This window comes from Agrilus planipennis, unplaced genomic scaffold, assembly GCF_000699045.2.
Source record: "Agrilus planipennis isolate EAB-ADULT unplaced genomic scaffold, Apla_2.0 scaffold123, whole genome shotgun sequence".
NCBI classification, from domain to species: Eukaryota; Metazoa; Arthropoda; class Insecta; order Coleoptera; family Buprestidae; genus Agrilus; species Agrilus planipennis.
This window is the reverse complement of record NW_020438894.1, coordinates 548,458-620,546: the sequence shown is the minus strand read 5'-3', so window position 1 is coordinate 620,546 and position 72,089 is coordinate 548,458. Positions and strand designations below refer to the sequence as shown.

Genomic DNA, 72,089 nt, shown 5'->3' with positions numbered 1-72,089 from the left:
GTATACAACTTAATAATGTTTCATCGTTTTGTGCAAAACTTTTGTGCAATATTATTTGAGAAGAACAATAAATAAACAAGTAGGTAATCACTTACCTTTGGTTTCGTTGTATTAATTTTTTAATATAGGCACCTAGGTATAATGTAATGATTTGTTGGTTTGTTTCGGATGAAATAAAAGTTTACTTTAATCGAATGGACTTTTTACTTCCTTCTTTCACAAGTCGTTTTTATATAAAAGTTTTAAAATTTGCAAGACCAAGCATGATCATTAAAATAATATAATAAATAGGCAATTGCTAGGCTATAAGCTACGAATAAATTAAAATAAATAAATAAATTATGAGGAGATTCACAAAAATATCGTATCGTATCACAGACAACTGGAAAACCTATATAGGTAATACCTAATACATAAGTAGAAAAGGAACTTACTGTTTTCTAAGCACTGGCACTTTTTCTTATGCTAACTGTCACAGTCAAATTATTTAATCCTAAGGTCGATAATAATACTGTTGAAATTAGTAGTAAAGACTCTTTGGGTGTGATGAGCTGTTTTCACTTTGATTTTCACGCGCACTTCACTAACTCCTACGTCTGAAAGTCCTTTTTCTATTTTTGTTCGGCTTTCCTGATTTTCCTGCCTTCCCTGCTTTCTTCGTTTTCCCGGCCTTCCTTCTTCTATTTTTTCCCGACAACTTCTTATTGCTTTTACGCAAAAAATTTCCGTATTCTCTCAGCAAAGTGCAGTCAGTTACGATACCTGTAGTGAAGTTAGTTTTCGACGGGATCTGGACGTCGCTGACGTAATTGATCGGGACCAATTTTTTCCTGTGAAGTTTGCTACTGTTCATGGCAGTTTCCACCTCACAAAGGAGAGATTTCATATGTTGTGCGGTGTCGTTCATTAAGTTGCTACGTTCTATTCCGTCGAAAGAACTCACAGCCGACTCGATGTGCATATTCCATAATTTATGTAAAGTCGCGGCGTGAATTTGAATTTGATAATGAAACTCCGGAAGAGCCTTTAACCAAAAAAAAGGAACAATTCACCTTTTATACAATTTTTGCTATTTCAGATTAGTAAAGGAAATAAATTGGATTCCCTTTTTAGCAAAGTGAATTTGTTGTTGAAACTTACCGAAACATTATCGTCAAGAGATTGGAAGAACTTCTTTGTAGGAAGCCAATCTGGTTTCTTAATTTGCTTGCTGTGCACGGTACTTTCGAACTATAAAGAAAGAAAAGCACTCATTGGTGAAATTTATTTATTTATTTATTGGAGAATTACGGAGAAGAAGAGAATTTTCCGATTTTCAGGAGAGTTTAAAAGCAGTGAAAAAACACAGAATTTAAAAATTTACCTTTGAACAGTACCGCTGTACGTGCTGTGACACTCGACTATTGAACATATTTACGATAGTTTTGAGTTGAGTTTTGACGGCTGGCGGTATGCCTCTGCTATGCCGTATCCTATTGGGATTATAACTGCAGGGATTGTGCCACCACGGTTTTTCTTCATTTTCGTACACCGGTGCGGGGGCACAACGTGCGACGGGTAATAGGAGCGACGCTGCGACCAGCGCCGCTAGACCAATTGCCGCAGCGGTAGTCCTCAGTGATCCTGCAAAACAGCGAAATTCATTGATGAAAACGAGAACGACGGCGACGACGGGAAGTAGTAATTTCAACAGGTGGTCGCGCCGTGATTCATGAATAATTCCGGTGATATTTTGAACGGGCGCGTAAACGCGACGGATAATGACAAACCACGGTAACGATCGCATTAGTTACGGTACTACCTACTGTTACTGTATTATTACTGATTGTAATGAAGTTTGTAGTTAGTTATTACGCGACCATTTGGCATCTAATAAGAAAATTCGACGGACACGACGATCGGTATGTCCGTCAGACAGTCGCTGCTTACGATAAGTGGTGAAGTCGCGTGAGGTTTCGCGGTTGCAACCAGACTGTTGTGTTTGGTATACATAGGTACATGTAGGTATGTCGAAGCACCCGCATTGAACTCACCGACCCAACTCGACCACTGAAAGATGCTCGCGTTATTTACGGTTTGAATGGATTCGCGATCTTTATGACCCCGACTGAAACATTTTTTTAAACACATTTCTGCATACTCAGAGGTGCATGCTGGTAAAAATCTAGACGTCGCGAGTATGTACCTAACGTGACACATCTCTGTTATTCAGCACTTGCGATGTGTAAGTATTTTTGCGGCAATACGATTGCGAGCGTTTTACAACACAATTTGGAACAAATGATGATTACCTTCGAGTAAAATCCGCACTGCCATTTATGTGAGGTGTGGGTGAGTTGTTTCACTTATAATAAATTCTTGGAAACGTCGAAGCCGCAGCCGGGTCTCTCACTGTCGATGATTGCGAACAAACGAGCGGAGGAGACGAACAGTCAGACGCACGCAGAAAGTTGATGACTTATCAACAAACAGCAAAGGACTAGTTTTCCACTACTATAGCTTCGGTTCTTCTCTCTGTGTTTTGTGTAATTATTATGCCGCGATTCTACTATCATCGTCTGTATTATAGGTCCTGACGGCGGCGGCCACAGTGGAGGGGGGTGAGACAGCAGGAGCATGTTCATTGATGTTCTTTCTTTTACGTCACACCGGGGATATACCATGTACAATAAACAAAACACAAATTACACGCATCTTTAGCAAAATAAACTGTAGCAAGGACTCGTCGCGTTGTCGTCTCCCTCTCTCGCCGTTGCGCGCGAATCCAAAAATAGAAATTTTTTACCGTTTTAAGGAACTAAATTTTCGCGTCATTTATCGCCGCATCGCCGTCGAACTGCTCTACATGTACGTACCCGCGTTAACTTGTTAGCCATAGATACTTATAAACATTGCGATATTAACTTACATAATCCGCAATCGTGCGAACGAATAAAAAATGTCCGAATGAAACTATTCGACTCGACTAATCGTACCTAAGCTGTCTATCTACCTATGTTGTGTTGATGTTGCTTAAATGACTACATCATTCGCGTATATCATTATCAGTTAGTATAAGATATATAGGTAAACACATCTACGAGCGTACATACGTACATATGCACGTATGTATATGTGTACGTATGTATCGAGTGTGGGACGTACCCACCCTAATAACTAACTATAAATAAGCACCTATATTGTACATTATGCACGTGTTTCTACACATTATCTACATAAATGATTATCTCGTAATTAAGTGCTCTCTAGGTCAGGAGACCTTTTATCGGTAGTTTTATTCAATTGCCTTCTCAACCTGCATTCTCTCGATTTTAATTATATGTACATACATATGTATATTATTTATACTTATATGGCATTTAGAGTGATTAAAAATGCATAAAAGTTACAGCGTATGTCAAATTAAGCAAAATATTTAGGCATTTCAATAAAAAAAAGCTGATCAAGTACCTACTAGGTATCCACACTATGAAAAACTCTAAAAAGTACACAATAAGAAATGCAGAAGTTTCTTTTGTGAATTTAGTGATTTAGTAAAATGGTAAAATGTCTATTTTGGATTTATTCACTTAGGTACATTTACTTATAACTTTGTTTTTGCATAATAAGCTACATTAAAAATTTGTATGAGGGTGTATGAGCAATATCGAATTTAATGTGCCGCTTGTTATGTAAAAGTACGTTTAAGAACTAGGATTTTGATGGCTTACAAAGTGTTAATTTAGGTCGAAATTCGAAAAATATATATTTGTGTCCTGCTTTTGTAAAGCTCGCAGAACGTCACCCCACAAACATATAAAAAAAATAATTACCCTTGTTTTGGAGGTACCTACGGTGCCTCTTCAAGTAATCTTGTTTATAACATTCAAAACGATTTTCATTTACACCTATAGACCAACCCTTCGGGTACAGAATATTGTATTGCATTAGTAATAGAAAGCGATACACTTTATTATTATGCTCTCGCAGACTAATCGTTCGATATCAGTTATGAAATATCAATAAGAACGATAAATGTAAGAATAATCAAGTAAATTAAGCATAAAATGTTCATGGAATTGGAGATAATTTTTCAGAAGTTATCGTGACATTTTTACAACCATTATATTAAAAGATTTCTGTTAAACAATTGCTAGAAGTTCAAATATTTTACAATTTGTTTTTTTTTTCTTACTGTAATTAACTTAACTGAAATATAAGAAGACATTTATCGTATTTTTAATTCTTAATTATTTTCAAAAAATGCCAATACATAATTTATCAAATCATTTTTATCACATTGGCTCATATTAACCGTTACAATAACTGATGCAATTCAATAATGCAAATGTTCACTGTGGTCTCCTTTTTTTGGAAAACGCAATGTAACTGTTTACATAATATCACCACATACCGCATTCATTGATGACTTAGTTAACTCTCACGATTAGTCACATTCGGGGTCTCCATTAACGTAAGAGACACGTAAACGTTTAACGAAAACTAAACTGTAAGAATAATAATAGTAACGCTACATCCAGATCCTGTTCCTGAGAAGAAAAGTTTTACAGAATAATGTATAACAGTGCTCAGCAGAAGGAAATATTATCTAACAAAAGTAGTTGGAAGTTTATATTACAGGGTTGCTTTATTTATTTACTTTTGAGAATTCAAAAGAAAATTGATTTAGACAATATCTAATGGAGTTAAAAAATATTGCGCCTGATGGAAGTAATTTGATATTCGCTGGTTAAGGGGATTGTCGATTGTACTGCAAAAATGATAATGCCTATAATATCGTTTATTTAAGCTCATGTTTATTACTTTTAATGTTAACTATGCATTTGTAGCATTAATCTAAGTATCGTTTGTAATGGATTGAGATGACCTGTTTTAAATCAGTTTGGCTTGTCGTATCGCCTATGTATATTTTCAATAGCTGCATGTCATTGCCAGCTTTTTTGCTTTAAATTCTGAAACTTGTAATGCTATTTTGTTTCAAATGTAATTTTCAAGAAGTTTCTAGAACGCTTTTCTCTGGTTCGTCGCCTATGTAATTAATTTTTTAAATTTTTCGTCGTCTTTTGATTCGGGGATTTCCAAATGAAAGCTTGTTTAACAATTAATTAACTTGCTAGACGTAAGCTGCAGGTGATAGTTTGAAATCTTATTTGCGGAAATGTTGCACAAGTTTTTGATGCTATTCATTTAATCTTTTTTCGAGTCAAAGTACAGTTAAAGAACGGACTGGAGATGTAGGGGGATAAATTAGTATTAGTAAAAGAACAATATTTCATTAATATATACGTATGCAGATATATTAAGTACCTATAGTGGTTGAAACTGACAAAAAATATGTTCTCCTACCCAATTTTTAAAGCATAGGTACCTATATATGACTGAAAAATTTTGAACGAATATTAGCACTTGATAGGCAGGGTCGCCCTACACCCTACGTGTTAAAATTTTATAACGGTAAATCTGTATGCCCACCAATTTTATTCCATGATATTCTTAAACAGCAAACATTTTCATTTAAAATTTTATTACGAAATTACTAAATAAGGAATATAAAATTGCCCTTCCTTCTAAAAAGTTATTGTGTTTTGTATATATTTGTACCATTTTCTCGTTATTGGACATTTTTCCTTACGGCTCATGCTAAGCAAATGTTGCTATGTATAGTATTATTGTATTTATTAGTATTATGGGATGATACATTTATAAAAGAGAGCTAAAATTAGATCATCTGTAACTTTGTTGTTACACATGCTTAATTATTACAATATACCACGTCGTTTTCATAACTGCTAGCTGCTTTAATATCTAACAATTAACATCAAATTTATTAGTGACGTATTCATTAGTCACAACCTAATAGAAACCTTTTCGCAAAGAAAATTGATGAAATAGCACAACATTCGTCTAGGGATTAATTTCGCATGAGAGTTTGTTAAAAAAAAAAACTGATATTTTAACTTATCGTTAGTAGGCAATATAAGATATAAGAATCAAATGTTAAATCGCTAACTTTTATCGTCAGTCTGTACATTAAAACCAATAGATGGCTATTTAATAATAATTTCGATCAAAACTTTTCTGACAAGACAAAAGTCCTTTGATTATAACTTCCGTTTGCTTGTTATTATAGATACTTAGAAGATACAAATTTTACAGTTTACATGGTGCATGCGTTTTTATTTTTCGTGAATTTAATTTATTTTCGGTAATCGGGATTACCTTGTGATTCGGACAAAATCAAAATATTGCACTTTAACATTAGGTATTTTGTCAACCGGATCGCTAGGGCCCCGTCAATTCCTATTGCAACCGCACGGGAAATCCTTCAACGAGGGAGCAACTTTTCTCGCATGTGCAAGTGGTGATAGTTTCCATAAACTAAAAATGATGATATTGGTAAAACTAAAAATCCCGGCTAAACATTAACGTTCCAATTGTGTGCCATTCAACCAAGAATGCGGAGAACGTTCCAAAATACGCACCAAAGGCGTGACTGACCAGCGGTGACGGTGAAATTGTAATAATGACACCTCGCTTCCATTCTTCCAATGGATTAGAATGTCACAGGTTTAACAAAATTTTAATAACTCGGAAAAGTCTTTCTTTTGGGTCACATTTAGAAGATGATCTACTTTTTTTCGTTAAGGACAGAGCCAACAGGAATTTATCGAGATTAACAGCTTGCTGTAGCAAATTTCGTCTGATATCACCAACATATGAAAATTACCTAAACATTACAAATGAGTAATAGGAGATGATGACCTTTTGTCCCTAAGTCAGCGACGTTAGTGTTGCAGATGAGGAAATTCTTGTGAATCTTGTTATATGTTAAACATGTAGATGCCTTTAACATTTGCGTGCAATGGGCCGAGAAAAATCAAGTCGTATTAGCAAAATTATTAAAGAATGATGCGAGAACGAGAAATAGAAATTGAAGGTATGCATTTAATAAATGTCTGACAACCGAAATAGCAATAGCTTTAACGACTACGTGTAGTCCGGATAATTGGAAGTCGCCGGGATTTCTCTAGATAAAAATCGTTGTATTTATTTAAATCACGTTTGATTTAACAATAGCACTTGTGCCACTATATTTGATTGTGCATTAGTAGATACGGTACGCTCAAGTACTACAAATGAACAACTACCTACCGATAAATACGCATAGGAACAACTTGCATGATCAGGTAGTTTAATGAATGAAGTTATCTGCTGCATCAGTGAAAACCCTTCATAGATCAATGTACTCCCATAATAAAAATTGAGATGCAATTGTTTCACGTTTTTATTGAATTTTATGTGATCGTAAAGTACTTGCTAATAAATTTTATTATTCAAATATAGCCTTCGAATACTTTTTAAGTTACATACTACGCCGGCGGGCGCTGATTTGCTGCGTCTTATTCGTTAACTGAAAATATAACCGCACCACTCTCTCGACAACCAACACAGGTGTAAATAAAGTTAATTTACTAATATATGCTTAACACGTCTAGATAGATAACTCAATGTATCTTCATATTTGAGATTTTAATTCAAACCTGTCCATTATTCGGGAAAGTCTTTGTGAAAATCGCATATAAAAGACGTATGCATGTTTTTTCAATTTTGCGAAACTGCTGAAATTACTGGGGAGAAACCTTATCTTAAAATAGCCAAAGGTAGGATCTTTAGGCACCTACTTAGCTTTTTAGGTTTTAGTATCTAGGCGTATTTCATTTCTTAGATCACATCTTTAGTCAAATATTTCGTTTACATTGTGCCTCAAATTAATCGAGGTGGAGCAACAAATTCGATGGTGACATAATTGTTAGCCGTACGGGATTGTTTCATCTTGTTAAGCAATAATAATTTTTGATTGACTGTATTTAAGTGTAGACTATGTTTCTTATTCTCATTCATTTAGTTTTCGTGCTTTTCACATACCTATATACATTTATATATTTCAAAGTATCATACGTTATACGAAACTATTACTAGGAAACTCGACTTTTTTGTTTTATTTTATTTTATTTTTAATGGATTGTAGTATGAGATAATACGAAATGCATCATTCAAACATTCATGTTTTAGTTTGGATTTAGCTTACTTGAAGAAAGTATTTTACAATTTTGTTTTAATTTCCTATTAGAAATATGACTTGTAAAGTGATACTGTTCTATAAATTTACCAGGAAATGAGTTGAATGCTAACAAATGCTATCTACTAAAAGAGATTCTTATCATTCACAACTCGTTCAGTATTATACTTACAAGTTAACCAATGACTGACTATACCTAGTTACTTCGCGCCAAGGAAGGTAATTAATTTGATGTTGATTTAAAAGTGCTCATTTGCATAAAACAATTACAAATTCAAATGGACTCAAGTCATCCATCGCGTTGATTTGTTTTGTTTTTGTAGATTAAATAGCTGATCATATTTATATATTTCATAATAGAATTTATTAGCAAGGTTCTTTATTGGATTGTCAACTAACAAAAGAGGATTGGTAAGATCATGGTCATGCAACACCTGGACTGAAATTTTTTCTTGATGAAATGATCACTTTAAATTCTATGACAATATAGGTACCTAATACTTATAGTTGCGTAATCGTATGGAGCACAAACCTTAGTAAGAAGAAAACCATTGATGTTTATACTGAAACCCCTTTCGTAATAAAAATTAGAATCAGGAAAAACTTTAACCTATCTTGCTCTTCTAAGTAAGTAGTAAGTAGTAAGTAGTAACTGTTGGAAGGCTTTACAAAAAAGAAACTGATTTTCTACCTGTAGTCAATGAGAAACAAATTATAGGGATTTAGCAAAAAGATGGCGAATAAAAGGTTAGAACCGCTTGAAATGCGGTGCTATATTAGGAAGATGATGACGACCCCATGATAACGTTGATGATGCTGATGATAATAATGGAAAATGATAGTGGAGCGCCATGTTTAACAATGCGTCTAAATGTACATTATCGATAGTGCATATTTTAACCTAGGCCTAGGCATATCTCACACCGTAAGCCAATTTAATCTAATGATTCCGTCGGCGGGGGCTTAGTTCCGGTTAAAAGACAACAAATCCTGGATATCGGAAGAAGTTAGTTTCATCATTTACTTATTAGATGCCGTGCCAGCCACCTAACTAATTTGGGAAAGGGCAGGAAATTAATCAGACCTATGCTAAAATAGAAATGACTGAAAGATAACAAGTAGGTAGTGTTGCACTGATAAAATCTAGATAAGCACCTTAAGCTTTACTACCTTGACATTCTATTGCGTCTGAGTCAACGCGAAGTGACAAAAAACGTAAATAGATATGTCGGTATTATGGAAAAACACGTTTGTCTGAGGTTAGTAACTTATCTGTTATTTAAATCGATTTTTTCCGCACGCGACATGTCGAAGTCCACTCTTGATCTATAGAAAAGCGAGACCGCTAATTTAAAACTGTCACGTTTGCTAAAATAGTGTATTTCACGTAATACGTAGGTATATAATCAAATCGGCGTTTTAACAATAAAATGTTATTAAACTGTTTTAATTGCATATTATTGTATTACCTACTTTAAATATATCGAAATATAAAGAAAATAAAGAGAATGAAAATATACTGAAAAGCACCGCCATCGCAATGTTTATTTAAAATTTTTTCCTGAAGGTGTTTAATAAATAGGTAGCCATTCTCCAGTAAGTTTTTAACTTTCTGATCATTGATTACTCGGTGATGTGAACCATAGGGGGTACGTAATCTGAAAATCAGTAGGTATAATTGTTTATATTCTAAGCGTAAAAGTAAGACACTGGCCGTTTAAAATATTTCATCAAGCGACGACACAATTTGTCATTGCGCCACTACAGGCCATGAGCAAACTAAAACACTTGCTCAGATGTTAGATATTCTGTGGCATTAAAGACACTGGCGATGATACTGATTATGACATTTTTGTCGAGTATTCTAAATAGTGGTCTTCTTTAAAAGACGTATAAATAATAATTTTATGTGTGGTCTCGTGAAAAAAGGAAACATGGCAATGGTATAGCGGTATTTTGTCAGAAATCGGTGAAATTATGGGCAACGCTACAATTTATTAAGCGCTTCGTGATGGCAACGGCATTCGTTTTCGTACAACGGCATCCACCTCTTCACTTGCAATATAATTAATGCATTAATTCGATGTCAATATCCGTATGGGTTTAAATCTCGCTTGCCTACCGAAGTGCTGTCGGCCAGGTGATTTCATTTCGTTCTGGCTTACATTGAGACATTATTTTTAGATATGACCACAAGAGCAGAGAGACTCACGATCAGGTGAAATCTACACTGGAACTCTACCACACGTGTGGATATGTGCCCATAATATCTCTACGAGTATAAGGAACTGTGTTTGTTGCAAAGAGTGTGAGATCCAGCTCATAAAACAGAACGAAAATATTAATCTGACGTTGAGGAAATACTTTAACTTATTATGTACAATCACATCTTTAATAAAAGACGCCGTTTTATTGCCCAAAAAGTTATAAAAGATTTCATTTTAATTATACGCCTATCAATGTTTCTTATAAGTAACTGATTGAAGAAAAATGTTCATGTGGTATTTTCCATTTTATTATAATGAAATAATGAAACTTGTTCTTACAGAAATAGATTTAATCAATTTACATATAAAAGCACCAGATTAAAAAAGACAATACACCCCAGTACCCCAAGAAATGTAGCAGATCCAGCTTATTGATATTTGCGAAATGCTTCATGTCGATAGTGTGCCAGTAAATTCAGTTCAACAGTAATTTAGAGCGCCTGTGCTCATACAAAAACATGCTAGGAGAGCACAGTGACGCAAACTGTAAATAATTTGGCTCATAAGATTTTCGTCACCGAATTTCTGGGTCCACCCGTTTATCTTTCATAAATAATGGCTGAGACGTTACAGCGATGACTGCATTAAATAAACATCCTTGAAATAAGTAAGCTAATCCCACTTGTTGTTTCTTCCAGTGAAAGTACTTTTACTGACCAACAAGAAAGTTTTGCACTCATTCCTGTTTAGAGATGTAATTATTTCAAATGCCCACGCAACTTTTTCTCACGCAAAAATACGTTTATACCGTGTGGTAATGAGTACCCAAACTACCTACGATTCATAACTTCGTAGGGTAAGATAGAAATCGTTAAATTGCATCGGAAACGTAGAGATGTTGATAAGTGTAAATTTTTTATCCAGTGTATCTATACGAAGGACGGTAATAGAAAGCCTCTCAAGGACCTTCGAAAACATTTCTATTATCTTTAACAATCTTTAATTTCAATCATTTTTACAGTTATGAATTATCCAAAAGAATCTTTTTTCGAAGTTTTGAATATAGAATATTGAAGAGAAGATTATTTAGAGTTCAGTGTTATAAAACGAAATATGAAGTAGTTCAATTAAAAAAACAAAATTATTCCAGAAATAGGTAGATTACAAAATCGCAGCGATGCTAATCTTGTTGAAACAAATGGAGGTATTATTTTCCTTTTCAGTCCGAATTCCATCTAAGTTGGCCTGCATCAGTTATCCTTTTCTTTCCAAAAACACAACATGGTTTTTTCAAGCTGAATGATGAGATTTTTTCGACCGAATCCTTGCAAATAAGTGGTTGTGAGCGCCTTAATTGATATTCTAAATTTAAAATGGAAGGACATCATTTGGATTAAGGTGGCTTACATAAATGGAACAGACGCCTTTTATGGATCACTGGAGAAACGTACCTACATACTTTTGATAAGGCAATTTGTCAGACCTTAATAATCCGCACCTACAAGTTGTGCAATCGTCCAGCAACTAGGTATTCGTTTTTTAATGAATATATTGTGGGTGGTGAAAAATAACATACTTTTCATTTAGACGTAGCTACATCGATAGCTTTAACCACTTAGAAGCACTTCATGGCAAGTGTATTTGTTCTGTGAGGACACATAAAACCAAAAATTACAAATCATCAAAAGACAATGTTTTGTCTGAACACGTTTCATAAACTATTTAGTTTCATGACTAGAAAGCTCGTCAAAATCGATAATTGATTAGAAAAGTGCAATTCAGGATGAATAATCAAGTTTTGAAAAATCAACAAAAACAAAAGCAAATTATTTGTTGAGCTTTTATTTTTTTTTTCTTCAACTTTGACCTGTGATTAAGCATGATTATTTCTAAAATTTCGCTTTGTAATACTTAGTTTAAATTATTAAAAAACAATTAATTACGATTGCAAAAAGTAGCTTTGTCATTTTTCATTTTAGACATGAGTCGCTAAAATTTATTAATTGTACTAATTGATTCGCTAACGGATCAGGTACATTTCAATCTTGACATTAGTAAGTGGTTAGGTTAGGTATTTTCTTAATACAAGATTAATAGTTTTGCATTGTCATTTACTTGCGTTCGTTGTTTTTCTTCTAATTGATTTAATTGTAAGCTGAATATTACGTTTTGGATAACATTTGAAGTACCCTCAATGAGGATATGGTTACAACGGTTATTAGTTGATATTAGTGGTGTTCAATTGATGAAACATTCGAGAAGACACCATTTCGATTCTGCATACGTTTGTCTTCGTCCAAGTTTTCCTGTGGTTTCTTGGAAACTTTTAGGCAAATGCTGGGGTAGTAATATTCCGCAGATACCTACTCTACAACTTTTTTCTGTTTCCTCCTAACCACCACATATTAATTTCCACGATTTCTATAAAAAGAGGCTGAACAGGGCATTCCGTACCAACGATGTAGCCTAGAAGTTTAAACTATTGTTTAGCATTAGGGGTTCGTCTACTCTGGTCCATGTTTTTTGTGATTTCCTTGGATCGCTTAGACAAATGATCAGGCTATCTCCTTTTCATTGGTTTTATTTTTTTAAATCCAACCGGCACCCACCTATTCCCACGATTCCTAAAATAAGATGATGATGATGAATGAGATAGATTCATCCAAGGGTCATATCTATTTTGTATCTACTCGCAGATTAGCCAAAATATGCTCTAGTGATTGAAATTGAAAAGAAAATGATTGTTCCAAACATGAAAAAATTAAGTATTTGAGTATTTAGGCGTTGACAGTTGACTCCGGGGCTGGTTTAGATTCTTGGTGGTTATCTATAGTACCTATTATTGCTGGCCGCTTCATCTGTACTTCGGTAGGTATATGTGCTGATCGCGGAATTGTGTAATACCCATTTCTTATAATAATGACTGTGATTATATTCATACTCTTCTTAGCAAACTCCTTTGTATGCTCAAATGTACACGCGTGAACAGACGCATGATAATTATAATGTTTCGATTTCCGTTTTGTTCGTTTTAATTGCACCTTCTTGTGGAAGAATTTGTACGTAAACGTACGATAATTTTCCTGATAAGTACACACTTAGAAATTACGTGTTTCAGATATTGTCATCGCCTGTAATTACTGTCAAACAACTTCATTATATTTCATAATTTCAATTGTCGGTAATTTCAATTGGCTAAGAATTGCAGGAGACACAGGCGTGGATTATTGCACGTCTCGTTATGACTGTCCAGATTTTATTTGTCGTCACATTAATTATTCTTCTACGTCCAAGTAAAGGGTCGGACTCTTGTCAGACTATTTAAGTATTTATTATCCAGATAATATATTTACAGAGTAAATATCTACAGAAGGGTAAGCCCTGTTTGTAGACTGGAAAGATGCTATTTTAAATAGCTATATAACTTACGAATAAAATAATATAAAGGATTAGAATATTAAAATTTGAACTTGAGTAACAAAAATAAAGCTTCTGAAGTAGAATTTTTTGGAAAAAGGTTTTTTTTTGATATGCTATCTGTGCGAATGCGAAACGTAGACTATGAGATGTGGTTCTTTCGGCCGATGTTGAAATGAAAGAAGAGGCTAGAACAGAAGAGGTACCAACTGGAAAGAGGAAGAGAACAGAGGGCGCTTTAGAAGTCAATAAGGACAAGAAGAGATACTATGGTAGAATAACTTCTGAGGCACGAATGGCTAATCAGAGGCATATATTAGAAGTAGAAATAAGAGCAGAGGAAAATCTAGATTTTATTACTGTTCGCAAATAGTAAATAAGGATATGGAGAATTTTAGTTTTCGGAAAATGCTCTGTTTGACTCAAAATAAAGGTGATTATCCAACCAGTGTTTTTTTCGATGATGAAGATAATGATGATGATGATTATAGAAATACTTGCGGCTGATTCTTATTCTTTTTTGAAAGAATATGGAAAGAATCGACACCAGCTTTGTTCAACGTCAACAATATGAAACCATTTAACAATTAACTCCAATTTTAATAATCTTAACATTATTTCATTTATCAGTCTTGATCTAATAACTTTGATTATTCTGTGAATAAACACTACTACGTATGTAGGGATTTTCTTTTACTATCAGCATAGTTTAGTACATTAGACTTACTCTATTCTAAAATGTTTCATCCACGGGTTTGAATTTGTTTCTGCTACCCTTCGCATACTATCAGGTCGTGTTCATTTACTTCGACTAATAGTACATAGTTATTGCCAATGAGAATTAAGTACGCTAAACAAACAGATATATGTATTATAATTCGTCACGTTTTCTTTTGCGTGATTAAACGTTACGTTCCAGTAATAGTGAGAAGTCTTACCAGCCGACAGTGGTAATAATTTTGTTGCGTGCTGCAAGTGGTCGTCAGTAGGTTAGATGCAGAATGTTAATCGGTTCACTATTTTATAAATACGTTCGAAATCGTTAGGGGCGATTTCGATAAAGGCAACATAAAACGACTTTTTTCGTGCAGTATTTCTAGTATTCAAAATACCTTCATTGCCAATCAGTTATAGACACTTTCGATCCATACATTTTGTCATAGCCATAGGAATCAGCTCTATGCAGTTTTATATCGAGGATTATTTTCGGAAAGTTCTTTAATAAGTATTTACACATGAAATAGTTAGGATTACCCTTTCGTATAATAACAACAGACTCTTTTTAGCTTTAAGGGCTAATTAAGTGACTTACAATGAATAAGTGGTGTCGTCATTCGTATAGGAAGAGTTCCTCATTAGGTGGTCATCCAAGTGATTATTCCATTTAAAGTGTAATCCAAATGCACTTGCTGGTAAATCTACTTCCAATTTTGTAATAAGTGGTAAATGTTATTAAACAATCGAATTATCTCAATGAAATTTATATGTAGGTTTGTCCTCGTTTTGAAATGTTAAATCAGTTTCATTGGCAACTGAACGGCAAAATAGAGATGCAGAATTACAATTATACAGAAAGAATAGCGAAACAGAAAAATAATTACAAGTTTTAATAATGATTTTATTAATCATTAAATAACAGATTTGTTGAAAATAAGAAAAACAAAATCAGACACCAACCTAGTCATCAATTCCAGGTGTTCAAACAAATTCTCTGTGCTTTTTTTAAGATTTATCAGTTTGATCTGCAACAGCAATGCCACACATTAATGCTAATAGTTTAAGCGTTATTTACAGGTCTTCTTATGTAGCATTCCCGCGCACTTTATGCGCCAAATTAAATATTATTCAATAGTTACATTGCATACTACCTATAGGTATGGACTCTATCACGATTGAGAACTATTTATATGGGGATAAATTAAATAATACCGACTATACGAATTTAAATGCCATTAAAATACTAAATGAAAAGGATTAAAATTTTAACCTGTAAAATACAGGCTATTTATTATTATCGTCGGTCCATCCTACTGTCCCACTAGAACGTGCTTGCTTTGATCGCTTGTGCATTTCATATGCGGACTTGTTCGCGGTGTATCGCCATCACCGCATCTCATCGGGGGTGCCAGCCGCGGCGGTGGCACGATCCGTTCTCATACATCGTCCTGTCAACGGACTAATCGGTCGACACATCAGAATGCGCACCCACGTTGCGTTGCCGCCCCTGCTGGACCATTTCTCTCATTATTCAACGTCGCGTCGACCGTCGCCGTGTTGTTTGAACACCGTAGCGGCAAAGCTACGACGCGACGCTCGGGCTACGGTGGTGAGCGCTGCAAGCTGCTCCGAAGAAGAAGAAACGGCCGGCGTGAAGGCCCATTGCAACCAAGAAATAACACCAACGGTTGGGCGCCTGTGTTTACACTTTTGCCAAGCGATAAAGTGTTGTCCGAAACGATTTCTCACGCGCCTTCGCTTTCGTCCTACGGTGAAGTAACCGTAGGGTATCACTTAAAAAAATTAATTATGATAACAGTACGGTCCGTGATTGAAAACCTATGAAAACCTACCAGTAAAGATTAAAGTATATCTGTGTAATGTAAGAAACGAGATCATAACGATAACACTTGATCTTTAAAGAGCTGTTAAATGATAACTTACAATACGGATATTGTTTGTAAAACTGAAATTAAAAGTGGACGCCTAGTTTTGACGTGTACCTTTCTCTGTTTACTCGTTTTTCATTTGATTAAAATTAGATACTCAAAATGTTTTTAAAAACTGTACGCTCTAAATAGAAGAAGATGTTCATTTGTTAGATGCACAAAAACCCCCATTAATATTAATGCCTGATTTTGCACTGGGATTTAAAAAGATTGTTGGTGATAGAGACCCCAGTATCCAAGCGTTTTCCCCTTCACTGTTGCTACGCCTCCAGTGCTCAACCAAAAATCTATAATCACCAGTTTATATTTAAAATTTGACGATAAATATATTGCCAGGTATCACTATTTGCTACATAGACGTCTTCTGAAAATTTGATGATTAATCGATTGTTGGGTAAAGGCATAAATATTAATACCGGAATTTCAAACTCTTAATCGGTAAGGTTTCAATTTCGAGATCACTTCCTTATGGTATTGTCCGCAGAAGGTAATATTGCAGATATTATGAAGACGTCCTTAAAGAAAAGGAAATAACAAAATCCATTAGAAAAGCGTTGAAGAGATGAATTGCGCGCTGCTTTGTGTAGTTGGCTTGTCATATTCACACAATGGGGAGCCGAATGTCACACACATACGTCTCCTGGCAGCCATCACCATCATCGTCGTCATCGTCATCATCACAAAATAACGTTATCTCGACATCCTGAAAAAAAGTTAACGACCAACAAATAAATTTATTATGGTTCTTATAAAGCGAATTTCAGTACCTATACAGAATACCTCTCTCTCGACGACACAATGCTCCGGGATTTATTATTCTCAAGCAGTTCCAACAGCATCAGCATCAGAACAGGCGGATAGCCGGCGAGTGAGACCGAGGAGAAGAGACCTGAACCTGTTTGCTTTTAGACCTTTGGGGATCCTTATCGGATTCCGCGGTCGTTTAACATCCCGACTACAACGTTGTACTGGACTTGTTTACAAATCTCCGTTGCGTTCGTGTATGTCTGGAAGCTTGCAAACCAGATTGATCAATTAGATGCGCGGCGGTTCGTAACCGTTTGGTCGGTGGCGCCAACACCGACGAATGGGATGAGATGGACGCAAGCCAAGCAAGCAAAAGCGAAAGCTATCTTTTTGAATCGGAACCGCTTCGGTGGTGGCGGAATGGTGATGATGGTGGTGTTGGTCGCGGTGGACCAACGTTTGAGGGTACCCACACGGCACCTCCGATACATTCGAAACAGGTCTGACTTTTTTTTTGTGATACAACAACAACAACGCTGTGCTACGAGACTTTAAATTGAAAGGGATTCCTGAGAGTCTACCTTTGACACGAAAAGAGAAACAAACGAAAAAGAATTTGTATTGTTTTTTTTTTACTCTATATTATGTATCTATAGGTAGATAAATATTCGCAACAGAACTAATTAAAAAAAAATCGGATAATGCTCGTTTTGGCGTCCCTTACACAATGCAGAGCACTATACAAATAGTCGAGACACTTAATAACAATATGGTGCAAGTATTATCTACTAGCTTTGCATCTCCATCAGGGAGACTTTTTTCTCTGTAGCAGAACGATAGTCATGCATTTGCACTCACAGTGGGCCAGTGAATAGTTTTCTAGTCTCATTCGCATTTAACATCGATTTCTAGTTATAAATGATAATAATATTATTATTCATTTCTTCATGTCCAAAGCAAACACGGTACTTGGTTCAGGATCTTAGGTGAAAAAGATATTTACATACTGTGTTGACGTGAAGAGTTCCGGCGCTTTTTCTAATTAGATGGAAAGTCCGTAGACGTCAACCGGAAGAACGCTTAACACATTGATAACTTATCGTCAAACTGAGGTATTATATACATTGTAGATAGAGTCCATAGTGCGTGAAAAGTTTAATTGAGGGAGTCCGTTTTAAATTATAAGCTATTTGACACTTTCTGTTACTTGTTACCCATTAAACCGGAGGGGAGGGTTGATTATTCTGACAGAATAGCAAAACGTATGCAGTAATAACTTTCAGGAGAATTTCATTATTTTTAATGTTGATGCTGGTGCTAGGGGTTTCTTGTTGTAATTTTCAGGTGCGCAGGGATTATTGAATAATGACACACCGACCAATCAAACGCTTACTGACATGAATTTAATTTTCCCAACTTTCATTATCTGCTTATATATACCTACTACAAATGCAATTTAGATCTTTATGTAATTATGTCAAAATGTCTAATTTATTGCCTATTTTAAGCAAACGAAACGTCGATAGAAATACTATTTATTTATTTATTCGATAATAATACACATGCATGAACACATATGTAAATAGTGCAAAGAAAAGCATGAATGGAGCGGCAGTGATTCGTTTATAGATCGCTGATTATCGTGGGAAATCTGCGACAATGACTGTTTTTCCCGGATTTATAATTGAGTTATGCTAAATGATACAGCAATTTCCTAAAACAATTTACTGTAATAAACAGCAATTAAATTGTATGTGAATCTTTTGGAGTTCCCGAAGATTTTTTGAAGTAATCATATAAAAACTTTACTATATATTTTGCAGAATAGATATAATAAATAAAATTAGCACTAGTTTAACAAACGGTGACCAATCCAATCACACAAACGAATCTTAGTGACCAGCTTCAAAGCCTCCCTCTGTAAACAAAACAGCGGACAAGGCTCAAGCTTCATAAGTTTTCAATCTGGTATTTTTCCAGTTGGACCATTCTTTTTTAAATAGCTCTCTTGATGATAATGACAGCAAGATTTTTCAAATAAAAATTGAAAGCTATGCGGAATGACTTAACGCGTGTTTTTGTAGATGAGATGTAATACTTTAGCCTGAACCGCGTTTTAGCTGCATATTATTGTTTCAGCCAACAATAAGTCATAAAAATTGAAACAAAAGAATCTTCAAAAGCAACACGAGATCGACTCAAGCAAATATGTAAGCATCTTGGCGAAACATTTTAAAGTTGTTTTACGAATGAATTTTAAAAATGAAACGGACATGGATCCTTAGAGGTGAATTGCGTCAACAAATGAAATCAGTAAAAACGATACCACCGTTGGACCTTGAACAAATTGCGATTAGCAGTTTCGAAGATATAAAAATTATATAATATATACTGTATCTACTTAATAAACGGAAAGGGCATGTTATAGAGGAAAAATCAAATTTTGGATACAGCATTACCCGTTACAGAGCCGTAATATCAGGTGCTTACTTTTGATATGGAGAGTTTTCTTCTAGTCTGCAAACTGTTATAGAGGGGAAAGTAATGTAGGAAAGTATAATTTGACATGGATACAGTAGGAAAGATATCAGATTATCACAAACCGAAATATTTAGAACAACTTTTTCCTACTATATTTTTATTTTAATCACACGGCCTCAAACGCTTAAACGTAATCGTAATAATAAAAGATTGGGCGACTTTCCTGTAAATATGATTTTACGATATTTTGAGATCTCCACTGCATTAGGTAGGTAATACAAACAAGTCTTACTAGTTGACTTAGAAACAGAACTAATTTTAGAAATTCTTTTTTGTCTTAAAAAGACAGTTGGAATTGTTTCATGCGAAGGAGGAGATAAAGGATGAATATACGTATCGAATATCGATTAAGATTTAGTGTTTATTTTCCGTATGAACGGTCATCGTAGCAGAATTTTCTTAAAACGAATATGACGTTTAGTCTTATCCTACGTCATCGTATCATTTCGTTGTTGGTTTTATTTCGAGCATTTTTAGTATGTAGGTGTAGCTCACGGAAAAGAAAATTAGTTTTCAATTTTACCAAAGATAGCTTCTCATATTGACATTCGGCAAATACTTCGTCATCGGTCTAAGAACAAATCTGTAGACCACTGCTGATATTAAACCTAACCTCTCGCAAGTAGGTGGAATTTTACATCAAAATCTCTATAACTTATTGTAAGGGAAAATATAATAAAAACTACTCGATTAATGTTATTTATATACAACGGAACTGTCAAAAGAAACAAAATTATTATTTTCTTTTTGAAAAGTTCAGTAGATCCTTATCCATGAAGGATCTTGTCAAGGTGGCATTTACCAGACCGTCTTACGTTAATATTTGTAGATTTTCATTTTGTAAAATTTTTTAAAAATTCTGCCTCTCATAGACTTCAGCTCTGTGGACCTTGTAACCTCAGGTCTGTTATTCTCAACAAAATGAAAAATTATATTTCTGATTGAAAAAATGTTGTTATATGGGCATAGGTATTATGAGAAAAATTTCTTAACCGATGTCACACACGGTGGTTAAATAATATCTATTAAGTGCAGTAATCATCCGGTAGCGGTTTTACATACATAGAAGTTGTGCGATCTTTTTTCGAGTCGCGTTTTAACAACTCGGCAACACAGAAGTAATAATATACCTAGTTGGAGAGATCTCATTAGCGCAAAAATGTCTCGATGTATACGCTTGTAACACGGGATCGTTAAATTATAAACGAGTCAATTATATGTATGCGGTGACAGAAATCTCGAGCTAGATATACATAATAGTTATCTGCACGCAACCACCAGTGCGGCTTGCATTATCTAGGCAATTTCATGACAACGTATTAACATACGTAATTGACTGGAAAGTAAAACTTTATGGGAATGACATGTTGAAGTTTATCTTTTCCGATTGGAGAATGAATAATTACTTCAATAGTAGAAACGAAAAATATACAAACATTTATCTACATATTAAACATGAAACTACATATGTCCTTAATATTACAGATTTCTTGGCTTTAACAAACGATTTCGACAAAGACGACCCACGATTCTAAGGTTTCTGATATGCCCAAAAATACATTTCTTCTATCCTGAGCCAATCTTCATATTTCCCTATTACAAACATTCCATATCTGTAATTATATTTGCAAATTGCAATCTACTTAATCTACAACTAGGTACTTCCATCAAAAACAGTTTGATGTTTAGTCGCGAGGGATATTTATTCACCATAGACCGTATCGAAATATCACAAACGAAATAGTACAAATCAAGAAAAACAAAAATTTAATGATGTACTTGTTCGCTCGTTTGTGTAGTTTACCTATATGGTAGTGTTGCACGTGTCTGAAAACTAAATAAAGCGTAGCGTGAATCCAAAGTGCATGGACGAGAAAGATGTCAAGTATCTCCTACCGTTCTCAGTTACAGAAAATAAATAAAAAAATCGCTACTTAGAAAAATGCTACTGACATAATTAGGTCCGACTTACAAGGAATATATCGTAGATACAATCTGAACAACAGATATTTGTAGTCGTTATCTAAACCTGCAGATGGTTTATAATAAATTGTTTCTTTTAAGTAATAGATATAATATTAATAATAACACGGTATACCCTTATTAAGGCATATAAAATGTAATTTAAATGTATCAAAATAAATAATGTAATAAAAATTTAATTTGTGTTGATATTTCAACAGGCATTTGTTACGAGAAGTAAAAGCAGCGTTTAATGTAAACAACGAAAAAATTAATTATGGTTTTAAATTATTTTTAGACGGGAGTCGCGTAAAACAAGTGTTTACACTAAAACCCTATCGGAGAACAACGTGCATAACTAAAAATATTAAAGTAATACATGCGTCAAGCCTTTTGTATATTTACAAACATTCATGACTCCAATCCAATTTCCGACGTTAATCATTACTGGATGCTAATTTTAGTAGAATAATCGAGCTAATTATATTCATAAGTGCCTATAAATAGTTATAAATGACATAAACAGAAAGCACATGTGAGCAGAAGAATCCAAAAATGGTTACATTTTTTTAATTACACCATATTGTGCATATATTCAGTTTAATGATCAGAAAGAAATATGTCTATCTATAAGGAAAGTAAAAAGGAAACAACTACATAACTTTTCTAGCAATAATCTCTGAATTTTGACATCGAAAGAATGAAAAACAAAATTTGTTTTACTTACCTAGGGAATCACAGAAAAATCAAAGAAAGGAAAAGGAGTAGGCATACCGGTAATAAATACTAGCGATTTTTAATAGACGATGCCCAGATGCCATACGTTTATTGATTACAGGAATTACAAAGAATGCCATTTCTTAGATACTGTCATCATTGTCGATTACACTTAATTCATACCTTCATATTTATTGCTCTACCGAATATTAGCATTAAAGGCACTCTACATGGGTATCTTGTGGTTTATTGCTTTGGTGCTACGTACAAGAGAGAGGGTAATTGGTACTTACAACTAGAGCTAAATGTGGGCGAGAACTGAAGGGAAAGAAACTTTCTGAGAAACGTACAAACTCTTCAATACGTTCAATGGTTTGGAGAGGGTGTGCAAGCCATTTAACCAATTACAATGGAAATTGCGATTTACGTTCAAATAAATCACCTGTGTGGTACGGTACTGACTGGAATCCTGTGTTCTCCCGTTCACTGAGATTGATTCATAAAATAAGTGTGGGAGAATTTAGGCAACTTGATCGTTGGTGAATTCTGTCACATCGTTTTCTGCGAATGCTAAGCATTTTCTAAGAAGATAATGTGGGAGGAACAGTTTCATATAAGGAACGAAGAATATTATGAATTTAACGCATCTTAGGTGCTGGTAATTCTTACTAAATTCGATGGAGTTTGTGGTGCCTCAACTTTAGTACAGTTTGATAAATAATTTGTTAGATTCTGGATTTCTAAATTTTTACGCTGAATAGTTTTAAGTAGGTACAAAAAAAATTTAATCTATATATATTATGGTCATCTAAATTAGTTCTCTAGATCCTCTGTTGCACTTTGCATAATGTAATGTAATTTTCTTTGAAACAATACTCCAACTTTTTGCTTTTTTTTGTGATACATTTAAAGCATTCTATTCATATGAAACAACGACGAATATTTAAATAAAATATATAAAGCAATTCTATTAGAAGGAGACTGCATACTTGCTTTGTTTTTAGGAATTTCCTATTCTTTAGACCTTTTCTAAATGACGCAATCAAAATCTAGAGAGTTTTACTATTGATGTTCAGAATACGGAATACGGGATACCAATGCGGTTATTAAAGCGTCGCATAATGTTGTAAACTTGTAATACACCCTACATGTTGTACAAATTAGTTGCATTAAATGCAGCTAATAGTTGTGGATTGTAAAAGGCAGTAAAGGTGAGGTAGGTCTAGGTCAGATGCCAAATTGGATAAATACTTTTTAGTAGGTATGTTTTAAAAAATTAAAACCCCGTTACAGAAGACTGAAGGAAGTCGGAAATATTTGGATACGCATTCGTTAATCCGTGTGAATCACATGGCGCACTACTGTTAAAATGCAAATTATGGTGTAAGAATTTAGCTGTTTAGCTCTTCGAGGTATGACGTAACACAAATAAATCGGAAGCAACTTTCGCTGCCCACCCGAATGCCATAGTGCTTCGTAACGTTGTAATGCCGTGGTCAGAACAATACAGAATGTTTAAAGACGTAACTGTTGTTGTATGTAATTCTATTTCAACTGTTTCATGTTTAGTTGAGAAAAAGGCATGGTTATCTACTGATGTATGTATGTATGTATGTATACTCAATTAATTGAATTAAAAGGAATAAACTTAAGTAGGTACGATAATTGTAGGCCATTAAACTAGTTAAAATTAGCAAGTGAACAAAACACGTAAGTGGTAAAAAACGTGCAGGTAATACCTACCTGATGCATCTGTCTATCAGAAAGAACTTCATACTATTGATGTTAACAAATATAAATTACACAGTATGCAAAAAAAACATATAAGGGTTGCAAAACAGCTACATATTAAACGAAAACATTTGCAATCAATTGTATCTTTTTATGTTTGTTGCAACGGTTTTTGCTGAAAGTCGACTTGAAGGTATCTTCCTTATCTACAGTTACTCGATAAATTTCAAACGGTCAAGAGGACTGCATATAAACATTTTCGGCCTCCATCATTTACTGTTTTTAAAATAAAAAAAACCAAAAAGGTAAGTATATTAAAACTTCGCTTAAGAATTCAGATTCGTCTCATTTCTAGGATAAAAGATACCGACTCAAATTTTAATGAAATTGATGAGAAACGAATGCTTTAGTTGCAAATAATGTCTTCATGTTTCGTCATCGCCTTCTTTGCAACTTCTTGTTATTTATTTGTCTGTCGGGTCGGCCTATCGAAGTCCGATGTCTGGAATGAAGCTTTCTTTCTTCTTTCACCTACACAACAGCCTATAAATGTCATCAGATGTTAAGTTATAATCTAGGCTGTTTAAAGCTCAACGTGGCAATAAAACGCACCATTTCGCGAACCTGCCGTTTTCGAGCTCATGGGCGATATATCACTTGTAATTGTCACTTGCAATAAGGGGTAGGGATGAAGTGAAATCATCTTACGAAGTCGGTTATCTTTTATAACGTCCGTACTTTACCGTCAAAACACTACATTAGTTGCACTATGAAACCGGTAAACATAAACTGCGTCCCCCGGAAAAACTGAGAAGCACAGAAGCGTAGGCAGCCGTATTAGAAATTTGAAAATGTATTGTCGCGATTTTCATTAGAAGCATAATTTTTGGCAACTTTAGGGATCACTGGAAATATTTGTTGATTCTCTAAAATCACAGATTTTGAGCTTTCTATAATTCTTCGGCAACATAAAATACGGAAAGTAGAAAAAGCTTTTCAAAAGGAACATGAAAAGGTTGACAATAAACTGCTGTAACTTGAGAAAATTTTCCTTTTGGCATATTTCTACAAATATCTACCGAAAATGTCAAAGCTTAAGAATAATGTTTATAAGTGGTTAATAATTATCGTTTAGTACAAACACAATTCATAATGCAACTATTAATTTTTAAATACGACTTCAGTATGCGAACCATATGGTTTCCCAGCATTTCACAACATTAACTTAAACAAAATACATGTGCCTCATACCCATAATGTATTTTGATATTACAAATTGTTAATCTATCTTTAGATTTTTCTAAAATTAGCCAAGTGACTGCTAAATCGGTAACAGGATGTCTCTGTTAAGTTGCACGCAATTCAACTACATAACAGATGTACATACGTTTGGCATTTCTTAAACTATTACCTACTAAAGAAAACACGAAAAGGTATCTGCATGACGAATTCATAAATTCGTCCAAATTGGTTTTATAGGATGTAAGACTAAATGTATCTAAATAGATGATTGAAATGAATAAAGAAAGTTTCAGCAGAACAGCATATGTATAAGAAAACGGAGACTAAGTTTCATTTGAAGTAACAAACATTGGAGAGAGAGGACTAGCTATACCGATCATGTAGGAAGCAAGAGAAAATGATATAATGAATGAATGATGATTGAAACTTAAATATAACCATCAGAACAATGAAAAATTACTGAAAAACAAATAAGAAAAGCAATCAAATTTAGGTACTTCTTCTGTAACCGAAACTAAATTCTATTTTATATTTAACTACCCAACAAAACTCAACAGAAGTCAATAAATAGGATTACCAGTAATAAAAGAGAAGCTACGCCATCAGGATCGAAATTCTGAATATGTTTATCACATTTTACAAATATTCCATATTCTTATTTACAAATTAGTGCCCGGCACTTCCACCAAACTCCATTAAACACGTTATTAAACGTGAGTAAGTGAAATGACCGTTTTTATTCAATCGAATTCACAATTGAGAATCGCTATTTCACGTATTCATCAAAATTTTACAAGACATTCTGTGATATTTACGCTGGAATTAAATATTTAACAAACAACAGATATCTAAGCAAAAAACCATCGTCTAATTTCTTTAGCGACGGTTGTGCTTTCTGGAAATTGACTGGCAAATTTTATTTTTATGGTCGACTTTCATTTAGTTACTGTTCACACGCTTGGTTCACCAAGTGGAATCATCTACGATCGTTCAAACTAATTTTGGTTGGATTTTCCCTGTACAAGTGATTATTATTAATTAACATTATTTTAGGAGCGAGAAGATTTTTTGTTAAAGTAATAGCATGGGGCCAACGAACATCGCTAAAAGTTAGGTACAAAAAAATATGCTAGTATTTGTTGTTGATGATGAATAAACATATCAGAAACAATATGAATAAATCGGCAGTTTCAGTTCCGTCTAGGTCGTTTTGAAAGTAGAGATACATATTTCCAAAACCGGGTATACTTCACATTCAGTAGGATTGTTGAAGATATTGTTCGGCTACACCGTGTTGTATATAAAATAAACTTTTCAGTTCTTTTTAAATTAAAAATGATATAGTGAGAATTAGTTTCGTTGAATGAGTACCTACCTACACCGTGCCTATCTGATCCGCACCCCACTACAAAACCCATCCAGTTTATGAACTTGAATGGTAGTTATTAAATTATACATGCAAGAACGTTCCATTTTCATCAGAATTGTGAATAATATAAGGCTTAAATATTAATTAATGCTTATGAGACGATTAGATATCAATTAATGTATTAACAATTAGGTACTTAATTTGAACTAGTTTTTAATAAAAGTCGATAGAAAAATTACATCACAAACACCCACGTGAAAATTGAGAAATTGAAAAAATCCGACAAATTAGTCCTGCTCGTTGCAGTTACATTCATCAGAAATCGAATATAAGCATTGAGTAATAACGTAAATTCTTTATGAGATATTGAACTTGCGCACGGCGCTGAATTTGTATTTTCCGGAAAAGAATTGACTAATATCGCAATTTTACTCAACTGGCTTAATAACTAAGTCGTATTCTATTTTTAGAAAACTAATATATTCGACTCATTTTTAACGCCAGTTAAAAAATCTGTGTATTCATTTTAAATAGGTATGTATGAAATCATCGGAAAGCAAACAATAAGTAGGCGGCATTTGTTTAGGTGACAATGCTTATTCATTATCTACTCTCTGTTGCGGATGCTAATTACCGTAAATTGGACTTTTGCAGCGGCAAAACCTACGATAATGTAGACGCATTATTATTATAGTGTTTAGAGAGTCGGACGGAACTGTAATAACTGCTTCGTTTTCGATAGGTACTTACAATAAAATAAGAAACCCGAAAATTTATCGCTCGACGACGTCGCGTTTTCTCTTTAGAAATAATGAATGAGTAAGTCGTGGACATTAGTTACGAGGGGTAGACCTAGATTAGATTACTTAGATTACGGTTCGCAGATAGTTAAGGATATGGGTTGTTCTGGTTTTAGGAAAATGCGAAGTTTAGCTCAGGATAGGAAAGAGTGGAGGTACGTGTCCAACCAGTCTTAGGACTGCTGACGACCTTATGATGATGATGAAGTCGTGGACCCAAACTTACTTACATAGTTGTCGTAACTTATTCACGTCGTAGTCATTTACCCATTATTACGCATTTAATGAACTTGTGAATCACATCAAGTAATTAAAGCGTTTGCACCGCTAAAAAATTATAGAGAACAATCTTCTTACAGCATTAACAGAATGAAATACTTTTGTGTCTTGTTAAGTATTTCTATAACACCTGCAATCGAAGGTATCTTATCTTTTAGTAATTACATACCGATTTCTGTGTTACCGCGGGCACTAAGAAGGACAAATAATGGATTTTCTATGCTGTATTAATTTCTTATTACATTAGACATTTTTCTATTGCGAATGGGGTCAATTACGAAATGTTGAATGAAAAATTATCACAGCATTTCTCTCAGTTAGGGAACAAAATAATCGATGTACCTGTATTTCTGACTGCCGTAATTCGTCAAGACATCCAAAATATCAAAACGAAAGGATCTAAATGACCATCACTTGGATTGTAATGTTAAGACATTTACTTTATGTCCTGGGGTTGTTCTAAGACGTGGAAGACCCTCGGAAATGTCCTGTCCTTTAGTTTAGATTAGGATATGGAAATGCGTTGTTTTCCCTTTCAGTCCCTCAATTTCGATAATCAACGTAATTATTACATTCATGTGACAAATAAGCGATTGATAACAGTTGGAATCGGTTAGTTATTAATCCAACCGTTACTCATTCGAGAGGCGCCATATTACTCCTCAAGATCAGAGGTAGTTGATGTGTGAGGCGTGGAATGTCGGACAAACGTTAATATTTCACCGCAGTGAATCGCATCTATAGTTGGTGCTGAAGCCGTTCCAAGTCGACTGTGTCGGCGAAATGCCTTTCACAAACGGAATATACTCACAAATCAGCGACGAGACAGGACGAAAATGAAGCCGAAAGATTTTGCAGCTAGTGCTCCGGAAACCCGCCGACGGACGACACTCGTGGGAACGACGATTTCTTTTAGCCCCGAACGACGAGACCCTCTTGCTGTCGTCGGTTCATTCAGTTCTTGGACGGTTGATCGGCAAAGGGCAAAGCTCTCACTCAGTTTTCTCAATTTGTTAGACGGTTATTACTTGACGATCGGTACGAACAGAGCACACTGTGGAATGACTGAAGACTTCTCATATTACATGAGCCATGTATACGGCGGCCCATAAATAAAAAAATATCAGGTTGACCGAACTTACATCTTCGAGCAAAGTAATAATAATTAAACTATATTGGAATAAATAGATATGCAGCAGTACCTATCTTCTAACTCAATCCTCAATAACAGACTGACGCTAAAATCGGAATCGAGTAATATTTCGAATGGTCTGCCAAATTTCTTTATATAAATACGTTACTACTACTACTCACTTTTACGTATATTGCAATATAATAGATTATTACAATGCCCATTGCAACTATTAACCATTTACCCATTATGGTACATAATTGATGGGTGGGCCCACTGATGATCACTCGTTAGCGCATACATAGGCACTTCAAATAAGCACGTACATTCGTAAACGAATTATCAGAAGTAGCCGATCATTTACCGAACATTAAACTAAAGACTTAACGCTCCCCCAAGACGCCGGATTCCACACAATTTACATCTTATTACATATACATATACGTCAAATAAGTTCAGAAGATTGAAATAGGTTGGTTCGAAAAGTGATGTATTAAAAAAAAAAATTAAGCTGTAGTGTGTAGTACGTAAATTAAAAATAACTAAATTATGTAGATTGAAACCAAATACATTTTATTGTTCTTTTATATCCATGCATTTTTTCTTGTTGCATAGAGAAGTCAACATCACGTATGACATGGGCATTGTTACAAAGGAAGCCAACAAAGTTCAAGCAAGTTTTTTGTAATAAATGGAATAATTTAGACTGTATTGGGCATAAGTTTTAATCAAACTGATCAACTACTTGCAATGTATTGTTCGTCTATAATACATCGGTGGAAAGAATGGAACTGTTTCCATTTTCTCTTATAATAAAACTGTTCATATTGTTGACGTCAAAAATTCCGAATTTTTGTTTGCCACTGTACAACCGGTGTTTGTTATGAAGGTAGCACTAACGACGAACATGGTACCTAATGTAAGTAATATGGATATACTATAGCAGAGGGTCAAAAATGGAAACAACATAACTGAGCGACACCGTACGGCACCGCCTCCAAACTATTATTATTGAGACATCAGAAGTGTCAGCGGGAGATTATCTTGTAACTAGGTGAAGAGTCACATGCCGGTGTTTCAAAGTCGCCGGACCACCCGACCTCTGAGGGTTGACAGGGGACGCCAGATAATGAAGTGGTTGGCGGTGATGATGGTGTGGCTGCTCATGATGTTTGTTCCCAGACTCACGACCTGCATACTTTGTCTTTCTCTTTACACTGCCACCGACAATGCGTTAAACACTTTAGCAACTTCATGTCCCGATCAATAGGCTTATAATAAAATACCTATACGGCAATATTTAAGTCAAATAAAGGGATCCTAAATTAGCAGCGATTTACAAAACAATCAATGCATGTTTTATGTATTATACCTATAATATCATTATTAAAAGACTGCATGTGGAGCAACTTTACACGTATGTAATGTAACATACATAAGTATTTATCGTAGAATTTCCCATTGCAACATTAATGTTTTTATACTTATTAGCTGTCATTCTAATAAATTTATAGATGAATTAACCCTATCTCAATCATTTGACTAAATAATGAGCTTGATTATTTTACTTGGGACTGTAGAACGCGTACAAGTCGTCTACATTTTTTGTTTGGTCCTTTAAGCCACTCAAATTTCCGGTTATCGTTGTTGGCCGTTTCGTCATTGCCTCTTTTACGACTTACAGCCACAACCCAAGCTGAGCAATTAATTTCTGGAAGTGTTAAAAATAAACTATCGAAAAGTCGGACCCCACAAACCATGAATCGTTTCATTAATGCCTATTAAATTATGCAAATTTGGAAACAGTAAAAAGTATGCGAATATAATAAGAATATCACTTCAATTATAGTATCTTTTTCGTGTCAAAGTTTATGATGACTGATGAGATATCTTTATGGGTCTTCTTTATTAAGAATATGTACCTATAGCTCTTATCATTTAAGTGATGCCGCATTAGATACCAATAATTGTTTATTGAACAAGTGCTTTTGGATTTTTCACTATTACGTTGTTTCAGTGTGATGGGTTACAGTTTATAGTATAAGGTAGAAATATTTCAGCATTCTCAGCAAAATTCTGACTGGAAAATTGGGAAAAGCCAGGGAAATTTGGTCTTGAGAAAAAACGGCTAGTTTCCTTTAGATTTAATCCTTTCTTCCTCCTCCTTATTTGGGCCCGAGTCCAACTCGCATCGTCTATTCTTTAAATAAAAGTTTGCGATAAAAGTGCAAGTATTAACCTCCTACATACCTATCTACCTATTTATACGTACAGTAGACTTGGTTCATATGTGAAAGTAGTGTGTAAATCCGTAAAATTACGAAATCGTTTCCGTACGATGCTACAAAGGGCCCGCTTCCCTGTTTATGCAGCAACTCGCGTATGCCTTAACGAGCAAAATTAGCATCGGACCCGACCGAAACTAAACCACGCAGGTCTTGTTGTCCATCCTGTTAATGTGACTGCATATCCACGACATGGGCGCGATGGTTGCAGTACCGTTTTATAACCGAGGAAAGTGCAAACTTCATGCACAACGCCAGCAACAACAATAATATTTTGTATATGCATGATGCACGAAGCCCGGCGATATTTATTGTTATATTGCGATCGTATTCGCGGTCACGTAGCGCGAATACACGTCGACCGTCGGTCAATTTGTTTAAGTGTTGCACCGGGAAACGACAGAGACGAATTACACGTTTGACCAATGAACTCTGTGATTTCATTGTTCTAAAAAAAAAGGGCCTATTAACGTCACCCAATCTTCAACGACAACGACGATTTTCATTTGCATGCAGGTATCTATGTAGGTGGGCTTCAACAATGAAATCCACCTTTGAATAAAGATACTAGAAACAATATTAGTATGGAAGAACAGAAAGTACATTAAGCAAGAATAAAATTAAAAGCTCAAAAACATGGTTTCATGTAGATCATGGGAATGTCAACTCTCTTAGAACCAACATGGAAATTAATTTCTTCTAAACGTTTAAGGAAGAGACGGAAGAGAAACAGTTACTAACACAGTAGTTTAGACATTTATGTTGCAAAAATAGAACGCAAAGGTACAAAGAGAAAAAAAAAAGAGGCAGACCAGAGAATGGAATGATGAAGCGGAAGGAACATTGATGAAGGAAGACAAAACGCCACAAGAAGCAGCAGGATGGGAGCAATCCTTCATACTGGGAGAAGGATTGTGATTATGTTATATATTCCTCTTCTTGAATAAACTTTAGCATAAATCTACCTAAAATCTTATGTTAAACACGTCCGATATCCGATCTAATATAGTCCATTCCCAATCCATTAACGAAAAAGAAAAAATATATCTGTATTATTCGTAATAAGCATGATACATTTCCATTTTTAGGTGTTAGTCGATGCCTATTTTTATCAACCCACGTGCTGTCAAATAACAGCAAGCAGCCTGTATGAGGCAGGTTTGTCTTTCTTGTTATGTGGTGTAATTTCTGGGTCCGTTTAGCGTTATTAATACCTGTTGTCCACTTAAGTGTACTAAATGTTCTTCGTCAAGGTGCCAAATTCCAAGGCCTGCCAGGAGCTCTGCCGGATAGGAGACGATGGTCGTGCTGGTCGGTCGATCGGTCGGTTGGTGGTGAGACGGTGTCGGCGGTAGGTGTCAGAAATGATTATCGGATGCGCTATTCTCTCTGGCAGTCACTCTTCCCGACTCGCTCGTAAATTTCGAACTTCTCTCGCAGCGTATTGTTTAGAAACATGTCCGACTGGACCTCCCATTGCCAACGGGGGCTGTCGCCCTCGTTAGCTCTGCATATTATGTATATTGTATACAGTGCAGTGTCATTATCAAACCGAAACCTCTATCTGACAGTCTCGCTTTTTATAACAAAAAGCACCTACACGGTTATTGTTGAATTCCTGAATGAAACGTCCAAGTGACAAAATAGATGCGTATCTATATATATAAGAATTCAATCAATTTGACCAAATCAATTCGACGGTTTTTTGATAGAAAATTTTATGTGTAACAATATCTATTTGTTTCTAAGAAACAACATGATATATGTATAAATGTACATATATAAATATAGGCACATTTAGTTTTCGTTTAATTATAATTACCTACTCCTAACAGAGTCCTTTAACTTCAAATCATACGTGGGTAGATTACAAAAAGGACAAAATAATATTTTATCATGCCAATCTTTCAGTACGTAGGTGCCAAAACGGTTTCATACACTGAAAACTGTATAGGTACTTCAGTGATCCCTATATTTGCAATTTCAATTAATTGGCTAATAAATTAGTGACTCATTAGTACACATTTAATAAGATATAGATTTTGTAACTATTATGTTCTGTTTTAACTGACAAGACTAACAAAAGAATAAAAACGTATCTTCAATATCTCTTCGGTTTTTCATAGTATGTCCATGACAAACTTTGAGTCATCTTTTTCGAAGGTATCGTTGTGTCATTTAGGTACAATACATATGCCCATTATATACAGTGACCTCCAAACTTTGTATCGAGATGACTATGAAATATACATAGGTTACGAAGAAAAATTGGCAATTGAAAAAGGATGTTCTAGTTTTACGAAAATGCGAAGATTAGCTCAGGACAAAAAAAATAGAGGTACGCGTCCAGCCAGTTTTATGACTGACGACCTTATGATGACGATGATGATGATGACGTTAAGGTTAATTCAAATGTGAAATAACGTTTTCAGAACAGTTCAAGTTCGTAAAAAAATGCTTCTGTTAGCATAAAACAGGTATCACTACTGCCAGTAGTCCGTTTTAATAGTTACTTTTATTGTAGTTTAAGTGACACTGATTATTTTTCATTGTTTTTCCCCACATTTCACTTTATTTCTTTATTTGCAAATCTTTTTAATTCTTGTTACAAAACCCTAGGGTAAACTTTCATGTAGAATTAGAATGTGTTGATGCTTTTTGATTTCAAACAGTGTTTGATTAAGAGAGTACTTTCAAAATATTTGATTGGTTTCTTTCAAAGGAATGCCTAACATATTTGTAAGTCAAAACGGAGCCTTTGTTGTTGACAGTTTTCGTTTGGATAATTGCCGCTGATTAGTATGAAATTTGTTCTGTAAAAATGTCTCCTCGCTACCTTGAAAAATGGACGACGATAATAAATCTTGTAAAATTCGAAGTGTGTCAAAATGGGTTTGGCAAAACGTAAGGTGGTCGCCGATACGGTCGTCTGTCGGTAGCTCTTTGTTTGTACAGTTTCACGTTACAGTGTGAATTATTAGGTGGTATACAAATTTTCCGTCCACATTGGAGAGAAAAAATAGAGAGAATTCCTGTGGAATTCGGGTGCATCTGACTTGCACATTTTATCGATGCCGCTTGGCGACGCGGTGTCGCGCTCGCATCTAACACCCTTGCGAAAGAATCCTCCTAGGGGGTGAAATATTTACTAGTGTCCATTGTTGCCGATTACATGTCGAGTATTTCCTGACAACTCAATTCATTTCAGTTCTTTTCATTGAGAGCGGACGGTGGCGCTGGGGTCCATTCATTCGAGGACCCACCGCCACGCACCGCTTCCATTCTCCTCTCCCTTTTACCGTTTACCTTTTGCGCCTCTCCAAGCTATTAGAACAGGTAGTTATGCATTATGTGATGGCACTTTGTACATAAATCTACTTGTCACACAAACGAGCTTAATCCGCCGTGGAAAGAAAGCCAGTCCGGCCCGTAACAATACAGCGAAAGAGTCTCCTTTACGTAAATATTTGCCGATACTTGTTTGGTTTAGTTGCCGATTCGACGCGGTGATTTACCGCATGTCCTTTTGCTTATAAGCCAAAATTACGGGCCCTGCACGACATTTCAGCAACCGTAAACTCCACCGATGAATCGGAAGTAGTCAGTAGGTAGTCACTGCAATTGAACAAGTTATAGCGCAAGTTACTGTTGAGGGCGGAATTAAACTACTTAAAACGCTCTACAATTGCGAATCTTTATAACATACCTATGTTCAATTTTTCTACTAGAACAATCGTACCTTCACACCAGTGAACCGTCAAAAATGTGGGTAGACCAAAAAATTGAGCTCCAATGGTATACGTACTTAGGATCAGTCTATAAAATTTATTAGATAGATAGCTATCTATCTATCTATCTATAAAATTTATTTACATATTTGTAGTCACAGACATGGTCACCCGACATAAAAATGTTCGGTCTCCCAGAGTCTCTGAAAGCGAGACTCGAGTCTCCGTCTCTCATTAAGTGGTGTCTCGATAGACATGGTTAAAATTTTTTTAAAAAAGTTCAACATATTTCAGAGATCCCAGTCTTTCTACGATAAACTCGAGTCTCTCAATTTTTCAGTTTTATTCATTCAGTCTCCCTGTGAGAAACTCGAATCCCTAAATTAACAATTTTATCGTTCGAGTCTCTCATACAGAGACTGTGAGAGATTCATAAAAACACCTACGCAATAACTGAGAGACTGTGAAACACTGTGAGAGACGCTCTTAGAGACGCTGAAAGACTTTGAGAGACTGGACAGAAACTGAAAATTTTTGTCTAGGACAAAGCAACCTACTATTGCAGTCAATGGGTCCGACAAAACATTTGCAATGATCGGTTTGTATTTTGTTGCAAACGGATAGATTTCCTTATCTCATTCGAGAAATCTAGGGAAAGCTTAACAATTCTCAGCTTTTGCACTAATTCGTAATCAATATTATTTAATATAAAGCCTTTTATCTTGATAGGTGTACGTGGGTGCCTACCACTAACTGTGACATATACACAGACAGACGGATGGACGTTTGATAAGGGTTTCTAGTTGGGTATGGAACCGTAGGAACAAAATAAAATCAAAAACGCGAAAAAACTGCAACGGGGAACACGTAGAAGCGAAAATTCTCTGGAGACTTCAATGCTCGATCACGAAGGAAACCCGGTGTCGCGTATAAACAAATAAGGATGAAAACTCCCTACATAACGCAACTTGCGGAGTATAGTCAGATAACTTTTCAAGAAGTACTAAATGACATTATTTACTACTGCATATTTCATTTAAAAGTCCCGCTTCCGAAATACTAAACATCAAATAAATTGGGAATGATTACGGAAAATTCAATCGTGTTGTGTGTATCCGACAGACCCGTTCATTTACTTTGCTTTCCTACTGAGTGTGCTTCGGATAGTTGAGGATATTTAGTACAATATGCTTCCAACATTTATCAAGCTTTTTCTAAGTATAGATATGTACTTATCACACATACGGTCGAAGCAACCTAATATTATAGCCAATGTAATTGCAATTGTTGTAATTTGATAGATTTCCTTATCTTATTCGGGGAGCCTAGGGAAAACTTATCAATTCTCAGCTTTTGCATTATTTTCGGTTGAGTTAACTATCATCAGTAGGATAACTCCTGTCAAAATTATTAGATGCCCACTGAAGACAGTTTCACGGTTTAAAGTATAATTTATGAAAGTGTGATTGTAAAATGATTATCGCCTTTCAGAGTGGTGTCCGGTCTCACTTATTTTTCGACAATCGTTAAGCCAGCGGTCCGACCCAACGAGTATAAACTGCTGGGCATTTATAATAAAGTAATAAACTCTTTACTACCTGTTAAAGTGGGTGCCACATTCACTACTAGGTACGCATTCAATATATTCGTTGTCCTAAACGAACGTTTCAAAAATTGATTTTTTGGCATCCTGTTTTAAAGAAGGCCCACTTGCCATTTTTATAAAAATGGATAAATTGGAAAATCGTGCAATTACAAAATATCTACTTCAATCTAAAATGTCTAATTCTGCTTAAAATCTACCTGATTGAAAATATAAGTGTAAGACTGACTCTTCTCCATTATATTCAATGATAAAACTGTAACTTTCTGAATTTATGAAACGTCACAGAAGTACCTACTAAGATTTAGACCCTCTTTTTTTAACTTTTTTCTATAGGATAATATTGATTCATCCTTTGACATGATCCTTTTTTGGAGTTAGGTAATCTAAAGAAAGCCAATGTCAAAAATCTGAATTCAATTTAATATCAAGAGATGCGAAGACAAACCATAGGTAACAAGAATTTCCGTTTGCAAATGTCAGTTGTGTTCGTCATACAGTTATTTGTTTTTGTCTAATTGGAGAGCAGCATATAGCGAAAGGATATGACGCCAGTTTACCTTTCAGGGTATCTCGCACTTCAACGGACCGTTATTTAATTCTATTGCGACATCTTTAAGTAAGGTCAAATAGTGTCAAAACGTATCGCTCTCATTTCAATCGTTTTTGATTACCTGCAGTTGATTCAGAGGGCGTTATTCAACTATAAATAAGGAATTCATAAAAAATATGGTTTTTAGAATGTAGGTCAGTTTTTAATTCATAACGTTTAAAATAAGTTCTTGAGTAGATAAATGAATAAAACACTTGATTAATTGTACGTAACACGTTATATCTACATATACTAGAAATTACTCTAACAATAATGTTTAACAATTCCATTCCATTATTGCAAAATTAAACTTCCCTACGTTAACTTTTTTTTTTATTTTCCTTTTTAAAACAGTTTAGAAGTGAACTGTCGACCTACATACATATGTATATATGTTTATGTATGTATGTATGTATGTATGTATGTATGTATCCATCCAGGTACCTTCTTAAGTTAAAAATATTTTATGTTGAAGACCTTAAGTTTTTGGTATTAATTATAAAAAAAGCGGTTAAATGTGGTTTTCAGATAATGCAATCTCCAAAATAAGATGAACAGTTTCCTTTATCTTGAAGAGTTTTCCGGCTTCTTTGTATCTAAAGTGAAACAGTATTTTCAAGCGTATTATATTAAAATAATATACCTTAATTTCAATTTGTTCAAATTACCTTAAATTTATTTAACGAAATGTGTGGTTTTCTCGACAAGGTCAGTACTAGCCGGTGCTTATTGTTGTTGAATTCGCCAAACAGTTTTACGTAGAGCTAATCGTATAATTTATAAGTGCTATAAACCCCGACGTATTGTTGCGATATTGGTGAGGCAACATCCCACTGTGCCATGCGATAATCCTCTTTTAATAGAATGCCCATTCAAAAATCTAATTGACTCCCTGGCTCCCAAATCCGTCACTCGGGTTGTCCGATTGGATGCCTTCGTTGGCGGCGAACATGAGACGGAACGCGTTAGCTTATTATGCGCATCATTTCTTAGTGATTTATGAGTCAAAAGATGGAATGATAAGGCCCGTCATAAAACAGATTATGAGGAGGCGAATGGAAAAGATCATTTCTGTTTGGACAAACAGGTTTCCGAGTGTTTAGGTTTTAACAAAGGAAGCGTGCTAACCCTTAAGGCCACGTATAGTTTATAAATTATTAAAATAAATATGTATTACTTACTTGACTGAATAACACAAATTGTTGGCATAAATAAATATTACTAATCCACTACTCAAAATAGTTTTATTTGAAGGTACTCGACAAAATATACCTTCCTTCAGGACTTGTGTAGGCACGTACATGTAGATACTTAAAACAATAGTTGAGGCATTAAAAGGGCATACTTTAATAACGACCTCAAAAACAAATATTTCGTAGCCGAATTGTTAGAATCAAAATATCCTTAATAATTTTTTGTTGCATTTCATTAAGAGACTTATCTATGGACAGCCCACTCAAAAGGGCCAGCAAGGAGACTTAAAACAATAATTTTTCGAAAAATTTCATCATTCTTGTTTTCAGATCATCAATATGAGGCCTTTTATCTTGATAGGTATACGTGGGTACCTACCACTAACTGTGACATATACACAGACAGACGCATGGGCGTATGATAAGGGTCTCTAGTTGGGTATGGAACCCCAGGAACAAAATAAAATCAAAAATGCGAAAAAACTGCAACGGGGAACACGTAGAAGCGAAAATTCTCTGGAGACTTCAATGCTCGATCACGAAGGAAACCCGGTGTCGAGTATAAACAAATAAGGATGAAAACTCCCTACATAACGCAACTTGCGGAGTATCGTTAGATAACTCTTCAAGAAGTATTAAACAACATTATTTACTACTGTATATTTCATTTAAAAGTCCCGCTTCCGAAATACTAAACATCAAATAAATTGGGAATGACTACGGGAAATTCAATCGTGTTGTGTGTATCCGATAGACCCGTTGATTTACTTTGCTTTTCTACTGTGTGTGCATCAAGTGTGATTCGGATAGTTGAGTGAGCTTTTATAAGTACAGGTAAGTATTTATAGCTTTGCTTGAAAGCGGCAGGAAAAGATACAAAGCAATTGAAAGGAGCTTCTATTTTTACTTAGAGAGTGAGTACGACAACCAATTTAATCAGGCTACATTCAGAATTTTATAAAGATAGTTCAGACATACTATAGAGGGGGCATACTTTAATAACGACCTTGAAACTAATTCCTTTGTAACTTAAAGGTTAAAATCAAAAATCCCATAATAGTTTTCTGTTGCGTTTTATTAAGAGACTGTCTAAGTTCACCCCACTCAAAGGAGTAGAATAAGTAGCGATACTTTATACTTTTACTTTTCGAAAAAATTTTTCGTTTCTGTTTTTACTCGGAACTGTGACACACAGACACACCGACGAACGGGTGTATGATGGGGATTTCTAATTGGCTATAGAACCCTAGGTAAAAAATAAAATGATAAATAACCTTAAAACTGTAACAGTAAGCACGTAGAAGCAAAAATTCTCTGGAGACTTCAATGCCCGATCACGAAGGAAACCTGTTAATAAAATCCAAAATACTAAACTTTAATAAATTAGTGAATGGCTAGTCTATCGCGTGCGTATGCGACTGGCCGTTGACTACCTTACCGTTCCTACTGGGTTGCAAGTGCTATCTAAATTTCGTCAAGCAGAAAAATAATATCTAGAATAAAAGAAAATTTATGTGCAACACTGTTCATACGCACGTCACATCTGAGAATATTCCGAGTTAGTTTAAGATGGTAAAGGTTTACACATAATTCTCATGATGTATATGATATACGTGTGTTGGTATTAATGAGTCACGACGTAGCATAATCCTTTTATTTTGTTTTATTTTTTTTTTGTTATGCAAAATGTGAAGTTGTGTGTGGATGGAATATAGTACCTATATGTAGAATACTAGGTACATACCTGCTCTCGGCGATGTCTCCCCGAGATAAGGGAATCTCGGCCGCCTTGTCAAGTGAGTCTCCCAGACGTAAAAGAAGAGAATTGCATCGACTTTCGGAACTTCAAACCGACACACAACGTGACTGAACCGTAGAAATCCGGTCAAAATCTCACAGCCAAATATTATGGGCTAAATGATAATTTGCAGCTATTGTGGGTATTGAAAATAACGCTTGTTTTAAATACAATAAAAGGATTTTTATTATTATAAATATGTTGCCATTCTCTCTTGATATATTGTTACGCCGTATTATATTCTATTATGTTTGTGGTTTCAGTTGCATGAAAAAAATTCTAACGAAAAGTCTCTTTCACTCAATTTTTGTGGAATTTGAAGAGCCAATAAGGAAGACAAATCAAAGATAAATATTATTTTAGTAGTAAATTGCATTTGCTAATAAACTGTAGCTGACATTTAACTGTATAGTAAAAAGGGTTTTAAAAACTGTATCAACTTTGTCACCTCCACATTAGTTATCCAATTAGAGGGCAAGTGCTATCCAATTAGAATCTAAAAATGGTGACATAACTTTACATTCATTCATACAAATTATAGAAACATCCTTTCAACTGTAGTGGTGCACACCTCTAAAAAGGACGTGCTATTATTATTGCACTTTGTAATCAAATTCATTTCCAGTTTTGTGGTACCTACCCCTTCAAATGAATTTTGACCAGCTTTCGCCGAACAGGTCTCACTGAACGGCAGGTAAAAGTTGTATTACCTATTTCTTCAGAGGAGTAGTTTTTGATGTTAACATATCCAATAAAAATTTTTATTTGTGGTCCGAAACAAGGCATTTTTAATCAAACCGCATGTTTTGTTTCATGTTCAGAAACTGATTTGCACGGACCGTTTGAATTTTAACCGGATTTATATAGTTTTATTNAACTGTTTCAACATATATATATATATATATATATCTATGTGCGTGTTTGTTGTCGTCGTCGCTTTGATTTGTGACATAAAAGTTCTGTTAAGATAAACGACGCTAATTGGAGGATTAAAATACTGCTCTCGTTTTATCGGAAGAAGCTGGAATTGAGGGATTAAGTGTGTCTTTATAGACTTAGTCAGTTCTTTAATAGGTTTGTAGAAACTGAAAAGTTAACAGAATATTATAAAAACCGTAACAATACTTTGTCGGTTTTTGGGTAACACCTTTTAGTACTATTCCTTTATTATTATTCTTCTTCTTAAATTACCTAATGAAGTTTCTCGAACATTTCCTGGAAGTTCACAATATAACCAATAGATAGGTGCATTGGGTTTTATTACTTTAATGGAAATCACAAAATTTGGTGCCTGTTTTCTTATTAAAACTTCTCAAATAAATATATAATGGTCACACACGTACTACTCTTCTTACTGCTTTTCCAAGAAACACAAAATAAAAACACGACAGATCAACATGTTATTTAATGATATAAGGATTTTACATGAGCACAATTATTTTGAAACATTTGCACCACATGCATACATGCCATATCAGCCATTACGAATTAAGTGTAACTTTTAATTCCGCCTAACGGAACACTGCTTTCAGAAACGTCTAGGCAGAATTAAAAGTAGCGATTTGTTCGAACTGGCTGCAATATAAGTATGTGTACCTACGTGATTTTCTGTCCGTTTGTTTGTACATCAGTTTGTTTCAAAAATTCTTCATGGATAACACTTGTAGGAATGTATGCGTCTGCTTGTTAAGGAGAATTACAACACTGACAACAACACGTTATTTCCGCTTTTTTTCGTACTTTCAGTTAGTGTGCATATTTACTTGAAACGATTTTGCTTTGTAGGTTCGTAGATACCTTGTAATACACATACCGGTGTAGAGAAAAGCAAATAGAAATTTTACGAACATTCTTTCTTTTCGCATTTTAACAATTTACTAACATGGTAGACGATGAATAACTTCAAAGGGATAACGTATTAGTATGTTTATAATAGAACTTTGACGGAATTCAGCCATCCCAAAATATTTCGATAGTACGCATGATTTTTTTGGAGTCAATTAAATAATGATAAGGGTCGTAATAAATAAAATTAACTTTCAAGCACCTTTTACATTATTTTTAAACATTACCATAAAACAAGGGTGAAAGGAGACACAGGGTAGTCGTTCAGAGAACTTTCTAAAAGAGGAACAATTACGCTCCACATCAGATAGTGAGAATAATGCTTTAAATGCGACAGTTTACCAATGGCGTATAAGATTTTTAGTAATGTTTTAACTTCATTCGACGCTTACAAGAAATAGAAGTCTCATCCTTCAGATATTGCAATCATTTTCGGCATCATTGAATGTAAATGTATTAGAACAGCCTCTGCAAGGGTGTCCACGTTTATTTCCTTTATGCCACATTAAACTGCAAAAATAATACTTTATTGCTAGACCTTTCTCCTACAGTAGTACCTAATCATTCACAACGTATAGTTACATACTATAAAATTTATATCAACCAACTGAGATGTACAGTTGACAAATCATTATTAATACAAACAGGTAGGTAAGCAGTTTCAACATAAATTTATTAAAAACCAAACTTGAGAGTAATTTCTATCTAGCTGCTGAAAACAGTTGTGCTTCGTACTGGTCAGCGCATTCGAATTGGCACGCACACAACAGGGTAACAATAAAGAGAAGATACCTACAAGTAAAAATGCAATGTACCTAAAGCAAACTTTGTAAAAAAGAATTGCCTGTCCCCGGCCATGACATGTGATATTCGACAACATCGATAGGTTACCACCGTATTGCACCGTGCGGTGCGGTTCCGTTGCCTTCTTCGTGGGTCTTGAAAATAAACGAGATTCGGCTTCCATTAAACAAGGTGGGAGTTTCGAAGAACATTAGGAATTTTCGTGAGAACTAAGTGGAATGTTCGCGGAAAGAGTCGACCGAGACTTTAGGCCGATGACAGATATAATCTTGGTTACTGAACAATTCTATGGCTCAAGGTGTTTTACTCCAGAAAATTGTTATTCATAAACCGACGATTTTCAGTTACTTTTCGCTATGAACAGGGATGCGAGATATCGAGATAAGGGCATAGTCGACAGTTGATATAAGAGAGCTGATATATAAATGACTAGTGTGCAGGCAGGAAGACTCAACAGTGAGATAATTCTATAATTTTCAGTGATACAAATAACCGATAATATAATCAGATAAAGGATGGACGCTTCCATGAAATGAATATTTCTATTAATAAAGGATGCATTTGTGTTAAAAAAATAATTTTGCGAAAAATTTCATCGTTTCTGTTTTCAGATCATCAATATAAGGCCATTTATCTTGATAGGTATACGTGAGTGCCTACCACTAACTGTGACATATACACAGACAGACGCATGGGCGTATGATAAGGGTCTCTAGTTGGGTATGGAACCCCAGGAACAAAATAAAATCAAAAATGCGAAAAAACTGCAACGGGGAACACGTAGAAGCGAAAATTCTCTGGAGACTTCAATGCTCGATCACGAAGGAAACCCGGTGTCGCGTATAAACAAATAAGGATGAAAACTCCCTACATAACGCAACTTGCGGAGTATCGTTAGACAACTCTTCAAGAAGTATTAAACAACATTATTTACTACTACTATTATTTCATTTAAAAGTCCCGCTTCAGAAATACTAAACATCAAATAAATTGGGAATGACTACGGGAAATTCAATCGTGTTGTGTGTATCCGACAGACCCGTTCATTTACTTTGCTTTCCTACTGTGTGTGCATCAAGTGTGATTCGGATAGTTGCGTGTATTTAGCACAATATGCCTCCAACATTTATCAAGCTTTTTATGAGTACAGCTAAGTATTTATAGCTTTGCATGAAAGCGGCAGGATGCATTTGACTTTCAGTCCTCCTTTTGCCTTTTTGTCTTTAATTTGTTGTTAATAATTGATATTAACTTTCCAAAAAATCTAAGTTATAAGACAACAATGTTCAAAAATTGGATAGCCGTTTGAAAAAGAACCTTGCACGTACAGAATGTAAACGCAGAAGATTGGTATGCCGTGATTAGGTTTATGATCAAATGTCATTTTAGGACGAAACAACAAGCAACAAATTCCATCGGACATCATTCATAGATGTTCGTTTATATTTGAACATGATTAATATTTTAAACATTATATGGACCAGAGATTAAAACCGTGCTTATCACTTATACAACTTGTCATTGTTGAACTTGATACTGCTGCGACTCATGCTCGTGGCTGTTGTAAAATTCATACAACGACCGGTTAATTCTGTATTACGTCGCAGCTAATCAGTAAAATTAAAAATTGAAAAAATAAAACAAAAGTAAAAAGCAACTGGAAAGGTGACGTCGCTATGTTTGCGTTAGCATCTAAGGATAGCCGACATTTAATTGCATTGTGAAGGAGAATACATATGTATGTATATTGTATGGTGTAAACCCAATTTTAAATAAATTGTTTCAACTTTCATTAAAAATGGTATGGTGTGAATAGAGTTACCTAAGGGTAAGTATCATCCAATTGGGAACTAAAAATGTTAACATTATAACTAATTGTAAAATATTAATTTATTCCTAGAAATTATTAAAACACCCTTTAAATTATAATAACCTATACTCTTTGTAATGACGATGACTGCCGGAGCTGCTAACAAATCATAAACATGCACAAATACAAAATACTTAGGCATGAGAAGATATGTGAAGAGCTTTTCTAGAAAAATTCGAGAGATTTCTTCACGGTGTAGTAAAATAATTATTGTGGATAAATAATTATTATAATGAAAAGCTTTTGTGACAACAGAGTGTCATGTTTTTACATATATGCTATTAATAGTTACAAGTACTAAAACAGCTTCCACTATTACACAAGACTCTATGTTATTAGTTTTTAGATATATCACGAAATGGAAAAAAATTTCACATTTTTTAGATATATCACGAAATGGAAAAAAATTTCACATTTTATGAAACGACAGTTTGGTGTCATTATCGTCTCTACTGATTCCTCGGAGACAAGCAATTTGCTTTTTGTTTTAATATTTTAGTTTGCGGTTTTTAATGGGACGTCGCCTTTTACTAGCGATAGAAATAGTGTCAAGAAATTCAATCAATGATTCCACAAGTTGGTCATCCCCTGCTCATTAAAGAAAAATAACCCGTTAGATTTAATTCATTATTTTAAGAAATTTCAATCAAGTTTGCGTCATGTTTTTGTCACGAATAGACAGTTATCCCAATATCACCCTCGACTAAAGAAGAGATAAATTGTCTCTTGGATTTTCCAGAGTTGAACTAAACTTACACAGGTGTTTGTTCCGGTGAATAAATTGCTTTCATTATCTATGCCTTTGTATTTTATTTTTTCGACTGCCGTAACTAATTCACACCTTTTTGTTTTATTGCTGTAATAATAGTTTTTTCTAAATTTGAGAAATGATTAGGTATGCAGAAAAATCGAAAAGAATAACATGATACCGTTCTTTGTAACTACTGTAAGGAAACAGACAGTTACCTAAATATATGTATTAAACTGATCTTGTCTAAACATGCATTATGACCATTCGGACATTTTCTTGGCTCATATTCTCAAAACGCCAAAAATAATAATATAAAAAGAATGTCATTTTATATTTCTCAGAATTGCCTTTTACAGAAATATTTGGTATATTCAGAAAATTGTCAGTTTATAAAAATTTAGTTATACACATTAAACTAAATGTAATTATTCCAAAACGACATTATGAACTTTCAAGTCAAACTTTCCAAATTGTTGTACATAGCTACTTTCCTTCCTCGATTAATTCATTCAAAACTTTTAGATGTGCGAGTACTGGAAATTGAAAACATGAGTATATTACAAGTACGCGTTTGTAACCCCTATTCTAGGCCCATTGAACTAGATACTAGATAACAGGTACTTCAAGAACAACCGTGTGTATGTAATTTAATTTGTAAATAAATACTTCTTCTTGGTAACTGCGTATGATAGATGGTCGATTTCGAAATGTGGCGTGTATTCAGTATAACCGGAACCTGTAAGGTTGACGATTTGCACATATAAATAATATAACATTTGTTTGCAAAACAAAACTAATATTGAATTGCCTCACAATAAATCTACAATATCTATCTACTACTGTTATTAATATCGTAATTGATTTATTTTTTTCTCGCAACTGAAAACAAACATCATCATCGATGTGTAATAAAACATTAAACTGTAAAACAAAAAGAAAAACGAAGATATGCATAATGATTTCAAAACGTTCCCAATTCTCGGTTCAATTAATTTTCGTAAATTTTAGCTGAGGACAATCCTAGACATATTCGAAGTCGATTTAGCTAAGGAGTAAGGATGAGCGTAAAAACAACGAAAAACATTGTAGTGCATCTTCATTTATTATAAACAGGTGGTTGGTAGGCGGTGGTCGAATTCGCAGGCTCTAGACACATAAGGATAACGAGACTCCTATGACTTTGAAAGAATGCTATTTTGTTAAAACAGCCAAAAATAGTAAATAAACAAAATTTACTGTTATTTTTGTTTCTTTACAATCGAAATAAATGAATAAATAAATGTATTATAATTCGGAATAGTAATTCTTTTAGCTTTCTAAGGTTTCTGTTTCAATGGGTCTTATCTCTCCTTGAAAATAACGACTACTCCAGAACTGCGATAAATTATTTATTTATCCCCGAACTTTTAAAATCTGTAGACTTTGAAGTCGTTCAAGTGTAGATTAGCTTAGATATCAAGATGCACTTTAATAAGAGGCGGGCCTTAAAGCTTCAAATATTATCAACTAATTGTAGAGTGGTGATGTCCATTTAGAAGGCATTAATTAGAGCGTTATTGAATTACGGTGTTACGCCACTAATGTACTTGATATACAAATTGTGAGCTTTGGGGAATTAACGTCTTGATGTTGTTGAGTGTGGTCTCCATAAAACAACGAAAGTTTTGAAGATATTAATTAGTTGTTGAGCTATTTATCTTTCGGTGATATACCACTGAAGTAATTGAAATTGAAACTTGGGATTCTAGGTGTTATCAAAATATTTACCTTAAAAGAGTATCATTAATTGCCGAGTAGTTTTAACTTTTAGCAACAGTTTCATTAGGTGCTAGGTAGACATCGTGAACTTTCTCGTCATAGAGAATAAAGGAAATGACTTAAAATTTATTGTTGACAAGGAAGGAGTTGCCATCACTATAACTGGTTCCTTAACACGCACTTGACCAAACAAAGACAATATTTGTTTTAAATATTATTATTAAAAAGCAGAATGTGTTTTAGTAGACGCCTTCTCGTGGTTAAAAGCAACACTATACTAGGAATAAATGCAAAACGGGAGAGAGAAATAAAACACCCTTCCTTTTCGTATAAACAATAAATATGTAATTTAGTGCACTTTATCACAGAAATACAGTTTTTAACTAGGCAGGATATTCTTGTTCTGCGTGACAATACAGAACAGACGTCTTACTTTTGTATAAAACTATTTATAAATTAAAAAAAAAAAAAACGANTAATAATAATAATAATTAATAGGCTAGTGTTGGAGGTAAGCCACGGGCTTATTACTCCGAAAATACTGTTTAATTACTTACCAAGGAGACATTAAATAATTATGTACAAAATACGCTAATAAATAATGTATAAATAATTGATAAAAATACAAAGTATATATTACACGTTAAGTTAGTAAAATTGTTGTGGATTGAAGAGGAAAATAAGAAAAATGGTCTACACCTCGTTTAGGGCACCTACTATTCTATTAATAAAATATAATAATTAGTCTTCTTGGAACCGGCAAGCTTCGTGTAGGGCGACGTAGATACAATAACCAAAGGACCCCAATTAACATTTCACTACGCTTACTAAAACGTCATCATCATCCGCTAGGAAGGTACATCACTACTACACTTTGCTTTTTAAATGTGTAAAGGATTCGATGACGTATTCGAGAGCATTCATGTAATCCCTGTAAACTATTAGGGCCCTCAGATTTTTGGAAGTTTTGGTATTGTTTTCATTATTTCTTTCGTCTGGCGCCATTATATCTCTAGTTACGTCCGGTCGCATTTCCAACCCTCTTTCGTAGATCGCCGTTTGAATTTCGCAAAGCAACGCGCGCAAATTGTACTCGGCTTGCATGAATCGGTCCGCGAACGGCCCCTGTTCGTCTTCCTGGTCCCAGACCACCTGTTCCAGGCCCACCGCAATCCTTTGTAAGTTTTCGTATGCGTCTAACAGGATCTCGTCCAGCTGGAAGGTAAAAAAAAGACATAAGACAAAACATTAGAACGACGTCAATACAACAAAAACAATAGAAATTATCATCAGTAATCGAAACGTAATAACGCAGAAAAATGTTTAAACTTATTTTATAAAAAATTAATCATAAAATGCTTACTTCCACGGATTCTAAATACTGGTTTGAAAGCGGAACTCCCAAAGATTTCGGAATTTGTTCTTTGGTAGGAAGCCAATTGAAGTTGACATGTGTCCACGACTGATGCAGTTTTTCGAATGGTGTATTAAACATCGTTTGGGCCTGTAAAGAAGAAATTGTAAACATTACACCATTCAACGAAAGCATAACAGACCAATGATGGTTTTTATTGTATTGTAATTGGACGCATCCCATAGGTACCGTTGTAATGGAAAATTTACTACAGACACAAATTGGTTGGTTATTATACTTTTTACTCAATTAATCAACAGTAATGTATTGCCATCTATAAATTACGGATAGGTACTTGCCAAATCAAGAATAGTGAAACTGCGAGAAAATAAGAACCACAAGATTTATCTATTGTATATTTTACAATTAGTCAACAGTAAGTAGATACTTAATTAAAAAAGAAGGATAACTCTCAGGTGGTCATCGTCATCGTTTTTTGCACTTTTACAGTAAAAAGATCTTACTACTCGATAATTTTTTGTTTTATTATTAAATGAGACACTTGATCGCATATAGATGTGAGACAAATTAGACCGTATTAAATAAGTATATGAATAATACGATTTTGTGTCCATGAACAAGTTCTTCGAACTCGAACTCGAACTAGAGTACTCGCGCGCTAGGTCCCACGCGTTTTAGTAACAATTCTTCGAATTTGTGTGATACGTAAAATAATAATGGCACACACCGGTCGTATGCTTTTATTAATAAGCACTAATATGCCAGTTAGCACCATAATTGGATGCAAGTGTGCTGTAATAGGGTTTAACATCCTCGCGAAATTTTCCGAGCAGCAGAAAACTTGACTGTATTAGCATATACTTAGTTGAATCAGACAAACCTCTCTCTCTCTTTCTATAATAACTCTTCCCCTGGTATCACTTCACACTTCCACTTATTATGCATTAATTTCTTTTAAGACAACGAACTTTTAACAAAACTACGTGACATTTCGTATCATTGAGTAAAAGTATCGACTTACAAAAACTCTGTTGGAATGGTGATTTTAAAACGGAATTACATACAGCAACTTCGTTACTGTTTTAACATGAACGCTTATTGCATATTTAAGTACCTGTATAGGTACCTATGTGTAGATTATTGTTATTTTTGCTTCGAAAGCGCTAAAAGAACTATTTTAAATTAGTACGTTATAGTATGTTAACTATATACATTATCGTGTACCCATGTATTATTTCTATCCATTAACTAATACGGTTCATTCATGCTTGCTTATTATGACGCCCATGTAAATTTTCGGGTTCTGTCTGGTAGCAAACCCGATGCCACAGGTGTGGTAAATGTGCCCACACACGACACAATGTCCACATAGAAACTTCTATCAGTTTTTGTCATAGTTAATTTTTTATAATGCAACATGCTACACTTTCTATTGCCACCAGTGCGATACCATTTACAGTAGAATGTTATTCGGTTCTAGTTCATTAAGTGACATTTTAATAATAAACCTGTTCATGAGCCTGTATTATATCAACCACCCCTAACAAGGAACATTCAAATATTTATTCTCTCTGTCTTCTGCTACTTATCATTAATTACGTTAAGGAAATTCACCGCTAATTTCTAGTTAAACAAACCATAACAGTAGGTATACTCGTTCTCTCAAAGACATCTCCGAATTTGAAATTAAGAAAGTAATTTGTAAGATCCCATTATTGGGCAAATTAAGCCAAGCAAGTTTTTGTCTCTTTCACTACAAAATTGAATTATTTCCGTAATTCCTTGTGGATGTAAATAATTTTTACATAAGTAGGCATGCAATGTCCGACACGATCTTCCACTTTATTCTAATGAATGGACAGATTATAAAGACGTAAATATTTAACAGATGTTTAGAAAAACTCGAGATCGGCTATAATGCAACTGCGTCAGCGATATAAAAATGTAAACATTACGATCGACAGAGGTGACTGTGACTATTTTAGAGCAACATTAACTAACACACACCTGATGCAAATCTCATGCGGCTAAGATGTCAAAGAACGACAGGTATGCAATCGTGCGAGATATCAAACATGCGAAACATACACAATAACGTTCCCAAAACAATATCTTTTATTCATTTAATACCACCATTCTATTAGAATATACCTATGCATAACACTTGTGTGAAGATTTTACGTGGAAAATAGGTTGTTAATTAGAAACGCGATTAGGTGACAAATTGTGACGATTATCGGCAACTATTCTGAATGTCAAGCGTCAACATTCTGCAGAAGACACAACTCATCATACTTATTCATTCCTGCAGCATGTGTAGGTATACGTACATACAGTGAATATTATTGAGGGATTGCATCTGCATCATCTACGTTTTATGTTTCAACTAACTTTACATGCTGCATATCATACGTTCCATCTTATTTGTCCGTTTCAATATGTTATCACGTATAGTGATAGAAATGTAGACATGGGTGCTCTGATGCAATAAAACTGCCATCAAGTGGCCGCCCTTGACTACGCCTAGTTGAAATTGTCCATCCAAACGAAACAAGACGCACGGTATACCTATTCTATTAACTACTTGTACCTACCAAAGCTCACAATAATTCGAAAGCTTTTATTTCTTTAAGGTGCAAAGCTAGACACAATAATTAAGATTATTGTCCTAGATAATGTTCACACGCGTCCACATTCGTCCAAAGAAGCTAATAAATCTCTTGAAAATTTTGTTTTAAAAAATCCAAGTATAGTTACTACTATTTAAGGCTCACATTCTGTTGCAGATAAATTGTGTGTTCAAAATTCAATTTTTGGCATTGAATGTATAATAGTAATAAACATGTGCAATTCGACCGTGTCCTACATCGTGATCGTCGGATAGCGATGTAGACAGCCTGACGCCTAGCTTTAGCTCGATGCGATGGGTCGGCGTACGCGCTCTCCAACGAGAATACTGGGCAGCGCGATTGCCTCTTTCTTGCGGGTTATGAACAAGGCTCCATGTAGCAAACTTCGAGCGTCGGTCTATGCATAATATGTACTTGGCATACCGAGATCAAAAATCTAACATCCGGCGTCGTTTTTCTCAAGCTGCTTTAATGAATACCAATACAATAAATCAATTTGACGGAAACGCTTTAGGTTCCAATTTAAAGAACCAACAAACGGTAACGTTACAAAAAGACATAATTTTATTTTCAAATTGTTGGATGTTAACGTAAATTTAACCCATTTTACTTAATAGTACCTACACGATTCAAACGATTTAGTAGATATATGAAATATGTTATACGTGTTGTTAGTAGATATACCTACATACATACCATATATCTACTAAATGATGCAAGGTAATAGAAACTAAAAGGCCTAAAAACGGTTCTTAAACTATTGTTCGGATTTTACGTTAGGACGTAGGAGTAGATATTGGAGACACCTCGGCGTTAGTTTTGTGGTAACGACTGCTAACCTACACTCCTATAGGTGTCTTATATTAATAATTGTTGTATAAGTAGGCAAGTAGGAAGTGTCGGCAGAAAAAATTCTCATTGTTAACTGACACTAGAGACTGGTTTGGCTCGAGAATTTCAGAAAAATTTCCCAAGTCCTGGATTAATTGTAAAAACCAATACCAAAATATGTACTTTACGCATAGAGATAGCATTTGGCCTCTGATTAATTAAATAAGTTTGATATATTTCAATGCTTCTTCTTTTTGTATAAAAACAACGTCCAGACGCACCTATACGTACAATTGTAGGTACTATAGGCATTTTCAAATTAAGTTGTATCAAAGTGAGAAACCGAAAAGGTGAATAAGCAATTAGCACATTTGCAATTAACCGTAATTAACAACAGGTAAATAACGGAACAGTATCTACTATTGCCGTTAAAACGTCGATTATATGTAAGTGTGAATTGGTGATAACGCGTCTCCGTATCTGTGTAATAAGATAATCACCGCCAATAAGTTCGTCTGTTACTTTTATAACAGGGCAGCATTTGATTACTTACTACCTGTTCTAATTGAACTCGTATTTTTCATTTGGCCATTGACTCTACAAAAACCTCACGTTACCTCATACAAAGAAAAAATTGAAACGTACGCGATTAGTGACTTGCCTAAGATGCTTTTATGCATAGGTAAATGCAGTTTTACTTTCGATTAAATACGTCTACACGCGGCAATTAATCTTACTCCACAACCTAGACGCTATGTTTAGTAAGATGATGGCTAATCGTTTGAATAAATACTTTCACTTATGTATTAAGCAATATTTATACTTAAATATGGATATAATATATATGCACATACTGTCAGAGCTGGGCAGAGCTTTTGTACCAAACTTTGAGCTTGAAAATGCACTTCCAGCCCCAGGCTTAAACGCACTGTAATTCAAGCCCTTTAATGAACAAGTAGTTGGGAATTGTTAAGCGAATAATTTTATAAAAGTGCTTGTTATAATGATTTTTAATTCAAAAGGATTCAAGCTCCTTAAGTTTTGAAATGTAACTGGAACTGGGTTAAAGCACTTTATGTAAGGGATCTGGGCTTAGAAATCGCAGCACTTTTGAGGAGATCTTAGCTATTAGTGCTTGGATATGTTTCTTAACGTATTATTAGAGTCGACATCTCTCTTGGTAGAATCTTCTTCTATATAATTCAGATTGCTTTTCTAGTAGCAGTCCCAATCTAACTTACAGTAGCTTTGAGGTATTTGAGATCCCATCGCATGTCATCTCTTCCGAGTCAGACAGTTGATTAGAAGTAGCAAACAAAATTTCAAAACAGTATTTTACCAATTGCATCTAGGCAAGCATTCAAAAACAAATTCTTTGAAATGACTTTTTCTTTACTCTAATAAGTCGAACTTATTCCCACGTCTATCGGTGTTTTAAGAACCATAAAAAAGTTGTATAATTTTCAGATTATTTCAAATATTGAAGTGGTGTTCCTTTATAAACTAATTCCACCTAATCTGATCCAATTTCAACTTGATATCAAAAAAACTACGTGTTAACTGTAGGTACAATTTATTTTCAATTTTCAAACTAGGTTGTGACATCAAGATAAACTTGAGGAAATTATCCTCCAATTTCTGTTTGACTTACATTTACCTACATACGTACATCTAGATATTAATTTTTGCACATGCCAAAGAACCTTCCAGTAAAGTAAAGCAAAGTACCTGATATGCATTAATGTACCTACTCAATATAAGGCATTTGAATGAAAAACAAAACCCTTATTGATATTTTCTTAAGTTTCCATTGACGAGGAGGTATTAGCTTGTAATAATAGTGAGTAGATGGTTGTCTCTGTCTCTATACGAGCGTTTGCGTAAATTAATTATTGTTGTCGAAGAACGAACGGAGCTCAGGAAAACGATCGGCGGACATGTCGAACCGGATGTGATAAAGACGCAAGGTATTTATATCCGATGAAGAAGGATCCGTATAGTTGTATGAAAGAAGGCTGTGAGTGAGACAAAAAATATGATAGTGTGTAATCAGACATCAACGACGGACGGCATGGCTTGCTCGCTTCGCATACCGTTTATACTAATCCCGCATATTGATTATGCGTAGTAAAAGGTTAGCGGTTAATGAATGAATGAATGAAAATCAACGTAAGCTGCGAACCACATATGTTTTTATGTAACATATTCTTCACATAAAAAGTCACTTTATGACAATTTTCGATATCATATTGACTGGTCCCAGTTGCTAAACAAGCAAAGTTCTCAAAGTTTCCCAAGGAAGAAAATCAGATAAAGGGACCTCACTTACAACAGAGCGCTATTGAATTCGTTTCTGACTTCAAAATTTATACAGATACGTATATGTATGTATATACAAAGAAATAAAATTAACGTTCATATAACGATACGGCTATTAAGCTGCTAGATACTTCATATTCAACGCTGATAAGATGGCTAAATTTACAATTTCAGACATATTTATATAACACAAATAAAAATAATGCCCCTAGTGCAACAATTTGTTTGAGACAGAAACATGTACCAATTACACTTTATCTAGCAGACGACACAACATGTCTATCAAAATTAGTATTGTAGGTAATTATTTTTTTGCGCTTACAACATCTACTATTGTAATTTTAAAGTAATTACTACAAGTGAGACGATATCTATCTATAAAAATGCCTCGAGTATGAGCCGGATATACCTACCTACGGTGATTGATGATGAATGAAGTATGTAGAATTACATACATTTTTCGGTCTTCTTTTTATAGATTTATTCCATACAATAAATAATCATCGCATTGCAAGTTCTACGTCTCTTTGGTTCTGTGTATTTTTTTGTCTGCTTTCAAGATTCCAATTTTTGAAATCAGCTAAATATTTAAACGTTAAATTAAAGAATGGAACTGTGCGGCTTAAATCTAATAATACCTTCGATATGTAGGATTTTGTAGTTTTATCAAATTTTTTAATTAAAAATGACCCATTTTTTTACGTGTTGGACGTGTTTAAATGTGAATATACGGTCGCACCTAGAGTCAAAAATTGGTTGTGGTAGTCGCTATGGCTTAACGCCCGACGGAACCATTAAGTTACGGTATGAAGAATATTACGGATAAAGTATGTGTAAATTTGGAAGGGTTATAGTAGCAATAGATACAGGTCTCTAAGGTTAAAGTAGGTACTTGAAATACTTTCGCCATATCTAATGATGAAAATTTACCCTAAACATAGCGTCCTTAAAGAGGTTTCTTTTGAATAAAAAGAAGACAGAGACTTACAAATTCTTCCTTGAACTGTTCGGCATAGTTGCTGGCAATTCTAGCTTGGTGAACGATTTGAGTGACCAAATCGACGTTCGGTACAGCTTCGCCGGCGAAAGTTGTCTCCTCATCATGTCGAATATTGCACGGGTTGACCCATTTGGGCGTCGAGTGCATTCTATCGTTGTCGACCATAACGTTATTATTACCCCTAACAGTCGGAGCCGTTAACGAACAAGGTACGCTCACGAAGCCAAGAAGGTAGACGCTCACAATGAGAGCTTGTTTTAATCCTGGAAAGTATAAAAATGACAAATAAGACGTGTAACAATATTTGTTGGAGACATTTAGGCCGAACGACACATGCTATATAAATATAAAACGTTTGTCGACAAACATGACAAAGGGCGCCAGGGCGTGAGAATCAGTCGTGGACATTAAACATAACATGTCAACTAGCCGACCATCAACGAAAAGAACGCACCTTAACTCTACACTATATACGCACGATGCGGAGATCAAAGAAACTATACTCAAATTCTCTCCCCGTTCAACAACCACAACAATCGCAACCAAAATTACTGTCCGAATTATTACGATTGACCGTCTCGAAAAAAGGACAAAACAATAAAAATAATAGCAGCTTAGACGTCTTTCTGTGTACTCTTTCTTTCCTAAGGTCCATCGTTGAGCTCGAAACAAACTATGTAGTTAGAGAAACATTATGAAACAAGCCCTCAAATAAGTCATATACTTTACTTCAACATCTTGAAGAATTTGTCATTTAACATTTGATGCGGCCGTCATATATGTATGTACAGAGATTGATTCTAAAATAGCAACACTGAACAATTTGGGAGCTCATTAACCTTTCCGACAATTAAGTAAAAATGAGTAAATCCAAACAATATAACGTTTTTATATCGTTACAACAAACAAGGCAGAGTATGAGAGTAAGCGTATGAGTCACCGTTATCAATGAAAAATGTTTATAAACTTGATTTACATAAAAATTATTGGACGCTTTTTATGAATGAACTTGATTTGAATTTTATTACTATTTATAATGTATGTACAATGTACAGTGCAGAGGATTATTCATAGTTTAATTAGGTACCATATTATATCATGAATAATACGAAAAATAAGTTGCACCATAAATCGAAATTGACATTTTTGTTAACTGCCTACTATTACTATCTAAGCAATGCACTCGGTTAAACGCTTCTTGCCAGCATAAGCAAGTTACAGCATTTTTGGAGTTTAAAGAGTTAATGGTAAGTAAGAGGAACCTAACTAAAGTGAAAGGAATTAGTGCTCACCGAGTTAGCGTTGGACATTAAATTCTGGCCAATTAAAAAAGGTACCACCTAACAGACGAAAATGTTACAGAAGCATTCACCTTCGGTTCCTTTTACATCATTATTGCTCATGTCCGTCTCTACATTAAAGAATTGCATGGTACTCTAAACGCAAACAGTAAGTTGTGCAATATTGCTTCTAAATTATATATTTAGAAAAAACATGACAATCAAGAAATAGGTACAGAGACTGTACTTCGAATTGGATCTTCGTTTGAAAGTTTTGAGGTTTTAATGGATGATTTCAATCTAGTTGGATAAAAACTTTTGTAAAGCCCAACATTATTACAATTTCACTAGTTGAGCTCGTATTTCCATTCCTTCCTATTCTGACAACGAACCAATGTTCGCATTCCCCCAAAAAGTTGATCATCCCATATCCCCCCTTTTAGATGTTTTGATACCATCAGCTACTATCCCTCGGACGTACACTCCAATGGAAAGTCGAAGGGTAGGACTGAAAACTCTTTTCAGTGGGAATGGGTGAATGGTCGTTGAAAAGAGACAAGTGAGGCGGATAAAATGAAGACAGAGGAAAACCGAAAGATAATCTGTGGAGTATAACTGTCCAAGTATATGCCTAAACGATGCAAGGAAACCACATAATAGCTTGAATCAGGACAGGCAAACATCGAGCCGGTATCTTAAACTAAACCATATCCCCAACTATTGGCGAGCACTAGTTTAATTTAGATCCACCCCCTTTGTACTCTTTATTTCTGTTTCTAATATGTCTCTCACTGAAACTCTTCGTATGCCAAAAGGTGTCCCGCCATCGTATATTCCCTTCCATAGCGCCCTTTGAACTCATACTCTTCGAAGGATTAATTTATTGCGAAGTTTCTTGAAGGCGCATGGCATTGTTATGACGGCAATAAATATTTCTTATTTTTGTTTTTAAACATGATATCACACATCTGAGCATTTGTAGTTTGGATAACAATTTAATTGTAGAAACGTTCAAATCAATCAACTAACATCTAAACGAAATGTATCTTCTGCAGCACAAATAAATTCAGAATTGCGATTTATTTTAGCAACCTCTAAATTATAACGAAAGTGTAACTAATGTTTAAATGCTTAAGCTATCAATACTACTCAAATGTATAAATTTTCTATTGATTATGCATATTATCCTCCGTTCGATAAAGGATTAGAATGCAAAAAATGATTCCATTTTTGTTTTTGTTATCTATATACATAATCGAAAAACACGCTTCGTTCATTGGCCCAGTTTTCGAAATTATAAAATCGTCAAACAGCTTTTGCCATTGAGCATATTCAGCATTTCAAAATTATTATTTAAGATGATCCTTACAAAGACATCCACATATTAAAGCAATCTAAAAAGTATGGTGTTTTGTAGTACCAACTGTTTAGAGAATCCATGAAAATCCATGATGACTTATTGACGAAGAAAAGCTAACAATTTTGATAAGCTGTGCAAACATTGTTATACAATTAAGTTGTGGTTGCATACAGATACACTTCATTACATAATTTTATTGCTCTCGCTACTATTTTTAGCACAGTCGAGTTTTGCGTAAAATAATCACGTGTTTTGTTACATCTGTTTCAAGAACACAACACCAATTAAAAATAATATAATTGTCTAGTAAAAACGTTCTTAATTTACAGGAACCGTTAAGTCCAAAAACCACACAGGTATAGGTATATAGGTATATATCTACCATACGTATAGAAAAGAAGTTTGGCTTATCAGTACGTCAGACTATTTTAACTAATTACGCCAAAGAAAATTGGGTATAAATATTAATCATGTAGTTTCGGTTGAATGATGAAGAAAATGATAACGTATTATTTAACGGTTTTAAAGGAAATTGATGACTGCATCCTAACTGTTGCCAAATTCGAACAAGCTATTTGGAAATTGTAACAGTTGTTGTTGAATATGTGATACATACTTTTGTTTTTAAGAAGAGCGTATAGTAAAAATTTAACTAACTAGATTAAAAATGGGAAAATCTTTCGACAAGTTATGTAATTTTGATGTTATAATACAGTTTTTAAACTAATTGTAAGTATCTAATAGTGACACTTACTTACCTACCTAATTTGTTAACAACAAATTAAGTACCTATAACACTTCCTAACGATAATATAGTAAACATTTACACTGTAATGTACAGGGCCAGTCGTAAACGGCATATCATGTTGACTTTTTTCGACGCCGGAAATTGGCGTTTGCATCATTTTTATACATACACCTAAACTGTAAATTTTGTAGGGACAGGTTAGGAGAGCAAATATGTAAAAGGGTATTTACATGTATTATACATGCGTAAAATGCTAAAAAATGATTTTTGGCAAAGTTTTGTCTTTCAGTAAAGTAGAACTTGCTAACGACTACCTAGCAGTGTCAAAATTTATAAAATTACCACTTAAAGTATTATTCATTAGAAATGAATTAGTTATCCTTCATATTTTGTGTTTCACTTGAACAGAGTAAGGGCCATAACATATAGCTACTTATTTTGATTTATATATACATCATGAGATATTTATGCAGCTACGTCTAGGTATATGCGTAATTTCAGAAGGTCCCTATCAGGGAAGTATACAGATAAACTTAAAAAATGCAGATAATAAAAATTAATGAAAAAAACGAAGATTATAAAAGCGGTGTCGAGATGTCGTCCTTTAGGAATAAATAACAATTCCACTTGTGTCATCGAGCAGGTGTACGACTTGATCTATTTACTGTTAAGTGCTTCAGCTGAGCTATGAGATTCGTTATTTGCAGTAATGGTCCTTAATTGCCATTTAGTCTCCGTAAATGTACAATTCCAATCTATTTACCGCATTTTTGTTAAACGCTAACTTTTAAAGAGGTAGCCGTACCTACATGTATATGCCTGCTATCCGCGATACAATTTATCTAATGCGAAATGGAACGGGCAGACTCAAATTATCCAGTAATTAAATTAAATTTACGGGCACCGTTAAAGAAGCCTTCGAAACGCAAAAAAACGATCACAATGCCGGGAAATTTATTAACAATGATAATAAAGAATAGAGTAAAAAACACTGAAAAGAGGGTAAAAGGAAGAAGGAATCGAACTATTGAAATGTTTGTTTTGCTTTCACGAGTCCCTTGCCGTTTCAGTTGGTCCACTCACGGCAGAGCTTTTAGAAATTGTTAGACATAGTTACTGTATATTCAGAGAAGAAAAATTCAAGTACGTAATGCTACACCAACTTGACAACGTAACTTTTAAACTGACAACTAAAATGGGACTTTTGCTTCGTCGGTTTATAGATTTTTCCAACGGGATCGTATTTTACCATGCACTTTAAAACCGACACAGTGCGAGTTGGTGGTACTTTACGTACTTTACTACTTTGCGTTGCAAATGTAGCATCTTTTCTCTCCTGAATTGGTATCGAAAAATTAAGATTTTATAAATTGACCGACTCAAATGGGAAAGGGCCCAAAGTATCCTGTTGGGGTGACGTAAAAATATATATATGGGTTCGTGATTCAATCGACCGGCGTATTACGAATTTAACTGCAGGCGTTTTTATAATTGCAATATTAAATAACAAATAACATGCATGGATGTAATTATAGTAACTACAGCGAGTGCTGTTTCGTACTCTTTGTGATTCGATTGGTTAGCTTGCTATTTTCGCCCCACCTATCGGCCAAAACCGTTGATATGCTCTTTTAGGTATGAAACTTACTTTGGAAGGCTCGCCGAAGGTACGCTTTCGTCCGAGTTATTCGTGACGTCCGTCTATTTTTACTGCAGAAGTAATACCACGAAGGACGAAACGTATCCGATAAGTGCTTCGTTGTATTCTTCCGGCAGCAGCTATACGGATACGTGCAATCGTTCATTATTGACCACTGGTACATTCTACTGTCGGCGGCGTCTTCTTCCCTTCGACACCTCAATTTTGCTGTTCTTTGATCCCGATCTAACATCCCCTGGATGTGGCCGTAACTCGTTAAAGAATCGTGTTCGCTCGCACCAAAAAAACCACCACGACAGTCACTGGACATGGCAAAACAAAAAAGACGACAAACACAAAATGAACGTTACAGCGTTTGGAACGACTTCTTTTATAACACAACTAACTCCTTGAATAGGATACGCGAAGGATATGTGTATGTGTCGACACCGGATGAGAGTGTACGTATGAGTACACGCGGCGTGATCGTCAGGTGTTATAACATGACACTAACGTCGAGCTTGTGGTCAAAACGTCAACTGACAATTATATATCTCGAACGGACAATATCCGCGTTTTACAAACCGCTAGGGTGGGTCCAACGGGCGACTCCTCCCTCCATTGATAAAAGTCCGTGTTGTGTGTGCCCCTACCACGATACAGGTGCAGACACAGCCAGCTTAAGTTAAGTCGTTGTTTGAGAGAAGCTGGCACAGCTCAAATCAAAAGCCATATCGCCTATTCTGCGCCTTGTACTACTAGACGTCGCTTCCGGGTATGTGCCGAGAAACTCCGGGTGTCGTCATAGCATCCTACTTCCTGGAAACGACCTCGACGCTGCTGCGCCCCATCCTTACGCGATCCTCTCTCTGACTCCGTTCGTGCGTCCGTTTAAGACGCTTCGGCGCAAAGCGCTGCCGCCGTCTCCTCTCCTAGCACACTCATCGTTTCGCACATGTCGTAATTAATTATTGTTCTGTACTGCTTGGCTTTAACACAGTATTAAACGGATGACGCAGACTATTAATGCGTTAGAACAACATTTTAATTTCATTTTTTCCACCGTCCATATCGCGTACATCTTATTTACAAGGAAAACAATTATGTTTTGTTACACATTTATAAGTACAACTTATTTTCGTCGAAAACGGTTGTTCACTTCTACAACCATAATAAAACCTGTCGCCACCGTGATCACTGACGATTGACGTCTTCATAGAAGAAACTTTCGTCCCATTACGTCTTCATTATAGATACGTCATTTTTTTTCTTATTTTCCCATGGCGAATGATAATAGTAATATATATCCTTCTAGCCTTTTTGTTCAATGACATGCAAGGACTCCGGTTATTTAAAAATTTATACACTTACGGAAAGGCGATTGACTTTCTATTATATTATGCGAGGCAATAAAATGGTAATTAAAACATGATAAGTACGAGTCTAATTAACCGGTTCCATTTCTTTAAAATTCAATTCCGAATTTTTTCTATTTCGCGACTCCTCCAATAAACATACATTACGTTCTTGGATGTACCTACGAAACCCATTAGACTAATCAACGTCTAATAATAATAATAATAATAATAATATGTAATAAAACAGCCTCTAATGTACTCACATACAAACGTAGATCTATGATTAATTATTATTATAGGCTCCGATTGGAACATACATTCTCAGAAAATGCTGGAATTCCCACTCACGTCATTGCTACGATTCTAGTGCATGAAATTTCACAGGTCATGAATTCATTGTCTATCTTCAATTTCTTTCTCAAAATTTAAGTCCGAGACATCTGGCGTATCGACTAAAATTTTTATTGCGCCAGTGATAGTGTAGGTAAATATCTAAGACGTGACTCAAACTTGACTGCTGCATTCCAGTGAAAATATCAACAAAATAGGCGAAACTACAACATAATACAAATGTGTAATCCGCCTGTGACTCACATATAATTGGGGTTTTCAATCAAGATCGCGATCAACTACATACAAATAATATGTACCTATACATACGTCGTACCTACAGCGTCAGTACCTACTACATGTTTCCATCGACGTCCGACATGAAACCAAATGCCTACTTAATTCATAATCAAAAACGTAGGCCGAATTTTAGAACATAGCTATTGCGGAATGTTGCAAAATGTTTTCCTACCAACAACACCTATTACGTATCTAGTACCTATAAGTGAATTTATTATTTGTATGTAAATGTAAATGTTATTCAGAAACAAGCAATCATTCTTAAGTGCCTTTTTGGGATAATTATCAAAAACGTCTTCAGGATATTTAATGGCGTTTTGATATCCAAAAACTACTAATTTTGGGAAATATATTGTAGTTGGACAAAAAGCAAAAAACGGCGCAATACATTGGGTCAATACAAAACAAGGAAACTTTGCTGCACACTGGTGTAACAGTTAGTTTGGATTTCCCCACTTTCGAAGGTTGCAGAATTATTGCACCTGTTTAGTATGATCGTCACAGGTTTATTTATTTAATTCTCTTATAATTTTGCTGAAACATCATATACGTGGATCTATATCTACAATTACACTATTGTAATCGCCACTAACCGAAAGGTAAGTGTAGGTGCTTATTTCTTTTGTTTATTCCTGTTTGACACGGAGGAAAAAGAAACATTTCAGCATCTGTTTTATATAGGTACTTGTATACTATTATGTATTTTCATGCGTCTATCTGCATGTTTTATAATGCAAACGTCAATTTCAAAATCCTGTACAGGTACAATAAGGCAGATACAACAAACAAACTTAGCTCTTCCGTCACGTTTCAACGATAAACAAAGTACATCATACATATGTATCATGTAATCAATATATTCTTCGCTCTATTTGAGCAATTATTTTACAACCTTCCTTCAGAAGTCGGTGTATCATGCTTAAATCCATTTTCAATGCTCGCACAATAAATAAAGTAAATCCAAATCCAGTATGCAAATAATTCAAGTGGATGAAAACGCGAGGAATTAGCAGGACATTCTACTTTAGAACTCTATTAACCGATTACATTATTGTCACGTTTATTGTGGTATTCTTATTGACATTAAGACATAATAGCGCAGGTTAGAGCCTGTCTTCTTTGTTTTGATACAGGTAGATCTGCTGTACGGTCGCTACCAAGCAGTTTTGTCGCACAGGTAGATAGATATCTTTTGGGAATTATACCATTCATCCACGGTTACCTACTCGGTGACCCACCTACTATATGTATATAACATGAAGACCCTCAAAATGTACCATTTTACTTACACTTGGATGCATAGGCAAATCCATAATTTGATTATTATCAATTGAATCGGTACCTGGTCAATATTTAAATAATAAATGGTAGGAAATACTTTTGATTTCATGACTAAAAGAATACACATTCCAACTGTTTTTAGTAATAGGTAAACCTAATTAATCTATTGTAATTGTTGAAAGTTCTGTCCATTTGTCATAGTCGAAATGACTTCATTCTACGCCTAATTGGAACGATAGTTTGAAACTTCAGGATTGAAATAAGGTTTTGAAACCAGAAGATGGAGTGTTTTTTATATTACATACCCATTTAGCTAGCAAGTTTAGTGTTCCTATTTATTAATTAGTAATAGTAAAACATATACAACATTAGGTTAAATTGTAGTTAGTTCACTTTACATTGTTTTTATTTACCTGCATAAGATGTGTGTTAGTCCTGCTTTGCAATTTTGTGAAAAGAAATAGCAGTAAGTAGGTACAGGTACCTCACGGATCAGGCTTCGTTTGACGGCGCGTTTGGTGACCGAACGCTCAAGGATCGTTATTATAACGACGAGCTGCAAACGGACTACAAACGAACAAGACAAGTTAATAAAATAATAAATAACTCAATACTGTGCTAAACTACCCATAATTTACGATGAATTTCGGTCTTAAGGTGCAGGATAGCCTTCTGACTTTTATTACGGTAAAGTCGAAGATGCAACAACAAATCAGCAGTTAACCGTAAAGACAAAATTTTTGTATGAATGAAGTTGAGAAAAAGTAACAGTAAAAGCGTTATAAAGTAATTTTGGTGTTAAGGGCGCCATTATTATCTCCTTTTATTACTTCTAAACGTTCCTGCGTTCAACAGGGATATTTTATGGTGCATTTGAATATTTACACAAAACTACGTAGGATTCAACAGCGCAATTTGTCATCTTGTTCGGTGAATTGTTATTTATAGATGTCATGCAGTTATTAAGGTACTTCCGTTTTTCTAACCGAACTTTTCGTAAACTAGAAATCCCAGCATCTTCCATGAACTTTATATAACCGATGTTGAGCACAGTACGGCATAGGTCGGTTTGGCTCGGAACTTTCTTGTATAATTTTGTACACCAACATTTTTTTATTGCTTAGAATCATAAGGTAACTAAAGGAGTATCTTGTCGTGGAATAAGTACATTTAACAATCAACAACAGTTTGTAAATGAATAAAAAACACTCCTGCACCATAGGAAGACAACACATAAATCAGTTGTAACTTTAGTAATATTTGCATTACTCGTTATTGTTTAATAAATTTTATATTCATACATTACTGTCAATCATCAAACCTGTCAGTTAGCTAATTACTAGATTTTCATTGCCAAATTTCCCTGGTACCGTTTTCTTTTATTATTATTTTTCTAAATTCACTCCTTACTCTTCTTATCTTTTAGGTACATTTTTTATCGTTATTGTTATTTTTAAAAATAAGCACAAGTACTGCAGATATATTGTCCAAACGCATCCTCTTGAAAAACTTTTTGAACCAATCAGTTGTGTTCTTACTTTGCTGTGTTTTCCAAATGGAATACTTGACTCTTTGTCTTAAATAGTCATTTCAAAGCATAAGATGCGTTTGGGCATTTATGGGTGGTTAATTCGGATAATAAATCAAGGGAAAACCTCTACTTAGGGTGGCTAATTACTTTATAGCACCCCCTGAGAGATAAGCTTACGGCCAGGAACCAAAATCATGGTATCCTTTGTGACTCTTGACTTCACTCATCATACTCAATCTTTCTAATGTGCTAACAATATTATCTCTATCATAAAAGGTAATTCCACAATAGAAAGGCATCTTCTGATTATGGCAGATTATCGAAAGTTAATATGTTTATGAAGCAATTAAGAAGAGGTAGAAATAACGACGCGGTTATTAGCAGTTGAAAAGATGACAGAATGGAATATGGTGCTTTTGAATTTTGAAGAACTAGCTATTGATGAAAAAATCGGCATTTTTGTAGAAGGAATAAACAAATATTAGTAGTAATATTTTCCCTTGCTTTATGGAAGAGGAAGACGAGCATAGGAAAATGTTTATTACTTACGGAAAATATAGTTTTCAAAAATTTCCTATTAGGGCTATCCTTTAATACACGGTTAAAACGTTGCAATATAACATGTATAAACGAATTATTCTTGATATATGTACATATGTATACCTAAAGCACATGCAGGCATGGAAAGGCCAGGCGTGACTTTTTCGCTCACGCAGTTCAAATTTCATAACAGTAGCCAAATTGACACATTAAAATTTGATTCGGCTACAGGCGATATCACTACAAACGGTTTACTAGATAACAACAAGATTTTTAACACCTACCTATTTACAGAAGAAAGCGCTTAATGTCTTTACGTTCTTGCATTGTATAACGCATTAACAGGGAAATTAACAATTCATTGTTTTATCGAATTATTATTTATTTCAGTTGCTACTCCTCTGGTGTGGTAGGTATATATAGTATTAGTTTATGTTGGTAATTAAAATTATAAACCATAAAAAAGCCATTGCTATTGGGATTTTCCAAATCAAGATTAAAATATCCATTTTTTAGGGATCCTCCTCTACTAACCTTTTTGTTATTCTAACAAGAAACTGGTTATTTTTTAAGCTAATGCAGCAGGTTGAAGTTAATGATCTGTTACGTAACCATACTTACTACTTTTATTGACTTGTTCAGAGCAAAGATAGAATATTGTCAAATAAACTTGACAGAACTACTTTACTGCAGAAATTTAGATTGATACAGGTAAACATGTAAATACAAACATGTAGCAATCTCTAAATAAATTAATACATATAATATATTGTGTGAATTGAAACAAAATTAATTGATAGACTAGTACTAGACCCTTATTTTGTAATAATGCTCATTATCTCGCGGTCTTGCAGCCTTACGCTGAAGATGCTGGTAATGTGCAATTGTTGTCGTTATTGGAGTAAGTCCTCTTGGTTATTTTACTGATATTCGTTATGTTAAGTTCGAACAGTGCTTATACATATGTATGTATGTATGTGTGCATATATCTATGTACTAAATGTACACTCACCCAAATAGAAGAGACCATAACTCATTAAATTTCATCTGGTAACAAAACATTAGTATAACTAAACGATAAAAAGTGAAACATTTTACAAATTTAAGACCGAATTTAAAAGTCAAAATGACAACTGAGAGTGGCAGAGGCAAAATGTTAATCAAAACGTTCCAACATTACTATTTGTTGTAAATCTCAAGCCCATTTTTAGAACATTACGTACTGCATACTTGCTTAATGCAATTTTAAGATGCGCGAATGTTGGGAACGGAACTAATAGTATAATCGTAAATGCTAACAATTTTTTTTGTATGTACCTACAGATATACGGTATGCCAAAGAAAGTAACCGACGATTATATTAGAAAAGATAAAAATAGCAGAACAAATAGCGTGAAGTCATTGACAAAATTTCTGTACAACAGTTTCCGGTTAGGTTCTCACTCAAATCCGGGTTATTAAAAGGTATTTAGACTACAAATTGCGTTATATAATTATGTAATTGGCTTAGCAATTCGGGACTTCGGGTTTTATGTTCAGCATTTACATACATACTTATATATATATATATATGTGAGCATTTAGCTATAATTTTGTCGATATATTACTCTGAAACAACCGTCAGTTTCATGATAGTTAAGATATAAGTATAATTAGTAGAAAATTGTATATCGATGAAATATTATTTAAATCTAATCGCCATTAGAACTTGGAATGTTTTCTTTTTTTTATTTCGTTTGCTCATCTAATTATTATGTCCTTTACATTTGAATAAAACCTGTCACATTTTTCCAGTTAATAACCAACTGTTTCCTTTCAAAAATATTATTAAATCGTGCTGTTGAGAAAAATAGGCGAAGATGAGTTGAACTAATTTTAGAAGTGCATTTTCAAACTCGTTACGGTGAACTACAGAAATCCAATACTTTGATATGTGCGTGGGCTGTATTACATTTACTAATTTAAGTCCTATCACGTGGCAAACACAATAAAAAGAATAAATAATTAAGTCAATAAGACATAAATGGGTCACTTGGGTAAGTACTTATCTCATAAGTGGATTCAATTCTGGAATGTTTGGAAACTTCTGCACCGCTTCGGAGACCTGCACCGATCTGGTCTCTAGACGGGTTGGTTTTATGCTTGATTGTTTATATTTAAAATTGATAGCTTCAACGAGAAGCATGTAGACAAGTTCGCTTCCGCGGAGGATCGTATAGGATTAATAAATCAGCTTTCAAAAAATAGCTGTGAAGGTACCTAAACGTTTGCAGAACATCCGCTTCTTTTCATGAGGAGTCGTCACTGATTGTGACTACCAGGATCTGTAATCCGCTACATGGAATTTGCTTTTTAACGATCGTTTTACAAAAAAATATAGGTACAAGAAAATATGCAATAAATAGAGAAATTTTCACTACTTAAAGAAAGATTTCTTTTTATGTCTGGAGATAGCACTCGTCGACGTTATAGTGCATCGGAAGAATGGGGGTAATTGTAAGGAACTGTTTATAAAAATTGATGATTTGACGAATCATTAGGTTTCTATTCGGATAGAAGTGATAGTAATATCAATATCACTACGGTAAAGTAAATTGATTAACATGATATGTTACACCTATTCCATTAACTGATGATTACATCAGCAATCTCTTCATGTTGAGGTAAAACTATCACGGGTTAGGACTGCAGTTGACTCATTCACCAATCAATGAAATTAAGTTTCAAGTTGTTGTTCACCCTCAAAACACATTTACTGTCGGTGTCAGTGTAAACTCAATCATTTTTGTCGTAGAATCGAAAGTACCTACGCAATTTGTAGAACTGCAATTTCCACAAAAAAATATTTCAATGACGCAAATAATGCAGTTAATTGAACGGAGGCGTGACTTCTTAATTAACGCCGTGAAAATACTAACACTACATTTACCTTCTGACTAATTTAATAAAATCAGCTAATGATCTCATCAGTTCACAAATTCTTCGATCTTGACTACGAAATTTTTGTTAGCAATATTTACATGTAGGTAATTATTTTCTAAAATACGAACACTTTAAAGAATGTTGGTATGTTTTGGTCATTCACAAGAAATTCAATTGCATACTTTCGTGTGAAAATCGCTATGCAGACGCAAACATGTTGCACACATAAATGAAAATGAGTGAAGAGAGTGGCACACAGCAAAACGGAAATGCTTGCAAACGAACGTTGGTCAGGTGTTGGTGACCGTAGGCAAATCTCCTGCGATAAGACAGGTTCCATACACACGAAATCTTTTGTTTCTGACAGGAGGGTATAACATTAACATTCTATGAGTAGTTTTTAATAAAAAAAAAAGAAAAAGAAACAAAGTCCTTCAGGCGCCTGGCGTCCTGTCTTTCAAATCGGCTGGTTCATTTCCCTTGCTGTATTTTTTTAATGTATTAAGTTTCAANTCATCAATTAATAAGCTAATAAAAATTATTATTCCAAGAGCATTGCTGCTTCTTTATATCCTTCCCCTTGAACTTGGATGTATCCGAGTAAATGTATGTTGACCCTGGCACTCATCTCCATTGTTTTAGCTTCCTTTGAGGAAATTGTAATTTTATTGATGAAAATCATTTTTTTGAATATAGTGCTTCATCGATATGGATTTCAATGAGTAATTTAACTTTTTTTTTGGGAAAAGCCGAATCTATTTTTAGTTGTACTAAACAAACATCCTTTTGATTATGCAAAACGTTAATATCATTTTTAGAACATTGAATTATATAGTTATTTATAGCAGGTAGGTACTACGTAGGTACCACTAAAATTAGGATGTTTTCAAGTTTTTGTCAATATTACATAATTTGTACATATTAGGTACTTAAAAGGCAACAATACTTATCCTAAGTAACTGAAATAATTCTTTTTTGTAAAATCAGCCCACCATTTGAATATTGTTGAATATTTGCTCTAAAAGTTGCTTAATTGTATTATGTCCTGATGTTTTCGGATAAAAACCTGTAGGATCACTGATAGTCTAATGTAACGTGGTTTCGTTGATTTATTTAAAAGCTTTATGTTCTCAGCCAAAAAAAGGGGATTTCCTTTCACTTCATAGGATAATAATACAACGTATCTATCTAAATGCCTGTATATCATCTATTTGTTTGTTGTATGGTTTTACGTATGTCTGTTTTTTATAGTTAAACAACAAAACAAGGTGTGACAATGAAATGTTATTGTACCCCAGCGTAATTACTAAAAACATTAAATCTTCATAAATCTGTAGCTGAAAAAAATGTCTTATTTTTAAACATCTTCAATTATCACGTCTTGATTTACGTAAGTACCTATACATACATGTAAACTATACATGTTATTTATGTTAGGAAGTGTAGGTGGGTGTATATATATATATATATCTATATTAAAAAACATTAAATTTTNTTAACCACAAATTATATTAAAAAACATTAAATTTTTTCTAATTTAAAGGTTGTTACAGAACAATGTTTGCGTTCTAGTGGAAAAACCCGGTTGTAAAAACTTAAGTTCCTTACGAATGTTAACAACCTTTTGAATGTGCAAAATTAAATTGTAAGACGAATACGGTTGAATGAATTATTCTGTATAGGTATATATTTACTGTAAACAGTATAATGAACGTTTAAATAATATAGTGAAATAAGTAATATTAAAAATAATTATTTTTAATACCCCCGATTCATGTACATATGTCAATGTCAAACAACAAACCCGCGAAGAAACCCACCAAATCATTGTTGTACCCCTGAAGGAACCTAAATAACAATCTTAAAATTAATATCATTGTCCTGCACAGCCCTTTCCAGAAGGGATTGATTTTCATTTCACTCTCATGGTACCTACTGACGGCGGAAAACGCCAGATATATTTACGTTATACGATTTTTACGTTTGGGTTTCAATTACTATTTTATTTACATAACAATTAAAACTTTTGAATTATTTTATTTTGTTGTAACTTTAATGACTGTTCAGCTTTCAGTTTCAGACTGTTCAGCTCCTATGATGATCTATTTGAGTAATTAAGTAATTCTCAATATTTACTCTGTTCTTAATTGATTAGGTATACAATTTGTAACATAGCAAAATATTATATCATAGTATGTATGTTTGTGACCGATTTCTAAGCCTACGTACAACATGACTCACGATCATAGCACCGTAAATAATCAAGGCCAGTGTCTTACTTTTATGAATGAAATATCGACTTGTTACTAAATAATTGTAATCATTAACTGATTCACATAAGCAATTTTTTCGAACGTTATGCGATATGGTCCAAAAGCTGCTTGCGTCAATGGACTTTTACACTTTAGTTCGATCAAATTGAATGGGGGGAAAAAAGGACTTCCTCCTGTCGAAAGTAATTTCCATGAATCATTACTATGAGAAGTTCTAGGTGTGTCATTCACAGATGAAATTAGACATTTCGAACATTACGGGAAAACTGCAATCCCAAAGTAACAATCTAAATAAGGTCGAGGCCGCTTATAGTGCGAGTCCGGTTTTAACGAGCAACTTTCAGATATGTAAACAGTCGATCGTTAAGCCTAATACAAACTGAGTTTGGATGTAACAATTGTTTTTATTTTTATAATGTATAACGCACATTTAGTAGACCTAACAACTTTACACACAGGTGTATAAATAAATGATTTTCAATTAAAAATCAATAGAGGTACACCAAATACGTCAGTTATAAAAACTTTGTTCATAAGCGACCCTAGTGGAAAGTTGTTGGGGAAGGCCCGATCAGCATCCAGGCCAGATTTACAATGTAAAATATGGTAACTAGGAAGTGGACATTAAAATAATTTTCGTGTAGTCACTTTTCTATGGTAGGTAATAGTGATTAAGAATTTGCGGTTAATAGACGAAAATGTGATTCATTAGTTTAACCGTTGAAAACGCTCGTCAATTTTGTTCCCAGATGTATAGGTACCTACGTAAGTATCAATCACAATTAACGAACAGGATTTTCGTAGTGTTTTTCCAAGTGTGAAATTAGCGATCAATAATTGCTAATTGTTTATTGTGCATAAACGATATTAAAGAAACTAAATAAACGTATGACTAGAAGAATTTAATTAAGGAAGTTTCCTCCACAATCGGAATCATAAAAGGACGAAAAACCAAAATTACACTTTTGTTATGAAAAAAAGTCGAATCTATTTCGATGGTGTGCCATCATCTTTCAACAGAAAGTCTCGGTTATTTATCTTTTTGTTATATTTTCAATTACTAAATGTTTAAGAAATAGAAACAAATATTCCCCTTGCTTGTTTATAGAAAAACTATTCCAGTATATGGATATTTCAATAGACTNTAAAAAAATGTTGCTCAACAAAAATTCGTGGCGGTAATTATTGTCAAGTTAAAGTATCTCTTCCTGGGGATATTTCTTAGAAATAAGCCATTTTTGAATAATTGCATTTA

General features: G+C 34.5%; 2 protein-coding genes and 1 long non-coding RNA gene across 7 annotated transcripts in view; 1 reads left to right on the top strand and 2 right to left on the bottom strand.

Moving 5' to 3' along the window:
- LOC108739394 overlaps window positions 1–39 on the top strand; it is a 1,099-nt gene extending 1,060 nt beyond the window's left edge. Inside the window, exon 3 of the long non-coding RNA XR_001938148.1 lies at window positions 1–39. This exon is cut by the window's left edge and continues 209 nt beyond it. This is a non-coding gene — a long non-coding RNA (uncharacterized LOC108739394).
- A 192-nt stretch (window positions 40–231) lies between these two features.
- On the bottom strand, window positions 232–2,543 carry LOC112904024. 2 transcript variants are annotated; one of them, XM_025973077.1, is made up of 4 exons: window positions 2,292–2,543; window positions 1,364–1,623; window positions 1,141–1,230; window positions 232–1,024 (listed from the first exon to the last, which is right to left on the bottom strand). In XM_025973077.1, the coding sequence occupies exons 1-4, from the start codon at window positions 2,314–2,316 to the stop codon at window positions 584–586; spliced, it is 816 nt and encodes a 271-aa protein (XP_025828862.1). In that variant the 5' UTR covers window positions 2,317–2,543; the 3' UTR covers window positions 232–583. The 2 variants fall into 2 exon arrangements, with proteins under 2 accessions (XP_025828862.1, XP_025828861.1); XM_025973076.1 differs by lacking the exon at window positions 2,292–2,543 and having other exon boundaries at window positions 1,364–2,285.
- Window positions 2,544–47,599: 45,056 nt separating this feature from the next.
- On the bottom strand, window positions 47,600–66,970 carry LOC108739408. Of its 4 annotated transcripts, XM_018473298.2 has the most exons (6): window positions 64,454–64,870; window positions 61,921–62,486; window positions 60,309–61,836; window positions 55,261–55,535; window positions 48,481–48,621; window positions 47,600–48,332 (listed from the first exon to the last, which is right to left on the bottom strand). In XM_018473298.2, exons 3-6 carry the CDS (start codon window positions 60,628–60,630, stop codon window positions 47,985–47,987), a joined length of 1,086 nt encoding a protein of 361 aa, XP_018328800.1. In that variant the 5' UTR covers window positions 60,631–61,836; window positions 61,921–62,486; window positions 64,454–64,870; the 3' UTR covers window positions 47,600–47,984. The 4 variants fall into 4 exon arrangements, with proteins under 4 accessions (XP_018328800.1, XP_018328802.1, XP_018328799.1 ...); XM_018473300.2 differs by lacking the exon at window positions 64,454–64,870 and having other exon boundaries at window positions 47,600–48,329; window positions 61,921–63,522; XM_018473297.2 differs by lacking the exon at window positions 64,454–64,870 and having other exon boundaries at window positions 61,921–63,506.
- Window positions 66,971–72,089: the final 5,119 nt, after the last annotated feature.

Excerpts from the sequence above, each read along its gene's own strand:
- LOC112904024 (XM_025973076.1), bottom strand. The coding sequence starts at position 1,786 with ATGCGATCGTTACCGTGGTTTGTCATTATCCGTCGCGTTTACGCGCCC. Across the intron at positions 1,231-1,363 it reads TACAGCGGTACTGTTCAAAG|TTCGAAAGTACCGTGCACAG; the intron begins GTAAATTTTTAA and ends CTTTCTTTATAG. Across the intron at positions 1,025-1,140 it reads CTCTTGACGATAATGTTTCG|GCTCTTCCGGAGTTTCATTA; the intron begins GTAAGTTTCAAC and ends TTTTGGTTAAAG.
- LOC108739408 (XM_018473298.2), bottom strand. The coding sequence starts at position 60,630 with ATGTCCAGTGACTGTCGTGGTGGTTTTTTTGGTGCGAGCGAACACGAT. Across the intron at positions 55,536-60,308 it reads CCTTCGGCGAGCCTTCCAAA|GATTAAAACAAGCTCTCATT; the intron begins GTAAGTTTCATA and ends TATACTTTCCAG. Across the intron at positions 48,622-55,260 it reads AACAGTTCAAGGAAGAATTT|GCCCAAACGATGTTTAATAC; the intron begins GTAAGTCTCTGT and ends TCTTCTTTACAG.